The following is a 72,089-nucleotide window of genomic DNA, read 5'->3' on the forward strand; positions in this document are numbered from 1 at the left end:
TGATGATGATATGGTTGTGAACAAGCTAGATACGCGAGGAAAGAAGTACTCAAAGTAAATCAGATAATCTCATAAAGCGATCTGAATTATTAGCTTTAAAGGGACTCTTACAGGAGGACCAACCCTTCGCCGGTATCTACTGACCGCGTAAGAACGGTCAAAATGACCACCTCTGTATAAAGGCCACCTGTCTACAGTGATCGCCTGCATCGTTTCAATCTAGGAATATTAATTTATTTACCCGTTGACTACCGAATTACCATACCCCCCCCCCCCCCACTATATGTTTACTACAAGAGCCATCCGGTTCCAGTAGGGAAACTGTGAACATGTTAATGTCTTATGTATTACCTTTATCAGTTTATACAAATTATCCTATTTACACCAACAATAATGATTATTCAACGTTTCTTTCCACCGGGTATAAAAATGTAAATTTCGTTTTTAGATTCCTTTGATTTGAAGATTACAAAATGTCTTGGAATTTGAATCTGAATCTGAGAGATGTTCATAGACAGTTTGAACATGTTTAAATACAAAATGTCTGGCATGGAGCTCGGCTGATAGTCATGATAAAAATGATTCTAATCTTCATTAACAAGGAAGAAGATATTTTCTCAAATGATAATCTCTGACCACCCTTCCAGAATCCTTGAGAGTATCTTTAATATACGAGTGTATCGAGCGAGAGCTCTTATCTAATCAAACCGACAAAGGTCTTTAATCCGCCTGACAAAATGGGTTTATAGCGATGGGTAAGGGTAGAGAGAGGGGGATCGATGATGAGATAGGGAAAGAGAGGGAAAGAGAGATAAAACGTAAGTATAGAAAAAAAAATCAGGGTATGTAGAAAGAAAGATAAAGAAAGAAGAGAGAGAGGGGGAGAAAGAGAGACAGAGAGAGAGAGAGAGAATATGCATTGGGATATAGAGATAAATCGGGGTATGTTGAGAGAAATATATAGCCAGAATAGAAAGGGATCAATAGTAAACGTAGGAGATATATATATATATATATAGAGAGAGAGAGAGAGAGAGAGAGAGATAGAGAGAGAGAGAGAGAGAGAGAGAGAGAGAGAGAGAGAGAAAGAAAGAAAGAGAGAGAGAGGCGAAGGTGATGGATGTTAAGGAGACGTAAATAAAAAGAAAAATGGGGTTTATTGAATAATCAGATCTTTATTAAACATGCGATCATGAAATGCTCCACTTTTTCATTAATTTTCTTAAATATCTTTATGTCTAAGAAGTATGATTGGTTTGAGCTCATTTAAATTAAGCATGTTTGACTGAAGGAAAATTTGTATGACGTCCAAGTGTGATCGTAAACAAAATTGATGATTACTTTGAAAGTTAGAATGAGACACAAAACAATGAGATCATAGTTTGACATCTACTCATGATAGCAGGTCTTTAACTTTCTTCTCATCCAGCTCAAAAATGGTAAAAATAAGAAAACTTCTCCTTCTCTCTTTCTCTCTCTCTCTCTGTATATATATCTCTTCCTCTCTCTATATATCTCGCACGCGCTCTCCCCTTTCTCCATTTCACTCTTTCTTTATCTCTCTCTCTCTCTCTCTCTCTCTCTCTTTCTTTCTCTTTCCCAGATCCCTCAATCCATAAAGCAGTCGCCCTTTCTTTATTTCACTCTCTCTCTCTTTCACTCTTTCTCTCACTTTCTCTCTCTTTTTTTCTTCTCTCCCTCTCTCTCTTTCCCACATTCCCCCAATCCATAAAGTAGTCGCCCTTACTCTCTTTCAGTGTTTTTTCTCTCTTTCTCTCTCTCTCTCTCTTTCTCTTTCCCACATCCCTCAATCCATAAAGCAGTCGCCCTTGCTCTCTCTCTCTCTCTCTCTCTCTCTCTTTCTTTCCCACATTCCCTCAATCCATAAAGCAGTCGCATGTGCGCAGCGGTTGATCCAAATACCGCTCATCCAATCATCGCGATCAAATTAATGTCATTACGATCAACATTACAAATCTGGCCTTGAACTCAGTCATGTATGTGTTTATGTTTCATCCTCTTACCCGCATTGCCTTGTATTATACGAATCATCTTCGTAAGCTCTCCGACCCTTCCTCCCGTACGCTGTCATATGACAGGCGGTACGTCATCGGAATCGAGGTCGTGGTGTATATACATGCAGGCTCAGATTTCGTTACACGCTCCGATACAGCTAGGTTTAGGACATATTCACATAAATCAATGTTTCTTTGGCATACTTCTCATTTTTAGTTGCCGAGCAAGTTACTAGAAGGGGGTACTTATTAGAGATGGATTATAAAGATCTGAGATTGATTCGAGTCAATCAAGCATAACTTTATACAGGGAATTGTAAGTTGATTGATTGGAGAACTTGCAATCGATGTTTATTGTTTGTATTTCGTCATGTAAAATGACCCTGTATGAAATCAGATTATGTTTTGACGATACTACTGTCAGTGATTCTGAAGTCAAATGAAGCCATCTTCATTATGAACGGTTTTCCTTCTTTCCTTTTTTTAAAAGACATGAATTTTGAGCAAACTTTTGCCTTTAAATACATCTAATATACAATACTCGACTGTTTATATTTTATTCAAGCAATAACCCATTGAAACTTATGTTAACAATGCCATGCAAATAGCAGATCTATTTGGTAGTCAGGTGATACTCTAGCTGGTCAGGTGATAGTCTTGCTTGGTGCGTCTATTATGGCGCACAAATGTATTTCTGTCATAATAAGCAGACGACATGAATCTTACTTTCACTGTCAGGAATAATCAGAGAAGATCTATGGATGGATACGTGTTAGGAATAATGTTCTCCCCTCTCACACAAACATATACATGCGCACACGTATATAGTTTTTATCCACAAAAAAGAGTCCTTTCATATCACCCCCCCCCCCGCACCACTATGTATGTCCCTTTGTTAATTTGTTCCTTTAATTTATTTCCACAAATACAGCAAATAAAAATGACTAAGCTTTTCGTTTTACAAAAGCATTCTAATTAAAATATTAACAAAAGAGAAATACATATGAAACGTGCACTGCAGTAAAAGTATACAATTGAGCCTAATCATATAATTGCTTTCTGTATTGCGGAGAATTAAAATGTATTTTAAAATATACCCTTCCCAGCTCCATCTTTGTTTTTCCATTATCGATGAAGTCGCTCCCCCCCCCCCCCCCCCTCTCTCTCTCTCTCTCTCTCTCTCTCTCTCTCTTTCTCTCTCTTTCTTCTGCCTCTGAATGGCGTTTGCATTCCTCACTGCATCAACTAAATAATGTATTTCATATTGGATCAGCCTACTCTTTGTCTGTCAGTCTCTCTCTCTCACTCTCTCTCTCTCTCTCTCTCGCTCTGTCTCTACCTCTCTCTCTCTCTCTCTCTCTCTCCCTGTCTTTCTCCCTCACTGTCTCTCTTCATCCATCTGTCTCTCTAGCTAGTTGTCTAACTACCTCGCTCTCTCTCGTCACTTTCATGTTTGCTCTTTCCAAAATTGCTTATTTTCGTCATGTCCGCACGTAACTGCACCTCATGTATGTACAGTGAATCGGAAATAGACAGCACTCGCAATCTCGTCTGTTTGTCATCATGATCAAAGGGATCTCTGCCCGATAAAAATCATCATAAAAATGTGATAAGAATTAATATTATGTTTTAACAGGTTCTTATCTGTTCACATTACTGTCTGCACCCATTTTGTTTCAACATTGGATATCACGTGATAATTGAGGTGGTGATAATAGCAACCTCCCATCCGGGATTGTACCCGCTAAGTAGGGGGAAATCATTCTCTATTCTGAATTACAGGGTGTCAAGTAGACCTAATAGTATTTTTTATTTTGAGCCTAATTTGATATTTGTTTTACTTCGAATGTACATCTGTTCCTATTGTCTGACTATATAGCCTCCTCTTTCAGTGACAGTATAGACGTTTAGTTTAACGGTATGTTTTACCTGACTGCTAAGAAAGCATGGTTAAGTCCTCTCCGATGGACTTGGTAATGAGGAATAATGCCTTACCAAAGGGCACTAGCGCATCGACTCGGTTTCATTGAACACGGGAGCTTCCGGTTACGAGATGTGTATTGCAAGGTTCTGGAATCATCAAAATGATAAGAAATTTGGCCCAGTCTTTGTAAAGTTACAAGCACTGTACACAGAAAGATGTTTATGGGACTAAACGAACACGTGGCGAAAAGATCCGTCCCGATTTTCATGATGTTACATTCCATATTTAGAATATTAAGGCATTTGAAGAGCCATGCTTTACAGAGAAGATGTTTTATCTGATGTTCTTCCACACTTGCATCATACAATGATAACGCTCACAACTCATTTTTCATCTCTTCCCAGAACTCAACCTTCTCTTTAACATTCATCAACCATCAGCTGGCATCGGCGATACAACCATAGCTGGCACAGAATAATCATTAGCGTTATGGCCTCATTCAGATCAATCCTCGTAAATGCATACCATCTTGGTTTATCCCGCGGCTCTTTGGGTGCTGTATAGTCGTATTTAGCTGGAAATTCATCTTCAAATGCATCCTTAGAGCGGTTGTTCCGCTGGTTATAGTTCCCCGGCGGATTGGGTACTGGAAGAGGATCCGCCCGGTGGATGCGGTGAGGGTTAATCATATTTTTGTGGTCAGCAGCCAGCGCCGAATTCACCCAGCAGATTTATGTTTTTGATAATTGATTATTGATTATTTTATCGTCATTGGCATGCTGACTGTGTAACTCCTGCATAGCAGTCATAAAACAATATTGAATATAAGGGCCATTGCTTAATTTGTATTCGTTCTGATTAACACAAAATGCAAAGAAGGAAGTACACAGAGAATACAAATTATAATTTTTTAAAATATGTACCACTGCAATTCCTGTCCTAAGACATATTAGTGCGCTTTACATAAACATTACCCTAGCTTTAGCTCCGGCATCCGTTATCAGCACACAGTCCATTTCAAGGAATAATCTTACCAGGTATACCCAATTACCTCACCTATTACCTCACCTATTACGACATCTCTACTAACATAGTTTGTTTTTGATTGCGTCATATCGCTTCGCTAAGAGCACTAAATACCCATAATGCACCTGATGAATCTGCAGCGAAATCGAAACCTTCTTCGCTTGTGTTCAACTTCTCTAACAGAATCAATCTATCACTCCAGAAACAGATCACCTGCTCCATAACATTTACATCTACTGTATTCTTTTTTAGAACAATCGTCCCGAAGGAAATTAGCGAAGAGATACACTTTGCGCCTAACTTCCAAACAGTATTCTACACAACAACATGTTTTTCATTCATTACTGGTTTATATTATAATGGATGATATAATTGTATTTCAAAGAGAGTGAGTCTACTTTTGATTGAGCGATTTATAATGATTACAAATAAAATGGTACAAAAGAAAACACTGAATATTGAATGTTGTCAGAGGAAACTACATTAATGTATGGGACAGCTTCCTGGTTGATAATTGAAACTTAAAATAAATAAGATAAGAGAACCTAACGTCAGAAACCTAAATATACATTGCCGTTGAGATAGTGTTTAATAATAAATGATAATCTTAAACTTCTGATTCCCAAATCTTTTTCTTTTACGCGGTAGTGAGATATTTTAGGGTATGTACATGAGTCCATTAGAATGGCGCTATACAAGACAAACAGCTATATATTACATGGAAGGGGGTGTAGTTAACAAGGCATCGCTTCCAGGTTTAAATGAGCTGGGCGTACTGACGTATTGGGAGAACAAGAATAGACGAGGATAACCAGGATAATGTGACTTTCTTCCTATGAATAATTGTAATGCTCATGGTGATTAAATCCATGCCGGTAGGTGGGTGCCAGAGCCGGTGATTAGAAAATAAAAGAAAATAACAGGGGAGAAGATCTTCTCGCTTCGGCTAATATTCTACACCCAGGTGCGATTGAATACTAGGAAATAAGATATAAATGATGTGTGCAGCCTTGTGTCCTGGGATTTAAGGTGCAAGAATAAAAATGATAATGATTGTGTAGAACACCTTGTTAAATGGCAATGTTAACATTTTTAATACGTTTTACAGTTATATAAAAACAAATTGATGAACAATTAACAATTAAATTATTAATTACCTTACCAAGTTTTGCATTCTTTTAATTAAGTGAATAATTGATTTGTCCCCATTTATGATTCTTGAGAATGTGACAACGTATTTATCAAATTCCCTAATTCAACCAGTTCATCTTTAATTCATGAGTTACGTTTAAACAAAATCAAATTCATGAGAGGTATTAATAATTAAGTTGCTAACTATTATATGTATATTTGAAATTAATTTCAAGTGTTTACATGTTTCAAATAGAATTTAACATTTGAAGCATGTGGGACTTGGTACCTTCAGTCATACCATGATAGTCAAGGCCTGTATGGATGGAGGGATGAGGAAGACGAACATAAGGGAATAGATCCATGTAATTGAATTAGGGCCAGAGTGATAGAGGTAGAGGACAGTCTAATTGGCCCTACCACTACGAGGCTGAACACGTGTTCAAGACACGATAATCGAATTGACTAAATGGGTAGACGGTAATACTCGGTGGTAAATAGCTGCTGTGATACGTACCCGTATATCGCCTTTTGGCTGGTTCAGGATACATCTGCATATTTAAAGCCACACTGCACTACTTGTATCTTCCTGCGCCCTCTATATAGCAAACAATGCCTAATCGGTGCCTGTTGGTTCCCTATGATCTTATTTTTCTTATGTTAATTGAGAGCTGATTTGATGAGATAACCACCTGTCAGTGACCTTGCAGGGAGGTTTAATCCCCCTGACCAAACTGGTACAGACGGGATTTAAGGATGCGAAGGTTTTCCAATTGCTTTCCGATTCCCGTTAGTGAAGTTCGTTCTTAAAGTGACCTACATATACTGTTTGTGTTCTTTTAATGATTCACTGACAAACAAGATGAATAGTTAATTTACTTAACTCTTCCTTAGACAATTTTGCAATTAGAGGTCAGTAAATAATATGAGCCCACATCATCTGATCAGGTGTAGGCTTGTTCCTTTTCTTCTTACACCCATCGTTTCTGTCATATGATTGATGTTCTGTCCGGATAGTTAGTTCATGATTGTCTTAGGCTTTAATTCTTTACCGTCAGATATTACTTCTATTAATAGTTTGAACTCATTTAAAAGAAAGCTTAAATTATATCTTTTTTCTAATAATCTTACATCGTAAAAACACTCACTTACTCCACAGTGCAAATCTGTTTAGGGTTGTGCGGTCTACATGTATGTTTTTGTTTTTGCTTATGTTCTACTTTGTTTTGTTTTTTTGTTTTTTTGTTATTGTTTATTCAAATACCATATATCATTTTGTATGATTCCTATACTAGTTTTTTTTCTGGTGGCTGTCCAGACAAACCCTCTATGGTTTTTATACAGCAACCTAATTCCTATTTGTTTGTTTTTACTGTCAATATTGTATCATATTAATAATATTTATGTAAAAGTAAAATTTTGATGTTAGTGTTTTTTACTATGGAATTAAATAAATACTGAACTTGAACTTGAATTTATATGAAAAAGTATTGTACTGTTCTGAAAGTGGGGACTTTATTTTTTTAATGCCTTCTTCTGAAAGTGTAAAACAAAGCCTTTCAAAATTGGCAAGAATATAGTTATGAATTATGTATATTCAATGCAACTGGACGGAAATGTGACGACCCCCCCCCCCCCCCCCCCCCCCCCCCCTCCGTCCATCCAGGTCCCCATATAACCAGTGAGCAACACGGATAGCCTGTGCAGACTTTGTTGAAACCAAAAGTCTGGATAACAAAAGAGAAGTGACAGAAAGAGAACTTCCAATCAATTAGAGTATCTTGTGTTTTAAAGTAAGATGAAGATTCCATATTTCATCTATGAGTACTGAGTATATATTATTAAATAAAAACACAATACTGCATGGTGACTTCTGTTCGCGTGGGGCCAAACATATTGCTTAAGGGTATAGTATCGCTCATAATTTATTACGCCTAAGTGAATTTCGCAGAAAGGTATCTTTGACTTCCGATGTGTAGCATAAGGATGTCCAACAATCTTGTTATTGTATTAGACTTTGTACAACTGCGTAATTTACACAAAAGAAAAGAAGAAAATAAATCAGGGATTTTTTTTTTTTTTTTTTTTTTTTTTTATTAATCTGGAAGTATGGACAACGGCAAACATGTTGTCAGGGCGTCGAATTAACGGGATGGTAAAGCGGCAGCGGCAACGGTTATCAACCAAAGTTATGAAATTAAAGCATAAGCAGACAATGGCCCATAACAATGCACACTTTTTCAGTGCCTGTTTTGTCGTTTTCTCTTCACTAACTTGTTTCTCATTTTTTTTATCGGTGTTATTCGAACTGTTTGATCTGCTGCCTCATTCTGAATTTCGGATATAGTGGTTTTATTTTGATGGAAAATGCAGCATTACCAAACAAATAATGGAATCAGTTGGAGCTTTGACATGGCTTGTAAGAACCGGGTAAGAACGCTGCCATCGTACATTCAGCTACATACCAAGGTATGCAGCTAACACGGTATATTCTATTACTTGGCTGTCTTTTCAAGTCGAAAGAGGGCTCATATTTCAGTGGTTTCTTTAATCAATCAATAATCCTTGCCCCGAATGTTTTTAAGCAAAATAGTGTAATCATCAGAATCAACGTCACTTTCCTTTTAACATGTTGTGAAATTCGTTCATATTTACAAGGAATCAAATTCTTTTGATTGGGAAATAATTGTACTAAAAGTGTATTTATTTGTTATAAAAGTCGTCTCATAACGTAGGAGTGGTCCCAATGACGACATCCTTTTATTAATCGCTCAATATTAAGTGCTCGTATATACCAGATTCTGAGAGGTGCTTTTATTTGTGTGATTTCTTTAATAATTATCCGCTACGCAGTTGACCTAAATCTTACAAGATAGTCATCTGGTGTATAGTGATACAGTATTGACCGTATTGGTGACTTTCGTTAAACGTCTTCTTTACATATAAAGTTGAGTTGTAGTCATGCGATTGCATTGTGAAAGAAACAGTGTGGAATAAATCAGAAAGCGTGATCATCTAGCATATAAGTATTGGTGTGTACTGCAAGGTTTTGGAATCCTAAAAATAATAAGAATTTTGGCCCAGTCTTGATAAAGTTACAAGCACTGTACACAGAAAGATGTATATGTGGAATAAAAATCTGTCCCGATTGTTATAATGTTTATTGCCATATTTAGAATATTAAGGCATTTGAAAAGCCATGCTTTTCAGGGAATATTTTGTATCTGATGTTCTTCCACATTTGCATAATACAATGTTAACGCTCACAAATTATTTTTCACCTCTTCCCAGAACTCAACCTTCTCTTTAAGCTTCTAAAAACCACTCCGTATTGGTGGCTTTCTTTGAACGTCTTCTTAAACTGTAGCCTACTGATTGTACATGCATTGGTTTTCATTCAACCCTTGTTCAGGGATGCTAGGAGAGGGATCTAAGCCTTTTATTGAGCCTCTCTCCCTCTCAAATCAAACCAATTAATGGCGGTGTCAAGCCTATAATGTAATAGCAGCCAAGGGTGACGGAAACAGAGTTCATTTCCTGATGCATACCCCGGCATTCTTGTTTTGACATCAAAGAATCTCAAAGTCATTACATCAAAGTTCAACAACAGCCCTATATGACATCTCTGACACGATACGCTACCGAGACAAAATTAGCAACCCTCGGGGGACGGGCCCCGTTGTATCATTCCAAATTACGCTCACTCTCCCGTATAATTTAGCGGTCAAAAATGCGCAAAATAGGTATCAACTTGTCAACGATAAAATGAACATCCATGACAGACTGATAACGTTAAAGGTCAGGCTATGGATCGAAGACAGTCGGCAGGAAAACATGAATTGTAATCTGAGGATTATACAGCAAGTCTATTTGATTAACAGACAGACTGATATGTATATGCCCCGAATTCACAAAGGAGGTTTAGAATTAGCGCAAAATAAGCGCACCTTGCCTTGCGCGCGTCAAATATTGGGCCTCTGACTTGATTCGCGCTTATTTCGCGCTTATTTTGCGTTTTTTTTTTTTAAACAATGGGTTATGTAAATGAGGGTTTAACCATGGGTTAAATCTAAACCTCCTTTGTGAATTCGGGCCATCGTCTCCATAACGTTAAAGGTCAGGCTATAAATCGAAGACAGTCGTCAGGATATTACATGAATTGTAATCGGAGGATTATACAGCGAGTCTATTTCATTAACAGACAGACGAGTATGTATGATTTCATATGGGAGCCTTCCAGCTTTTCCATCAGTGCATTTCCTCTAAGTTATTGTGCTGTACATGTTCCACATTGCATGTCTATTAGTGGATTGTTGTTGTCTTTTCACCTCGTTTTATTTACTTTTCTTTGCTAATTTTCTCGTTCGATCTGTAGACCTACACTAGAAGACCTGCCATGTGGAAGGCATATCATGATTATCACAGAAAATGTTCAAAGAAACAAAATACCAACAAATTTCCTAATAAAACAATTAAACAAAATATCCTCTTTTTTTTTAATATTCCTTTTTTAATGCTATCATAACATGTTGATATTATAAGTTCGTCAAATATTGGCACTTAGCCAGTGGCGGTGAATTGTGTATAATTATGTCTTTCATATCGATTCATTTTTTTAAGACAAAAAATAGTGTATTCTACATTTGAATAGTTGTTGTTTTTTTGCCCTTTATAGCACCCAGCCCGCCCCGTGGAAACCCAATCGACGCCCCTTTTATCACACATGGACCCATTGGCCCGAATAAGGGAGTTTACAGATACAATCTGCGCATGGGCAGATTAGGTCATTTGTACCAAAAAGGTAAAACCCACAGAGATGAATACTGGATATCATGGAAGTTATGTAACATTATTCATTTATGCACCAACGGTACATTGTATGATACGCAGGAAGTATTCTTTTTAAGAGGGCAAACAAAAGGTATTCATGAAGCACATCTAGGACTTTGGCAGTTATTATTCTAATATGCTCAAAGTGGAACTTCTCCATGTATAAAAGATCTGTGGATATTTGGGGTCATTTGTACCATGTGCTATCTGTAAACTCCCTTATACACCAGTTTACGGTTACATCAGTGCGCATGCGCAGACATGGGCGCCATTTTAATTGGCTTTTAAACAAAGCCAATGACCTAGAGGTCAGTGGTTTATGCGTAAATTAAGATTGCGCCAATGCAAATTATGATTTGAGCGCACAACGCAGCGCGCAGACAGTGATGTCATCATAATTTGCATGGGCGCAATCTTAATTTACGCATAAACCACTGACCTCCAGGTCATGTGTAAATTAAGATGGCGCCCACAACCGTAAACTGGTGTAGTTACAAAGGATGATAAGATTTAACCCATGGTTTAAACCCTCATTTACATAACCCATGGTTTAAACAATTAGCGCAAAATAACCGTACCTTGCCTTGCGCGCGTCTAATAATGGACTTGACTTGTGCCGCGCTTGTTTTGCGCTTATTTTAAACCAGGGGTTATGTAAATTAGGTTTTAAACCATGGGTTAAATCTAAACCTCCTTTGTGAATTCGGGCCATCGTACCCCTCCCCTACATTCCAGTGCAGTGGGAATGCAGCTGACTACGCCCATACTTCACCTGCCTGAGATGAGGAAGAAGATCGAAACTCAGCGGTATATCGATCGTTTTTTATAATTATGAATTTAGATCTCCCCCGGCAAGTCGTCCGCGTCTATTTTTTTCACCATCTCTTTCTTTCTCTTAGACGTTTCTCCGAGTAATAACACGAACCCTGCTCGTATTTCATGGGGCTCCAGCCCACTGGAACATATCCATGGCTCGGGGGTCGAGATTCATATAAGCATCACTCACGGCGCTCAGTGTTATACCCCAATACAAAACACTAGCAGTGTGCCTTTAATATCTGCTATCTAATATACAGGTAAGAGACATGGTTGTAATATAACAAGTGTAATCTAGCGGAAAGGATCTGGCATTTCTTATTGCAGGTATTGTTAGGCATCGATGATGTGCGAGTCGCTTATCTTGTTTTGCTTCTGCTCTCCATTTTTCTTCTTTTTGGTGGATGGATAGAGCATGGATAGAGAAAAACCGCGAGAACCTCCTCAGGCAAACGTTTTGTATAAATACACTGACGATCGAGATAAGCTCTATTCCGCAAGACAAGACATGACATTTATTTCCCATATTGTTCTCATATCGAAAAATGAAACACATTCATCTACAAGGAGCGGTTTTAATTTTTACCAAAATAGTAGACATACATATTGGGAGACCTTTGATATATCAAGAGATTTGGCCTTAGGTAATAAATCGGGTCATCTCTTTATTTACCACTGCAGCTTGGTTTATACATATTTTATTGTTCACAGTGCAACGCTTTATATCTTTAACGTATTACAAAAACTTCATATTCAATGGACAAACGGTATTTATGTTTACACGAAACACTTTTGAAGCACTGTATGGCATGCATATCAAGTTGCGTTATTATCGAAGGGAAGAGATCCCGACCCCATTTCACAATACTTGTCATCAGTGACAAATGACAGTTTTTGTTAAAAGCTACTGAAGTCCTTGCTGCTGATTGATTATCAGCAGATTTGTCACTGATTTTTGTCATTTATCATTGAAACCAAGCTTTGTGAAAAGGGTCCCAGTCTACTATGTATGCATGTTTCTCTTCCTCACCATTGGTTACCAGACACGCCATACAGCCGATATGAATAATGCCATCTCTTTTCAATTTACATGCATTGGTTGGTGCTTTGTCGGACATGCCTCTAATAAGCTTTTTAATTGTCATGAGAACCTCTCGTCTAAATGGTTTATATGGTACGTATTAGATTGGTTGACAGGTCTATGGGTGAACATGATACCTGCTTCTATGGACGTGCATATTTTATACACAGGGAGTAGACACGTAGCTGAAATGAAACATATACCATATGCACATGACGAAAATAAATGCTAATATTTGTTTAATTATTCATCTAAAACATCGTACATAGTAGATATCATTTCACGGTGATAATTAAACCCATCTCAACTTACAGAAAGCGTGTCTTTCCCATTTATATTTTGCCACCGCGATGAACACGTGAATAATGGCTCCATACCTATATTTTTGAAGAGTTCAATTCCAAAAGGAGCTAAATCCACTTTTGATGACAATTGAGTTATTGACAACGGAGCATTGTTCACTAAATTACCCGTCTTTCAACAAAATTATTTACCTACATTTTGGGAGCAATTATGAAAAAAAATGCACCTTCTAATATCACTTATCCATAGACGACTGTACACAATCTGGTAAACAACTTCTTTATTCTCCGAAGTTACACAAATGGATGGAAGGGCGTTACGCGGCTTGCGCCCTTTAGCATGAAAGAAGATGCGCAATAATGCGTTAAGCAGAAGGGCGTTAGCACTAAATCGCCTCAAACTTTTATAAAACTGACTTATTTCCGGGAAAAAATGTCTTGTCGTGTTCTGCTTTAACATTTCTATTAGTCTTATAAGTTTTAAACCAAATTTCGGGACGGAAAGCAGTTTAAATATAAAACAAATCTTTAAATGCGAATAACTCGAAAAGTAGTTTTCGAGTCGATCGCGCGCTAACGCCCTTCTGCCAGCCGTGCGACGAGTTAACTAAACATAAAATAACAAATTAGACATTATAATTATTTGATAAGAAAATGGGACGGTTTAACGAAGATCAGAGGTAGTAGTACCCTATAACTTGCTAAACATGTCCCTGGCAATGTTGACGATTACTTTTCAATCTCAGCCACCCCCCCCCCCCCCTCCCCCCTCCCCCCCCCCCTATACTTAGTCTCCAGGGCAGCGTTTAACGAAACCGTCATAAGTACAAGTTCACCAACAACCCATTGAACTGCGTGTGTTAAATTTAGCACGTATTTCAATGGGATATCGGTGAACATGTACTTACGACGGTTTGGTGAAACGATACCCTGGTGCCACCCCTCAATGGGTGAGTATGTTGTACGCTTATTTGATTTTGACGCAAGTCGCGACCCACTTAAATTCATAACTCATAAACACTGTCGCGAATTAATTGGATAATATATTCGATCAATGAACAAGGCAACTACTCCAAATCGACACAGGATTAATGATGAAGACGATATCGATAGAAACAGGTCTAAACCGCTGCCCTTTCTTTTGACTTTACGCTTCCTCATATTACACAAAACAGTGCATTCATTCAAATATCAGAGGTAAGGCAGGGGTTTTCCCCTTTGCGGATGTGAATACGTCTGCATGGGCGTGCGTGTGTATAGTAGTATTAATAAAGTTGCATTAGGTCTGTCTTTCAACTTCTGATAATTGTTAGGATAAAGTGATTGAGAAAAATAATGAATTATCCACAGAAAAAAAATTCACGAATATATTATTACTGACACATCTTTGCACAATAATTCCCTACACTGTCCGATGGTGAACTCTAGCATTCACTATTTTTTTCCTTCTCATTTCTCCTTGTATCTCATTCCAATTGTATCCCTCTGCGCCTCAGAATAGTTTACTAGAACGATTGCGCATAATAAATGCTGTATTATTATTATAATTTTTATATTTCCGCTTCCCTTTTAGATCGGATTTCCCGACGACAATCGCCTGTTCACTTTTCACATGCGAAAATATGTGTTGGGGGCTATTTTCTCGTTATGTTTGCTAATGATAACAAATAATAACAATGATCATAATAATGAAAATATGAATAATTATGATCTGGGTTTATTTAGCGCTGAATACAAAATTATGGTATTCCTCGAAAACTAAACTATGCTTCGTCTATTATGTTACGGGGAAAATGGAAAATATTGACAGAAAACACATTTCTATGCTAAGGATTTAGGACAAAAGATGACTTAAAATACATTCAAAGTGAGAAAAAGTTAGAACAAACACTTTTCATGCAGTTTTTTTATGTTCTAACCGTTTCCCGACTATTTTATGTTGACTAGGCTTACCTCGACCCCCCCCCCCCCCGCACCCACAACCCGCAACCACCTATCTATTACGTCTATGCACCTATACAACCTTGATACTGATAGGGTGACCCACTCAAGGCACGTGCCTAATATCCCTCTTTGTAAAAGCTTTGCTAAATGTTAAATGATGGTTTGCTTGTTTTATTCTTTCGTTTGTTGGTGTTGTGTTTCTGTGTTTGTTGCTCCTCCTAGATTTTTGGAATGTGTGCCCTTACCATCTTACCCATTAACCCCAGATGCGGGTTTAACTATAATAACGGTGAGTCTATATGCAAGCAGACAACAACCAGAGTAAAATAATTCGATTTCTTCGTTTCAAAGGCAGACAGTGTGATTGTATTTCCTTACACCTTACACGACAGTGAGCGATCGGAAGTATCGGGGGAGTAACATTCATAAGACATTAGACCTGCATGTGTCATCCGCAACACATGCTGGACTGAATTAACTGCATCAAATTGCATCTATCAATATCAAGTTTGACTTCTACTTATTCTAGCCAAGGCCTTTTTAAATTTCAAAATTCCTTTGTTTTCTTCATCTTTGTCACCTTCTTTCCATGCCTCTATCAAATTTTGACTTGGCCCTTTTCTCTCTCTCTCTCTCTCTTTCTCTCTCTCCATCCTTATATATCATTTTAATTCATTCACTCTTGTTCTATCTCTTTCTTCCTCTCTCTCTCTCTCTTTCTTTTCTCTACGTTTATACTCATATAAATCCGTCTTTTCTGTCTCCCCCTCTCTATCTCTCTCTCTCTCTTACTCTCTTTCCTATCTAGTTCAGTTCAGTTCATTTATTTCAATCATAAAATCATAAAATAATATATATACAAAAGTAACATGAAACAATCATAATCTTACAATTCTGGAATTAAGAAATCGGAGACTGAAAAGGAAGTTTGAAAAACTTTTAAGTATAATAGTCCCCTGGCATAAATAATAAATAACGAGATTACATGTTTGTACACGTTACAACAATAATAACAATATATAAATAAGATTCTGCACATTATAGATACACACCGATGAACACACACACACACACACACCCACATGCATGGTACATTGCAAGGTAGAACAAGTTAAAAGAAAGAGTTAAGGGAAATAAGAAGAGACCAATTGTGTCTTCAATAGAATTTTAAAGGATGATATAGTTGTACATACCCCACTCTTAGAATTATTTTTAAACTTATAAGACTAAATAAAGTTTCCGAAACCGTTTTCATATGTTGTTGTTGTTAACTTGGCATAATTTATAAACCTTAAGGCTCAACGCGCGCAAGGTTCTGAATTGTATAAATGCAAGGGAAATGAAGAATGAAATTCTTTGTTTTAAAAATAAAATGGAAAAATACATAGATTGTCAGTCTTACCATTGTGTCATTAAGTGTGGTCTGAAGATTATATCCATTAAGAACATCCTTGCTTTGTCTCACATGTTCTAATGCAAGCTTAACAGCAGGTAAGACTCCTTTCCCAAGCGACTTCTCCTCCCCTTCACCGCTCAAAGGGAACAATCCCACCACATGGATATCACGAACACCCGGCTTCTCACTCACAACGTTACTACCATCCGGGTTGCTTTCCGTGGTCGCCGTCGAGCCCAGCTCCGTCGCCGTGTATCCCTCGCGAAAATCTTCCGATGTCGCTTCGATGTCCTGCGAGTGCGACATATTCGAAGTGATTGTCAAGAGGAGAATTAGAATAGTTACGGTCGCTTTGGCTCCGTGTATTGCAGCCATTATGTTTGTATCGTTTTCCTGATGTTGTTTGAATGTTAATGAAGGATCAAATAGCAAAGACTGTGATAGTTCAAATTCATCAATCAATGGTCTATGCAAATAGTAAATGAACAGACACCCGTTTACGGCAAATGACGACTTGGTGTAAGCGATACAATGAGTAGTCAAAACTGCTCCACTTTAAGATTGACTTATCATCAACCGGTGAATATCTTGATAAACGATCAGGTTTCGCACTACGTATGAATTTAAGCACGTTCGGGAATCATGTTAGAAGAACGATACTCAATTGAAAAACAAGCAATTAACGAATGCAGCGTGTAAGGAATCCTTGTCCGCAATCACAAGTGCAGGTTGAATCTTGAATATGTTTCGTCACGCATCGCAGCAGAAAGTTCACGAATGTACTGTCCTTCTTATTTACATTCATTGACAAAAGCAAACATCCAACAGCTTTGAAGGGTGCTCCTGACTGCGAGGAAACCAACAGCTGCAAATATAAAAGTTAAAATGTTCACATATCAATTGGAGTGTATGGACAAATTATTTTCTTTCTGAATAGTAACAGCGGGATTTCCACTATTTGCGTAGGAAGCTATTCAATTCAAACTATTCATTTTGTAAACAAATACACCAGAATCGATATTTCTTCGAGGCTATTTCCTTGTTATTTCGCCTGTTCGTTTTTATTCCATATGAGGAGTTCTCAGTACGACAAAGAAAATACAAAACACTTATTCGTTCTCATTATTTCTTTAGTAGCTCAGCAGAAGATGGTCGATGTGTGATATATTTCAATGCAATGCAGCACGTTAAATCAGCCATGCAAACTCGGTTTCAAAGTACAGCTACTAATCATGATCCCATAGCAATCGTTCATTCATCGGCATGTGTCAAGTACTTCCATTTAAGACGCATATAGTCGACCATTAAACACCGTTACATGTAACCGATGATCATGGAATATTCCTCTAAAAAGAAGATCACTAACTCACCAACACGCAAACGGTTTTAGAAATTTCTTGCAAATTTCAGTGAAATTAAGTAAAGTTTTGTAGAATTTTGGTCCAGTATACTAGATGTATGTCCTAGGTGTTAGCTCTACAACAATGTATCTATACCATATAATCATGTACAGATATAGTCAAATACTATAAACACGTTGGAGATATCCGTACACGTTTACATGAGGTCATGATATATATCCAAACAAACAAGAGATAAAGTTGCTCGCTTGTCGTCCCATCGACTGTTCAAAGTCGAATGGTGCAGGTACAGAGTTCACATAGAGAGAAGACTTCTCGTTCCGTGATACCGAGGGCAGCGACGAGAAAAGTACGCGACCGTGTCGAATGCGAGCGAGCTCGGACCCTTCGCAGCACGGAAAATGTTTGGGACGAGATACGGAGGCACGTTATTTACTCTCTGTAGAGAATGCACACTTTATCTATGGTGGCGGAGAGAAGTTTATTAATGGAGCTGTGTGGGTATTTGTGCGTGTTTGTATATGTGTGTATAGTGGGTGCGTGTTGTATTATTAGCAAAGACAAGTTTATTTATGGAGGAGGATGTGTGTGTGTGTGTGGGAGAGAAAGTATGTGAGTGTGTGTGATAGTGGGTGCGCGTTGTCTTAGCGGAGAGAAGTTTATTAATGGAGGTGTATGTGTGTGTGTGTGTGTGTGTGTGTGTGTGGGAGAGAGAAAGTTTGTGAGTGTGTTTGATAGTGGGTGCGCGTTGTCTTGGCGGAGAGAAGTTTATTAGTGGAGGTGTATGAGTGTGTGTGTGTGTGTGTGTGGGAGAGAGAAAGTTTGTGAGTGTGTTTGATAGTGGGTGCGCGTTGTATTTGCGAGGTGAATTGTGACTGTAAAGCCTTGGCCAATATAATACTTGAGGTCATTATTTGTGGACTATTATTATTATTAATCCATCGTCATGAGGTTGTCCTTTCATCTGATAATCGAGCCTCTCACTACATATATATGTATATGTCTCTTTATCCCTTTTGTAACCACTCAATTAATATTTCAAATCCTTGATTAACCCAATGCTCATTATCATCTTCTCTACTACAAAGGAAAATGTGCACTTTTCTCTCATTAATGTTCTAACCACTCTCTTTTAATCTGTTCCTTGAAGCATAGTATACTCTCATTACTTTAATACATACATGCATACACATCTCTTTTGACAGAGTAATGTAAAATGGTTACAAAAGCAAACTTCTGGAATAAGTTTTTTGTGTGATTGTTGTTATAATAATAATAATAATAATATTTAATTTTTATTTAGCGCTTAATACAAATGTCTCTAAGCGCTTTACAAATATACTATCTCATTTCCAGAAAAACGATCCCTTTCATGTCGAAATACGAAAGGAAGGTTTACCAAAGATGCCACAATGTTGTGTATGATTTATTCCTATAGTTGCCGTGCCAAAATTGTCGAATATTCATATGCTTGTGAAAAACAAGGAAGTTCACTTTGAAACAAACATAAAAAAAAGTGAGGATGTCCTGAGAGAATTACCTCTGCCTGACTGAATGATTATTTCACATAGTGGCTGCCCCTGTTATACTGTAGAAGGTTGTAATAACAGAGTATAATGTTTATTTTGCCATCAAGTGTGTATGCGGAGTCTATTGTTATTCAATTGAGTTCGTTATCTCGCCTATTCATATCGAGACCCTCTATTGAGTGTGCAAAATGACGTCATAAGATAGTCAGTATATTATACACCATGGGTAATGCATATAACTGACATCCAAAACATACAGCATGTGGAACATATTTAGTATTGCTCTCTCTCTCTCTCTCTCTCTTTCGTTTCGACTTTAAAAAAACTTCACACATACTCTCTTCGCCTGACTCATCCCTCACCCCTCCACTCTCTCTCTCTCTCTCTCTCTCTCTCTTCATTTCTTATATATCTCTCACGCATCTGATTACCGGTATAACTTCTGAAAACAGATTATTTTTCCCTGCACCATAATCATCAAATGCCTTTAACGTCATGAATAGAATGGTATTGTGTAATTCATCAACAATATACATTTCAAATAATGTGGTGGATACAACTTAAAGAGAAGGTTGAGTTCTGGGAAGAGGTGAACAATAAATTGTGAGCGTTATCATTGTAGTATGCAAGTGTAGAAAAACAGAGTCGCATGACCAGAACTCAACTTTATCTTTAATGTCTCCCCAATCAATTCTGTATACTTAACTTGACGATGATTAATTCATAAAATATTAATTATGTATCAATCTACTTATTTCATAGCATGCAATCCTCAAATTTTGCTATTATAAATAATTACCTGCAGTATAACACAATCCTTACTATAATGTGTAGGTCACTTCTCTGTCATCAATTTTTTCAATGACGGAAATCAGTAACAAATCTGCTGATAACCAATCAGAAGCAAGGATTTCAGTAGCTTGTAACAAAAACTGTCATTTGTCACTAATGACAAGTTTTGTGAAACACCTCCCTGGTCATAATTCTAAAACCACACTGGATGTTATATATTATATACCATTAACTTATGAGTACGGTATCTTAAAGGTGAAGACCAGTTTTGAAAAACACCCCCCCCCCTCCCTCTCAAAAAAATGAAATGGAAGCTCTTATTACCAATCGTGTGAAAGAATAGTTTTTGACTAATATGTGATGATAAAAATTTTGCCGGGAAACCGCCTACTAATTGATATATTTGGTAAATCCAGACTGGATAGATATAGGGTAGTCCCATATACATCTTTCTATGTAGAGTGCTTGTAACTTTACCAAGACTGGGCCAAATTCCTTATCATGTTGATGATTCCAGAACCTTGCAGTACACACCAATACTTATATCCTACAATAATAGGTGATCAACCTTTTTTGAACGATTCTACAACGTTTCTTTCACAATGCAATCGCATGCCAGAACTGGTCTCACTATGACAATGACGGACAAAGAAAGAGGACAAAATATACAGTTCCTCAGGTAGACAAAGGAACATCCCTTCACTGCTATTATGTAAAAATGTGTAGAACAGGTGTCACATGCATATTCACATTTTTACTCATTTGTACATAATAGCAGTGAAGGAATGTTCCTTTGTCTACCTGAGGAACTGTATATGTTGTCTTCTTTCTTTGTCCGTCATGTTTATAGTGTCTTTACCTTTAAATTAAAAAATCAATAAAATATTTGCAAACAAAAATGAATGCCCTCTGTTGCCTTCGTTTCCTGCCAATGGCACCCGATTCGATATCAGAACATAAATGTAAAAAAAAATGTGAGTATGCAAGGGTATTTTTTAAAAACTTTAATAACTATTTATGGCGTTCTTGAGACAAGTAAAGTTTGCATCCATCTTTGTCATGGTTACTTCAGTGCCGTTGATCTCTTTATTAATGCATACATGTATAAATAATAATATTCCCTATCACTTGGAGTCTGTGTCTGATTAGTTGCAATTATGGTCCAGTTAAGTAAAAGCATTCATCATTGAGAATCTAATTAATTCCACAATAAATGGGATCTTAATGATGATTACAAATGGGGAGAAATAATGCTTTAATAATGGCATTTTCTAGAACACGGCTGATCAAACTTTCTGGAGTGTGACTGATTAAAATGGGCAGATCGTGTGAGCCAAATAACATTAGTGTATAGATGGATGAGTTTGAACATACAGAAATGCCATTCATATTACAATGTATACAACTGAATGATATTCGAGAGAATAATTTTCATTAGATTGGCTCTTCTATGTAGATCTGCCCAAGTGTCTTCTGTTCTCCCCCTTCTCCGTCTGCTTGTCTGTCTCTCTCCCCCTCTCTCTCTCTCCATCTCTCTCTCTGTGTCTCTCCCCTCTCTATCTCTATCTCTCCATCTCTCTCTGTCTCTCCCCTCCCTCTCTCTGTCTCCCCCTCTCTCTCTCCATCTCTCTCTCTGTGTCTCTCCCCTCTCTATCTCTATCTCTCCATCTCTCTCTGTCTCTCCCCTCCCTCTCTCTGTCTCCCCCTCTCTATCTCTATCTCTCTCTCTGTCTCTCCCCTCTCTATCTCTATCTCTCCATCTCTCTCTGTCTCTCCCCTCCCTCTCTCTGTCTCCCCCTCTCTATCTCTATCTCTCTCCCTCTCTCTCTGTCTCTCCCCTCACTATATCTATCTCTCTATATGGAGGCTACAGAGGGGAAGTTGTCCCCCTCAAGTTGGATTCCGCTCCCCCCCCCCCCACAAACACACAATATTTATACAAAAAATAGAATATATTTCAGTTCCCTAGAAGTAATACCTTCCTGGACCGTGGTTCATATAGGGCTGTAACCTGACACCTTTGTACCGTTCATATCCGATAGCGGCTAGACACAGAGGTGTATTGATAAAAGCGAGATATGTGCCTTTAATATCAAGATGTGTGCCTTTAATGGCGAGATGTGTGCCTTTAATATCAAGATGTGTGCCTTTAATGGCGAGATGTGTGCCTTTAATAGCGAGATGTGTGCCTTTAATAGCAGTGGATCATTTACCGGTGATTGATTACCGTTATACCATTTACTCTCTTACAAAACGTGCCCCACTTCTGCCGTGCATTCTGCATATTAGTGTGATAAATACATATCCTCTTGTATTACGAAATTACGACGGCAAACTTTGCTCTCATTAATGGATACCGTCTTTCCTATGGCAACAAATGGGGATGTAATTTGCGGTCAAGACCAATTTCACCTTCGTTAAACTCTAAATGTAAATACGTCGGGGATACAAAGGTCGATTAATTGTTTTGCCGCTATCAATCTATACATGCAAGAAGCTCGAGTGCGTTTGCTCGACCGTATTATATTAGAGGGATGCTCAAGGGAGTCAGGTAGAGGGTTGACACCCCCATTCCAATTTCAATTGTTCGTGTTTTTGCCGGCTAACATTGGTAACATTTAATCTGCTTGTTGGGAAGAAGGAAATAGCTGTCGGGAAGTTTGAAAATTATCTCTTTTTGTCTGCTCTGTATTTTGACATGTCCTTGTAATCTGGTACTTATAATATTAACTATCTTTTGATTATACATCTTCTTTAGGTGTGCCACATATGGTCACTTCTTTCCTGGGTGCTGGCTATCAAGAAACTTGCATATTGTTGTATCAATGTATATTGCATGTATTCTACTCTTTCTAAAAATGTATAATTCTATGTATGTATGTTATTTTTTGTAATTGCTTTGCTTGTGAGATAGAATTGAATTGAATTGAATTTTTTTTTGCTAATGTATTTGTCGGCGGATCTTTCAGAGCCCCTCCCCCACCGATGAAAACGGTGTATTTACGCCATTAGAGATTCATTAATACACACGAGAGTTCCGTCAATGTAGGTGAGCACGTGTGTGTGTGTGTGTGTGTGTGTGAGAGAGAGAGAGAGAGAGAGAGAGAGAGAGATGGGAGAAAGAAAGAGAGAGAGAGTCAAAGTGAGGTGAGATGGAGGCGAATAGCTAGTTATGTTTGCTCTTGTTACGACCCCTCCCTCCCCCCTCACAGAAAAAAAAATATATATTGCGCATTAACATTAAGAAGATTAATAGACAGAGCTCAATGTTGTATAGATCCTCTCAGGAAAGGACACGGTGTCGTTTGTTTTCTCCTAGGCCCTGGCTGACCTGATAGACCTGCTTGGTTTATATTATTTGTCTTAAATGTTAACAAAATTAATTTATCGCCCAAAAAACTTAAACGATTTCTTGCTTGTGCTCATTGATGTCTGGACATGACTTTCATTACTCACTCCTCGGTAAATTCAGACGATCTCGAAGAGGGGGAGAGAGAGAGAGAGAGCTCTCTTGTCACTATTAGAGAAGTTCAGAGTGAGCAAATTGAACACAAGATGTCGCTCTTCAAAGTTGTATCGAACACACACTCACTCGCACACCTAGTCTCTCTCTAATCTCTACCTCTCTCTCTCTCTCTCTCTCTGTCACTCTTGCTCCGTCCTTGTTCTCTGCCTGTTCCCCCATCTCCCTATGTATTTAGGTATATTCTTCTTGTCAAGAAAACATGCATAAATAACATGAATTCGGAAGTTCACTAGACATCTACAGAAACCAAATAAACAATATAACATGGAAATTTTCTGCTTAAAAATGTTTGTTTAATAAAATACATTCATTTTACCTACACTATGCAAATAAGTGAAATCATGTTCTTACAAATTCTACATGTCAGACATAATTACACAGAGCTCTTCAAAACATTGACTAATCATGAATTGGGTCCAATTCAGGAAAACTTACAAAGAGGATCATTTACAAACTTATCGTTAAAATAAAATACATTCCAATTTCTCGAATACATCCATAAATATAAAAAAATATATAGACAAAAAACACGGACATGAAGTCAACACTGCTAGTGTATTGCAAATACACGAAAGATACATTGGCATACCAATGGCGGCATGACTTCTGTACTTTCAAATCTACATTTAAATTGCAACATATATGTTAAACTTGCTCATGCGTGGGTATAGAGAGGGCACACGGAAGCGTAGTACCTGTTGGCTCAGTGTCATGTAGTGATCGCCAAGTTGCCTACTTCACGAACGACAATAGGGACTTTTAGATTTGTGCGTCGATATACTGGACAGCTTTATGTGACGTCCTCTACAATATGATGTCCTTTGAAGGCACTGCCACTGCCTTAAAAGGACGTTACACGTAGCAGTCCACTATGTCGACGTACAAATCTAAAAGTCCTTTATATATCCACGCATGAACATCTGTAGATGCCCCGTCCCATCTAAAACATGAAATAGACATTGATCCTTCTTATTCGGTCATACTTTGTTTTCAAAATGTACATGAAAAATTGAAAAACAAATTAAATTACAATAAAGATTTTATTGATTATATATCTATCAAAAGCTAATTAACCATACAATACAGCAATGCATACTATTTACTTTTTAAATGTCTGAAAGCTTTGAATCAAGAGCGTTGAAACCCGGAAATCTTCTAGCTAAAAACAGGGAATGTTTTAATCAAGTCTATTCCGTCATCAATAACTGAGAAAACGAAGTTCTTGAAATTTTCTGTACAGAGCAAATTGAAAAGGAGCTCACATGATACGTCACATTGTGGCCAATTTGAGTTTCTAATTTCTAATGCTTGTTTTTACTTTTTTGGGCCGGGGGGGGGGGGGGTACATGCCCCCTGTGCCCCTCACCCTGAATCCGTCTCTGAGAAATGAAGTGATTTTTTTTTTACATTTCTTTTTTTTTATTGGTTTTCGACTCTTCTTTCCACATTTTCACCATTTTCATCATTACGACTCTTTTCCATACATCCATCATAAATTACTCTTTGACTTCCTTTTCATACTTTCCTTTCATACGTTTCACCATTACGACTCTTTTCCATTCTGTCATCATTTAAGGAATAGTTGAGTTGTTGTTTCAGACCGCAAATTCCTTCAAAGGGCATGGTTATTGCTCTTATTCTTATTTATGACATTACTAGTGCTCTTTTAAGACCTAACATTGCTATGAAGGTCATTTGAGACCCCCAAATGTTTGAAATTTAGCCAAAACGTTCCTACTAATTCAGCTCCACTTTTGAAAAAAGGTGACCATTAAATAATTAATTAACTAATAATAACAATACACAGCCCAGCTGGTCGTGGGTTTTATAACCAATACCAACAAGTCAACACAAAGCCAACATCGGCATTGGCTGGAATAAAACGTATCAGGCGCTATCTGATCTCGTTTTTTCAATGGTTGGTTTAAATTATCGAATATTTGTGGGGGACCACAAATATAAGAAATTGTTTTATTTATGGATATTTCAGGCGTCTCTCAACCGAGTTTGATCAAAGATGATTTTGTCATCTAAATTGTATGTTCTTTCAAATTTGACACTCAGTTTCTCATTATCTCACGAATAATTATTTTGTGTAGCGCCCTCTGCAACAAAACTCAAATATCCCTTTAATGGCTCTTTGACTCCTTTTTATACTTTCCTTCCATACGTTTCACCATTATGACTTTCTTCCATTCTTTCATTATAAATGACTCTCTCTCACGTCTCTCTGACTTCTTTCCTCCATAAACAGTTATTTTCTCACTATTAACTTTACGTTTACTAAGAAATGTTGACTCGAAAGTTGTATGTTTTGATGTTTAATATAATAATATATACACTCCAAAATTACGGGAACGTTAAGTATTGATTTTATGACATAATCATAAATATGACACATAAATATACAAAGTATAATATCAAACATGTATTATAACAGTACAAAAGGTTCATCATGTAAAATAACAGTATTCATGAAATGAGATCAAGATAAAGAACCTTAATCAGAGTTCATTATTATTATTTTGAAAAACATTTTACCAGATTATTTCACATCAAATTGTGCAATTCATAGCCATAGTACGAGAAATTCAAAATACTTAAACACCAGTTTTGGAAACCCCCCCCCCCCCCAAAAAAAAAGGAAATGGAAGCTCTCATTACCAATCAGGTTTGACTAATACATGATGATACAAATTTTGCCGCGAAACCGCTTACTAATTAAAAGTTCATAGGAAACCATGCAGGCAATTTTTTTATGCAAGCCTTCAGATATGTTTTCTACAGAGTTTGATAGCAAGTTTTGAGAAAAATTGCAATTAATACACAAGTAGTCATTGGTTATTACATTATGCGAATGCATCGTAATTGAATGGCCTTTTTTATATTCATTATCAAAACAAAATAACATAAATGTATATATATATCTCAAACAATACAGATGGTTCAAAAAGCATTTCATCCTTTTGTCTATGTCTCATGCATATCTTCTTGTTTTCTGTGTCTCTGTCTGCAGGTCGTGGGTTTTCAGTACGGTATAATGTGTTGTGTACTTTGTAATTTAATCAGTACCTATGAAACCTGAGAGACGGATATCAATTTCCGTATTGATCAAATGCAATCAGAAACCCGGCTTCCAGATGCGGATTTTTTTAGGAGAACGCACATCCAGATCTGTGGAAGCATGAATGCCATCCGCAAACAAGAGTAAAAAAGATCAGATACCAGAACAGGCCAGCTACAACCTGCCGGCTACTGCTACCACCTCCCAAAGGGGTATCAGAAGGACTTCATCAAGTGACACAAAAACTTTCCAATGACCATATTGGTAGAGTTGCGAAGAGTGATTCACTGATCATGGAAAATGCAGAGAGACATTACATGAAATGTTGGCATGACACCGATCAACATGCTGATATCAGAACCAAAATGAGGGAGGCTGCCCGCCTGTTGATTGAATTACGCTCATTGACAAAGAGGTGTAATGCATCGATGGGTGAATTTATACACCCAGGAGAATTTAAGACCGTAATAGCAGGAGTTCAAAAGGTTGCAGGATTTGACGATACTAAAATGATCTACAAGACACCCTCACTAGCCCTTAAGCTAGGCCACACTCTGCAGAAGTTCGCAAAAATTCTTCAGGGAAGAGGTGGAGAGACAGGTGATGATCAGTTGTACAGGCATGCAAAGGCATTTGGAGAGAGAGTTCAACATGAGTGGAGTGTCTTTGTTTCATCAGGTGCTCTAAGAACTCTGTACACTCTAAAAACAGAAGTGCTAAAAAACGAGTGCTAAATACGAGTTAGCACCTGGGGGGTTATTTCTAGCACCTCAAGTGCCATTTACTTCTGGGAAATGATGATGTGCAAACAAATTGGTGCTGAAATTAAGTGCTGAATATCAAAGACGCTAGTTTTGCACTTGAAGTGCTGACCAGCAAAGGAGTTGGTCCAGTGGTGTTAGCTGGATGTACAAGGACGCACCTGTAGTGCGAGTTTAACCGGGATCGGTCGGAGCCAGCATGCAGCGCACGTGGCTTGTATGTACTGTCCTATACGTAGACCGACTGCATGTATGCGGTACCGGTACCGGCCCCGAGATCAAGACTTGTCTGTACATGTTTTTATTACACGTTCCTTTTGCATTCGCCTGCCCTTTATATAGCAGAAAACATGGTAAGTTAGACGTACGTTAATTGTAGAAATTTAGTTAATTTCATACTTGTGATTATAAAGCAACAAATGCAGATTTATAAACTAGAAAGTGGGAAGTAAATTGTGTGCAATTTAAGACCAGCCATACACAATTAACGCTATGTAACAGTAATACGCTGTCGCTTCGGGACAGTTGGGCTAGCGGACCGGCTATATATAAAACGTATAGCTAGCTGCAGCTAATGGGTCGCAACAATCGAAATAGCGGAACTTCACGAGCAGCCATGCCGTTAGCTACCCATGACTTGAACGTGTGCTAGGTGCGCGCCGTACCGGTTACATCCATAGCCGCGAAGCTGGTGCCGCGACGCTCTCAAAGACATCGATTAAACTCTCCAAAGAGGGCTTAAATGTTGATCAAAATATTTCAACAGACCATCGAGGGATAAAGACAAAGTGCAGTGAGTAATACAAACTAATTTAGTTGAGTTTAAAGACAAATAAAGCGTTGAAAAAAAAAGAAAAAAAAAATAGGTACGAAAAAAATTAAAAAGGAGTAGTCTACGAAAGCACAGTAGCGCCGTTCTAATTTATGCAAAACAACGTGGTCTTCACTCCAAAATGTTAACATTCATGTTTTGATTCAATTCTTGAATCTTGTCCGCTCCAATTAAATTTTGCGTATATAGTCAGTCTTTACTCACGGCCTTTTATAATCAATGTTATATTCTCTCTTGATTCATTCAACAAAGATTTGCACACTTTTTTGTTCAATGTGTCACTGCACTATGTTTGCTCCTTTATTTTAGATTCTTGACGTTGTACAAGAAACGAGCATTGGCAGCTAGAGTAAGTATCACAGAATTACATTCCAGAAGAAGTCCAAAAGATTACACGCACAAATACGAAGTCTATTAAAATAAATCTTAAACTAATTATCACCAAGTTACATAAACTAAACAGATGAAAATACAAGCACAAGCATGGGTTACATATGCTTCAAATGTAATATCAGGATACCAGGACCTGTATCAAATTTAGTCAGCCATTTGCACATGGCACATGCTTTATTTGACCTGAAAAATCTCCACCTAGTGTGTAGTCAAGGAGGATGCCCATCATCATTCAAAACATTTAATTCATTTAGAAAACATATTGTTAGGTCACATCCCTTTGATGAGGCTGACCATGAGGAAAATATACCCATTAAGTATGGCAATAGAGAAGACGATGAAGATTCTGATGTAGATGATGATGTGGAGTTTGGACGTAATGTGGAAAACAATGAGGATGACATGAATGATGACATTTCTAAGAGTGCAGCAAGATTTCTTGCTGGTCTTCTTTCAGAGACTAATATGACTTATGCTTCTATGCAAAGAATTGTTTCTAGTACCTCAGAATTAAATCAGGAAGTTGTAAACAATTTGAGGAGAAGAATTGTTGATGCTCTCGGTAGGGTAGGATTACAGAAAGGTTCTGAACAATACGAGACTATCATATCCGAGTTTGATAGAGAGACTCGTTTGTATGAGGGTCTCAGTTCTAGGTATAGTCAGGAAAAATTCATCCATGATCATCTAAACATTGTCCAGCCTCAGAGTATATTTCTTGGATTTCGTCATGATGTTCGCACAGATAAACAAACTGGGCAAACAAAAGAAGTGCTCGTGCGAGAAACTTTTCAGTATATTCCTGTTCTGTCAACCTTGGGTATGATTCATGGAAGTGAAGTTGCAAGTCACGAAATTGAAGTAGGACACTGCAGCAATGATGGAATATTGCGAGACTTTTGTGATGGTGATCACTACAGAAATCATCCTCTGTTCTCTAATGGGCAAGCAATTCAAATCTGCCTCTACTTTGATGAATTCGAGGTAGTGAATCCTCTTGGGTCTAAAAGGGGGATTCATAAGATTGCAGCATTTTACTACACCCTGAAAAATCTGCCTCCATGGATGAATTCATCGTTGGATAATGTTCATCTACTTGCTTTTTGTAATTGTATCGACCTAAAGAAATATGGCTTTGATGCAGTTTTGGCCCCCTTTGTGGATGAAGTTAAGAAGTTGGAGACAGAGGAAGGAGCACAAATTGTCCTGCCAGACAAATCTGTGAAAACAGTGCGAGGGACACTCGCTCAGGTTTGTGGGGATAATCTTGGCCTGAACGGATTGCTAGGATTTGTTGAAAGCTTTTCTGCCAACAGGCCTTGCAGGACCTGCTTAGGTCAGAGGGAAGAATTTCAGACAAGGTTTCTTGGAGAAGAATTTGAGCTGAGAAATAGAGAGAGTCATGGGGAACATGTTGAGGCTTCTCAGCAAAATGCAGCAGCTGTCTCTCAGACTGGTGTTAAGAGGAATTCCATTCTCAATTCACTTCAGTTTTATCATGTCGCTCAAAATGTTGTGCCAGACATCATGCATGATGTGCTAGAGGGTGTTGGTCCAATGGAGGTGAAATTGGTTTTACATCAATTTATATATGTGGACAATTTTTTCACTCTCGATACTTTGAATTCACACATATCCAGTCACTCCTATGGGTTTTGTGATCAGAAAAACAAACCATCTTGTATTCTTGAATCAACCTTGAAAAATAAAGACAACTCCTTGAAGCAGCATGCAAGCCAGATGTGGTGTCTCCTGCGTGTTTTGCCTCTCCTGATTGGTTCATTCATCCCACGCGGCAATTTGCATTGGAGCTTGATCTTATTGTTGAGGACCATTGTAGATGTTGTATTTTCAGATTCAGTCACAGAAGGGCTGATTATATATTTGAAACACCTCATCCATGAACATCACACTTTGTTTCGACAGGTGTTTCCCAATGTGAACCTTCTCCCCAAACACCATTTTATGGTGCATTATCCTATGGCTATGAAAAAAATGGGACCACTTATCAATCTATGGTCAATGAGATTTGAAGCAAAACATAGTTGTAATAAGAGGCTAGCAGGGGTAGTCGGTTGCTTCAAAGATTTCTGTTTGACTGCAGCAGCAAGACACCAGGTTAGCCATTGTAGTGCATGGTCTCAACAGGGTCAAGGAAATCCCACAGCTGAAGTTGAAGATGTTGTTGCATGTTCCGTTGCTGAGATAGCTTACTTTCCTGCTCTTGTTGATGAACTCCCTGGACTTCGATTTTAGTAGAAAATTTAAATGATTTTGAGAACCCACACAATTATTTTTACCAATTTGGTGGGACATGATAGAGTGGATGGAAGCAATAGTATCTTGATGAATTATTTCTGGCTCTTTGTTTATCAATATATTTTATGTACATCAGATACATCACTAATATCCTTTGGCAAGATATTTACCTGCACTTGCTACTCTCCACCCAGGTGTTAAATGGGTACCCGGTAGGATGCGACAGTCATTGTTGGTCAAACAGTTTTTGAGCAGGGAGTTTTCAAACAGGGAGTGGAGTATTGAATCCAATGACCGGGGCAAAGCGCTAATAGAGACATCATAGATGTATTAAGCGCTATATAAAAACGGAATTATTATTATTATTATAATGCAAATTGTACATTCTTATTTCACCCGTGAATCAAAGGCATATACGGCTTCGATCAGATTGTTTCATTCATAGTGAATACTTTTTTATTTCTTGCTTGTTCATATTTCCAGAGAATTTATTAAAGATTCCCTACTGGACGATTCTCAAGACGTCACCACACACGTCAAATTACCTGACCTTGAAAGTAAGTAATTGGACAGTAAATTAAGCTACATTATTATTACCAGGTATGTGAGAAATAATTTTTGAGTTCATTTTACATTACAAGTGAAAGCTGATTACTTATAATTTAAATTGAGAGCAGTATATCTTGTTCAAAGTGGATAGAGCGTTGAATTGACGGTCGCAATTAAAACAGAAAACTATTGTTATCTGTAATGCACATATTCCTCTACGAAATTTAAGACATTCTGTAATGGAGGTTATTCATATAAAAAATAGTTGAGGTATCCAAGATGCTTTGGTTAATTTATGCATTTCCAAGTGCAGCTTCCCATGCATACAATTTACATGTGACTGCTTTAGTTTAGTATAAAAATACCCCAGGCCCAAATGAAGAAGTGCTTGCTCAGTCTTTGTCAGCATTTTTGCTTTATGTTGTTGAATATATGGGAGGCTTGGGAGCCATTTCTCTTGCATTCTAAATATGACCATGTTTCTGATTATGTAACATTTACTCAGTGAAAATGATACTGTGGTACAGACATATTGTCCCACTGTCAATATTGTCAAATTAGTGCAAAGTTTTGTTTCACATTTTTCACTCATGTAATGAATTTTTACTTTTCTATGTAGGCAAGTCACCTCGGTGTGAGACAAAGACAATCACAGATTTGTGTTATGATAATGTTTCTTTGTGCTTTGCTTCTATAGAGCCAACAATCCATCTGATCATGCTGGACCCAGTGATATTCATCTTGATCCAGCTCATCAAATTACAGGTAAATTGATGCATTCTTGGCACAAAGAATAACACATTTAGGAACTACCTACAGGTGTAGTTCAGTAGTTGTGTTAGACATTGGCACTGAATTGCCCACCTTTGGTCAAATTTCCAACTCTGTCATTGTAAGAGAGACTGTCTTCTTAACAGGATATTTGTTGAAAGCTGAATACTTTGATGAACATCTCCATTGCTACATTGTGAATGAAACTGATGAAATGTTCTTTACACGTCCAGGTAGTTTGAAGAGTTTCCGTACCCTACATTTAAACAGGTATGGGGAAAAGATGGCCATTATTCCAAGGAATCACATCTTATGTAAGACCTGAATAAATGGTGCTCGTTGTCAAAACCTATACCTGGTACATCAATTGTTCTTGCAAAAAGGCAAATTAAATGTAATGTTCTCAACTTCTCACCATCTTATTTTTTGAATGGAATTTCTTTTTATTCATTTCATTCTCATTTCCTACAGGATTATCAATGCCAGGAGATCAGAGCAATTTATATGTTATACAAATTGAGGGTGCTGTAAATTTTCTATTGCTGATTATCGAGGCATATAAAGAAAATGTAATAACAAAAGAAGAATTAGTGAATTTCTTAGTTCAGTTTTTATACCAGCATTGAACCCAAATAATGGATCTCAAAAGAATGTATGTTACGTACAATGGGGACCAAAACAGTGATAGGAAAAAGCTAGTAAAGTTGGACACGACTGATTTCGATAGCATGACATTCAAAATCAAACAAACATTCGCCCTTCCAATGGACGAAAAGTATGCATTCCACGGCCGTGTAGAAGCCAGTGGACCACTCGTTGAACTGGATGAACATGACAGCGAAATCCTGGATGAGTTAATCGAGGTCTCCTTCAACAGATGCGGAGGTTCCTCTCGGGGTGTACCTGTAAGTACCGAAATACTTGCTTTTTTCCAAATAATAACTGAAGTGTAAATATCTGCAATGAATATTGGCAGAATACCATAGAATGAAGGAATTTGTCTGCGATGGACTGTAATTACTGTATGCACAAATCATGTTAATTAAAATACATGTTTTTAAGATTAATAATACTACAGTATTGACTCTATAGAGATTATGCAGTGGATACATTGGCAGTTTTCTTCCCAACTTCTACTTTTTCTTTACTTTTCTGGTACATCTCTCCACCCTCCACTTGTCCTTCTATGTACCAAGCTCTTTAAATAAATTAGGCATTTTCTAAAATCCCCTCTTTTGTATAATTCATGTTGTTCATATTACTGTTTTATTGCTATGAACACCAGCAAAATGATGCAGAAATTAAAGAAAATCAAATCACACAAAGATCTCTTTAAAGGTAGTAGCCCACATAAGCAAAACATCGTTTTTTATTTTCAAAAGAAATAAGGTCATTCCAATTTAAAAGGACAGATCATGATGTAAAACTATCATGTCATCAAATTCAAACAAATACTGCAAAGTTAGAGGGGAAAATTAATGTTTTTTTCTCTAAAAGCATTGGGATGACCCCTTTTAGAAAACGAAGAAAATAAAAGAAAATTAAGCATTTTTGTTTCTCACCCCTAACGGAAATGAACTTGGAATTACCTATCTGCAGAAGGACATTTATGCAGATTGGTGGCCCTGTGCAAATGTGTGCTACTACCTTGAACACCAGAATTGAATAGAGCTTAGCAAGTCTGTATTTCAAGTCACAATTTTACATAACGAATTGCAGATTGTACCAGAGAGTGATTCTGACATAGAGATGTGTTCCAACATATTTCTGCAAGGATGTTCATCAGATGTCTCATCTGGGGTGTCCTTTTCATCTCCTGTCCAGTTGAAGGTACTCAGGAGTACTTGCAGTGTGATTTCATTTTGAAAGAAACTGCCCATAAACCATTCTTTTATTGTTCATTTCTCAGTAGATGAAATCCTTGTGCATAACAATGTTAGTGAGAATAGGAGAGATTCTAAAGAGATATTGAAATCACAATGTCGGCATAGTACAAACAATAAGTAAAAAGCATATTAAATGGGACTGTAATAAAAATGAATTGTATTTGCTGAGCAGCAAACACAAAATTGTTGTAATATTTTTACTTCATATTCTGCAAATATTCAGCACACTTAAAAGTGAAATATTTTTATGTAACATTGTATACATAAGATGCTTTCAGGTGTGAAACAAACAGATGGGAACTGCCCCAAAAGATTTGTTATCCATTATTGGTCAATATGCCAGATTCCGTGGTGTTGTTTCAAGCAGGATGTCAATGAGTAACACATAACCTAAACGTTTCTTCTCATTTGCTTTTGTTTTTCTTTCTTTTTTTTGGCAGTGGCTAACACATAGGCCTACACATAGATTGTTACGTGTGGAAAAACAATTTATTTAGATTTTTTTATGTAAGAACAATACATGTGCTCAAAATAATCAATTTGATAATTATTGACTTTTCACCATCTAATTTCATTTCACTTATTTAAACATTTGTTTTGAAATAAAGGTATCAAATTAAGAAGTGCAAACAAGTATTACAAATTATGAACTTCAAAAGAAGTGTGTGTAAATCCTATAATCATCCAGCTCTCTGAGATTAACAAAACATTTATTTTTAATGCAGGTGTCTAGATTGGCAGCAGGGACAATCTTTCTTTTTTTCTTAAATATACAGGAATATTTGTTTGTTTTCTATCCTAATGGATGTTTTATGGTGTAAATTGCAGTTCGTGGCTGACACCGATTCTGATCTGTCTGGGGATTCTCCCTTGTTGATTCCTCCATCGCCGCCACCTTGCAGCATGCTGCTAGCTATCAGACTGTTCTTCAGATGCCTCGCCTCAGATGTCCTCATCCCATCACAAGACATCATTCATGGTGAACCCATCTCCTCTCTCCTCAATTAAGGTCAGGATTCAGTTTCAAGGCAATAAATACCGTTTACATGAAAAAGTTGAGTTTTCAAAGATGTTATTAAATAGAAATTTAAGTTCCATTGAAAAGTCTCAAATTGCACTTCCTGTTTATTATCGTTGTTTTATTTCAAATGAAAACATTGACTTCAAGTCATTGCATAATCCAATGAACATCAAACTGTTAATGAGCACATTCAGGAGGAGGGTGACAATCCACCTCCCATTCCTTTTAAGAAAAGATATTTTTTGAAATTTCGCTGTTAGTGCTTTCAATGGCAAGAGTTGTATAGTGATTTGAGCGAATGTGCAGAATTACTGGTGACTGGTGTGCATTGAGACACCCGGGTCTATTGCTATTTGATCTTATTTCAGTGCAGATATTACACAGGGTGTACTCACTTTTGTTGCCACTTTTTATTAAGTTATCCATATTTTGTAATATAAGTTAAGAATATTTGTTTGTCTCAATTCATGTCCTTCAATGGCCATTTTACAATCTCTGTGAAACTTCTGTGAAACTCATAAAAAAAAACAATGTAAACAGTTACATTCAAATTATGAAATGTTCATGTTGGATGTATTCACTTTTGTTGGATACTGCTTCATGCTGCAGATTGTGCCAGAGAGTAATTCAGCTATGCCAGGGACATCACTGTCAAGTTCCAGCGTGCTGCTGCCGAGTTGCTCCTCAGATGTCCCGCTTCAGATGTCCTCATCCCATCACAGGACATCATCCATGGTGAACCCATCTTCTCTCCCCTCCGATAAGAAGGTCAGGATTCAGTTTCACTCAGTCAAACTAAATTATTATCTTTGCATGAATTATCTGAAACTAATAGGGTTTGATATTGCAACTTTTGTTTTATAAAACTTTTGCATTATTCCAAATGTTTGTGGTACAACAGTGAAAAAAATACCAGTACCACCAATTGCTATGCAAAAATAAGTCCAGGCTGATGTTATTCTTAACCATCAAGTTCCCAGCTCTTCCCTGAATGTGCATATCACTGATTACCCCGCTAAATAAAGTGTTAAAATGGGGTATACACAAATCAGTCTGTTGTCGAAGCAGTTGGTCTTGCCATTGCAAATTCTGCGGATCGAACTACTGCCCCAGATTGCAAGCAATGCTCATTAAATTTAGCACACACGCATCAATTAGTCTTGGAGTGAACATGTGCAAGCCCATATTTCTTGAATACGTTGGAAACTGAATTGGGGGCCATCTACAAAGTACGTACGCAATTTGTGGTCCGAAATTGACCCCCTTCCCCCCCCCCCCTGTACGCACTTTTTATACACGTGGTTCAATGGAGGGTACGCATAAGATTTTACCCCCCCCCTCCCCCCTGTGCGTACGTACTCTGTAGATGGCCCCTTGCCATGGTCACATCACATTATAGGCAGGCATATTAATCAAACTTGATATGAAAGTTATAGAGAAGGTAGGCAGAGTATACAATAGGGGTGGCATATAATCGTTGATTGGTTTGTTGCCATGACAACCCAATATTAAGTATTTTAGTTAAAGTAAATGGGAGGCTGTATGATTACTTATTCTGTTTTCATGCCACACCCCCCCCCCCCCCCCTCTATAGGGTGCAGAAAGTATTATGTTTTTGGTTGATACTGTGAGAGCCAAATAACACCTTTACTCATGGCGGTATTTACTATTTAGAGAGGTGGAGACATCCCAGTCAACTCTTAGGAGTCAAATGAGTTTGGGGCAGGGCAATTCCTCATTCGGTTTTCAGGGGATCCCATAAATGAGGCAAAAACAGAATCTGGACCATTGCTGAATTTTACTCTTTGTACAGTACTGAATGTAGAAACACGTAATCATTATTTTCTATGTTTCTTCCTTTAAATTTTCAGCTAGATTTTGACATGAAGAAAATATTAGAGGGTCACAACAGAGGTGCATCCATACTTGAGGAGTATGATAGGCTCAGGCTCATCTCCCCCACAACTAGGAAGCAGGTCATCAGCATCATGGCAGCAGAGTTAGTGGCAGTATGTGGATAGTGAGTAAATTATTATGCCTTTTGATTTGCATGATAGGTTAACTTTTGTACTTCTGTTTTGTACACATATTTGTATCTTAAAGGTAATAGCACACACTGGCGTAGCGTGTTACGTAATACTCATTCAAGTGGGGGGATGTAATCCGATGGATGAATAGCTCATCCCCCCCCCCCCCACTTGAATGAGTATCAATGTCATGTCTACACCCGTGATAGCACACATTAGCAAGGGGCTACCAAACTGCATAAATGTTCTTCTGCCGACAGGTTTAGGCCTAAAAAAAATGCTTGTAATTTTAGACCCCAGTACATTCCCCATTTAGCGCTGAGAAGCAAAAATTTAACGGCAAATTTATTTTATTTTCCTCATTTTCTCAAGGCCTCATCTGAGGCTTTAACCCTATTTTAACTTGGGGGGGGGGGGGGGGGGGGTCAAATTGACCCCGCCCCCCGTCTAATAATATCTAACTAATTTTAGCCAAATTATGCTAAGAAGAATATGTTTGATAAATTTTGTGCAAAAAAACAACGAAAACAATTGGTAAAAAAACAAAGAAATACATAAGAAATTACAAAAACAATAAAATACATAAAAAAAATTAAAAAAAACATTTTTTGAAATATTTTTGTGTACAATCATTTTGGATTACAAAGGGACTTTACATGCAAAAAATAAGAACTCTAGAAGCTTTATTTTGGGATTTGTAGCTAAAAATGATTTGTTTTTGCATAAATTAGCTGATATTGACGCATAAATTAGCATATTGAATTAATGTGGACAAATTTGCAGAAAAAATAACTATGCAGTCATGAAGATTACATTCCACTCTATTAGCGTGCAAATTATCGCGAGATCCATGGCCGAGATCTGAAAGGGGGTCAAATTGACCCTCCCCTCCCCCCCCCCCCCAGTAATTACGTGGTCTGAAGTAGCCCAGTTAAAATAGGGTTAAGAGAAAAGCAAATTATTTCTCACTAGACTTTGCAATATTGCTGTGATTTTGATAACGTGATAGTTTTACATCATGATCTGTGATTTCAAATTGAAATGAGCTTATTTCTTTTCAAAATCCAAAACGGTATTTTGCAAATGTGGGCTACTTACTACCTTTAATCTTTAAATTGGATGGTGATCGATGCACTAAATCATGCAATATGGACCCTTTGCAAAGAGCTTAAGCTTGACTGAATCATACATAAGCAGATCCTCAGTACTAAATACTGTTAAGACATCTTTGATAAACTTGATCTAAGGAAATAGAGAAATAATTTTTCTGTTGGCTATTGTGCACTGCAAAAAAAAGCTGGTTCTATCTGTTTAACATTGGCCAATAAATGGTTGTTACATTGTAACTAATTTTGCACGCGTGTAAAGATCTTGCACACACATCCATGAAAAGAGACAACAGACCCTACATCTGTAAATTCTGTTTCTTTAAGACCATGCATGTACTCCCGAAGTTGCCTGCTTTTCAACATCTTGTCATGTTTCTTGCAGCTACCCCACTATGCAGCAGAAGCATGCAGTAGCCAAAGCTATTATCTCCTTCTTCCCGGAACTGAAAGATCCCACTGGAGAGACTGGATATGTAAGTATTTACAATATAATTATGTAATACCCTGTTTAAATCTAGCCCAAATGCGGCACAACCTCAAGTAGAGGACATACCGTCTATAACCTTGTCCACTTTATATTCACACACTAGCGGCACAATTTTTTTTTCCTGAACACGGGGTAAGATATGTGCTACCCTGTCTAGCGTTAGTCCGTGGTAACCTCGGGATGACATTCTGTGTTTACCTTTGCCCCCCCCCCCCCCTTGATGTTAAATTGTTGGGGCATACAAAGCGTATGCCAGTGCATGATTTGTTGCACAAATACACTGATTTTTGTTAACAATTAAGTTTAATAGAGACCTTAAGCATTTCATATTGTATCTCACAATAAATAACAGCACAAAATATATCATATGAACAAAATATATATGCTTGCTTAGCACATTTTTTTTTTATAGTTTATTTTATACTTATATTGCGGGATGCAAAAGTAATGATTTACATACACAATGAGGCTCACAGCTGTATACTAATAATAAGTTTGTATGTGCTCTACATGTATATCAAGTTATTGAATTGCGAAGAAAGACAATGAAGCAGGTAAAGGCGTTTTTGAAATGCATGCTTATGTGGTGAGTGACAGGTTGCCACAGATACATATCTCATGATAATACCAGGTGTACATTGCAATTCAAACTGTATCTTGCATCTTACCTTGTGATTTTATAGCATTAAAGAATGGTTGTCACCCATCTTTCTGAGTCAACCTTTAATGATCATATGTCATAGTTGTGGGGACAACCTTCATACAAATGAGACCAAATTTTATATGGCAAATAGTTATAAATGTGAAAGAAGTATCTAGAAGTGTTTTGGACCACAGTAATACTTATCCCAGATAAAAGCTCTAATGGGTATTTATCTCTTACATTCAACAGGAACATATCTACTGCTCTAAAGGTGGACAGTCGGGCTATTTGTTCGACAAGCTAAAAAACATCCGGAGAAATCTGCCTGACAGTGCCAGAATGAAAAGTGGCAAGGGCAAGGGCAAGGGCAAGGTCAGCACATCAAAAGGTACTACCAAAAGGCTAGAGGCTGTCCTCACGTCTGAAGAGATGAAGGAGGCAGAAGCGCTGTGTAGGAACAGCACAGATAAGAATACAGTTCGAGCAGCAATGGCCAAATGCTCCACAAGTAGACATGCATGGATCCAGGATCAGAAACCTTTCATGAAGGACATATTGCAGAGGTACCCGCGGTACAGAGACATGCCAGACCTTGTAAGTATTAATTTGACTTATATACATGTATCATAAACTCAGATGACTTTGAAGGATGGGCTGGTTAAAAAAAATTAATGTAAGATTTTGTTTTGTATGTTTTTTGTGTGAATATGTTTGTATTACAAAAACAAAAGAAAATCATGATCATGATATCATGTTATCAATTTCACAGCAATACTGCAAAGTTTGAGTGGAATATTAGCAGTTTTTCTCTTAAAGCGTTGGGATGCCGCCTTTAGAAAACAAAGAAAATAAAATAAAATTTCACTTTCTCTTTCCGTTTCTTAATCCATAACGGGAATGTACCTTCATCTGAAATTTTACAAATGTTCTTCAGAGGCCCTAATATATCTTCAGAAGTACATTTATGCAGATAGGTAGCCCTTTGCAAATGTTTACTACTGCCTTTAAAAACTTTTGTTCGACCTTACCAGGGAGTTGAATGTACACTAGTGCCTGCAGTCTCCCAGTCGTGGGGCAGACCCTTACCAAATCTGTCATAACAATGGTATTTACCTAAACAGATTTAAGTTTAGTCCTCTACCATTATTAAAATTTTCTTCTTGCAGGTGCAGCAGGATTTCCAGGAGATTTACCCTGATGCCAGTGATTCCCTCCTCAAGAAATGGGATGGCCATGCCATGGCTCTTTTGGCCTATGCATCAACATGTAGGGAAGGCAAGGAGATCAATGATGAATACCATGCACTACTCAAGACCAGACAAGGTATTATATGAACTTTCATTGTAAGAACACACTGGAATATAACTTAGCCAATGAGGGTGTCCGCCTAAAACCATGCCTCCACAGGCCACGTGTACAGTACAGCAACAAATCTAAACAAAAAAGAGGCGACGCAGTCGTTGGCTATGAGGTGAATTATTTCTAGACACACTGCATTCCAAATAGTCACTTTCCCCTCATTTATATTCTTAACAGACAGCCTAGGCGGAAGCCGCACAATCCGACAGGTGCACAAAACTTACCACAAATAACTGGTACTGTCTAAAGTTCCATTCTGTTACATGTAATTGATTATCCAATTAGCCAGCTTTGTCAATGTGTATTCTTAACACCATCTTAGGCACCTGCTGTAAAGGGAGCAAGTCTTGGAGAAGGGCGTAGTAGGGATGCCTTTCACATACGCATTATGTAATGCTTTAATTAAATAGAGATTCTGAAGAACTGGTTCATATATTTATGCATCAAGGTTGGAGAGAGTATTTGCCTAACAAAGCAACACATGGAGTCAAATTTAGTTTTCATTTAAGGGCTGAATTAACATGATGTATAAAGGGAGGATAAGGGAAAGGACTAAAGATGTTTGTATACTGTGCACAGGTATTGTTTCCCCTGGATAACAATTCCCAACTGAAGGAGTAGTCTTGCACAACATGTATGACAGTCTGACCAGGAAAACCAGTCACCTGCTGGGATGTTTTTACCTTCCACTGATGGATGGAGATGGTGTGCTGTCCTGGCATGGGTTGGGTGGATCCTATTAAGGGACACCCACTACCTCTTTGGAAGCTTAAAGTGTGATGTACTAATATTAAGTAACACTTATGTTTCTGGAACTGGTAAGAGGGATAAGCATATATTGATCTTAACTGTCACACAACAAACTACTCTAATTTATATTTTATATATTTAATTTTTTTGTTAGTAATGTAGACTTTCCTCCTACTTTTTTCAACAGAACACACGCAGCTATTTGGTTTCCTGGTACTCATGAAGTTCCTCCCTTCATACAATACAAAGGGCAAAGGGCGTGTCTCACAAGCAGATATGGAACATTGCATTGTGCACTTCCATGACGTAAGTGTTGTGCTGCTAGTATTTCAAGTGTTTTAAATACAAGAAAATGACATGCTGGTAAATATACATTTGCACCAGTCAATGGCTTAATTTACAGGGGTGACACATCACTTTGGTAAGATTTATATTCGTCTGCACAGTATAGATACGATTTGATATAAGTACAGCTTCAGTTGATACAATGGGATCTTTGTTTAAGTAGGGGAGGGAAGTTGAGAATTGGGCCAACAGAAGTGAAAATACATGAATTAAGAAAGTAAATGAGACAGTGATGGAAGCATGCACAAACACACACACACACACACAAATGTTCTCCAAGTGTATGAGACATTTAAATCAATATGGGACAGACATGCGCACTCTGAAGATGTGCAGTGTCAAGCAGGAGCTCTATTAAAAAATTTTTAAAAAAGGCTCACATACATTCACGTATGACCAGTACAATTGAATGGCATTGTCTAAATACATTTTTGTTTTCTATTCCTTCTTGTCTTACTGAGCGATATTGTTATTTATTTTTGTGTGTGTGTGCTACAGGTCCACAGGCCTGTGACTGAATGCTTGAAGGACACGGCCACGAGACGGCCCTCCTTGCTAGTGAAGGGCACAAAGAACAACGTTGAAGAGATCTTCCTTCAGATAGAAGAGTATGCATGCCCTCTCCACACACCAAACATCGTCAACGCATTTGACATCCTCTTCAAGAGTTACTATGTGTACAACCTTGCTTACCCCGTCCCAGCTTCTATCTTCTATCTGTATCTCCAGACTCAAATCTTCGGATTGCACCATGATGGCAAACTGCCACCTGCCATCAGAGAAATAGCATCAGCAGTGAATGCTGCAAAGAAATGACATTTTACATCTGAAACCATCTGAAAACGTCTGATTTGCAAAGTTTTTCAGGCAGTTTTTTTTTTTTTAAGGACCTCCTTCGTTTTCCTTGCAGCAGCAGGGTGCTAAACAAGGTTCACATATTTTCCTTGTTTCTTGCATTTCAATTAAGAGTATCTCTTAAATACAAAAATTAAACAAAAAAATCCCTATGACACATGTCAAAATGATGTTAAATGTCATTCCAAACTGATAAAAATGACTCTAGAATGTAAGATTTTGAGCAAGAAATTAATGGATTATGCCTGTCACCTTTCTCCACTTTCAGTTGCTAAACCAAACTGCAAAGAGCGATGGGCGCAGCCATTACTTACAGTTATGTTTAATTCTGTGACATCATATCCAACCAAATAACAGACTTCTTTTGTAAAAAGTCACTGATCTGTACAAAGGTGATCAGTGAGTTGTTTAGTAATGACATCACAGATATGAACAGGAATGTAAGTAATGGCTGCACCCATTGCTCTCTGCAGTGTTTGGTTTTATAGCAACTTGAAGTGGAGAAAGTGGCAGGCATATAACCGATTACTTTCATGTCCAAATCTTACATTCTAGAATCATTTTTATCTGCTTGGACTGGCGTTTAATTAGCATCAATTTGACATGGACTTCTTTGGGAAAACTCATGGAAAAACTTCCTTTAAAGCACAAAGATAGTTTTGGTAAATCTAAAAAACTTTCAAAAACATTCTTCGCAGAAATTCTAGTATTTGATCATGATTAAGAAGGCAAGTTATCGAGTAATAAGGGTTTGCTACTTTGCCTTAAATTTTTTATTTTTTTTTTAAATAATTTACTTGAATTATCTTTTTTGTTATGTCGGAGGACCTCTGAACAAATCTATGCATGTTATCAGCTTTACTTTACAAGGGGTAGTTAAAATAAATCGTAACTATAATTTCGGTTCAATGTGTGAAAGTTGTTCAGAAATACTTTGGAAGGTGTTTTATCAAATATAGAAGAAGTTTTATTTTTATAAATTTTATTTACCAAAACTATCTTTGCTTTAATATAGGCCTATTTTTTGGCACTGAAACTCTCCAAGTAGTTATCTGAATAAATGTTCAAACCCACTTTTCAGACATTATAGTAGTGCATATTAGGTTGATATGTGGTAAGAGAAGTAATCGTGTTGTGAACATGTTTATTTAATGTTAATGTTATGATGTACCTTTCCATTTTTTATAGTTCTGTGTACATAAAACTTGCACTGCTGATAAAATCAGCTCTGAAATTATTAATAATTTTCTTTCATTCCCTCTCTTTTCAATGTTTTAACCCTAATCCCACTGGGTTATTTTGGTCACTTGAGTCCATTGGGGGGGGGGGGGGGGGCATCCGACGCCCCGATGGTCTAGACGCACGACGAAAAGACCGACAGGGGGGGGGGGTGTCAGATGCCCCCCCCCCCAATGGGATTAGGGTTAATCATAACAATAGTACCTTAATAATGTGTAAGGCATATGTCCATGCTTCTTTATGCATGCACACTTTTCAAATTCAAATATTTGATTACATAATATAAATCTGTAGTGCCTATTGACATAGCTTTGTATTTAGAGGAGTAATGTTTTGAACATGTACAGTTTAATGCCGACAAAATCAGTTTTGGCATTTGTGATTGTCATTTTATGTCTCCACTCAGAAGGGTGGATGAGGCATCACTTCTTTTTGGTTGTCTATTTATCTGCATATCTATCTATATCATATGTCAAAAATGATTTGATTGAAATTGATGGGAATGTGAAAAATCAAGACAAAATATTGATTGAGCAAATTGGGTCAAAGGTTAAAAGTTTCACTAAGTTTTGATTTTGAAGGTTTTACTTCACATATTAGTGTCTAGTGATGATGCAAATTAGTAGTTGAACATGTGTAAAAGAAATTAGCCTTGTTAACACGATGAAAGCCAAGTTCATAAGAATTGCAATTCTTAAGAACTTCAAAATGTATGTCCACACAATGGCAGATCTCGCGAGTTGCAATTCTTAGGAATTAAAACCGGAAGCAGTGTGCGCGCCTTTCTCATTTGAGGTCCGCGCACTCACTTGACTTATGCTCACGCCGGAAGCATATCTCGGTCATGAGGTCAACCCAAACCACAAGTCTCAAAGATTTTTTGTGTCCACACGGTCTTTAAAGTGATGATGCAAATTAGTACTTGTACATATGTAAAAGAAAATGACAACCGAGTTATTAGGAGCAGTTGAGGGCCAAGATTAACATTCCTTTAGGCATAGAATAAATCATGACCATGAGATCTGACTAGAAATCAATTACAAGCTTTATACAACAAGTTTATACAACAAACAACACATTACTTGTAACATATTTTGCTTTTATCACTGTGTGTATGTTAATGTGCTTGAGTATTAGATCGTTTATAACGAGGTACCGCTTATAACGAGGTAAAGTTGGCAGTCCAGACGACCTCGTTATAACGGGGTTTTCCTGTATAAGAATAATATGTAATGCTTACTATGACCATGCTTCTTTATCCATCCACGCTCTTCAAATCTAAATAATTAGTTACATATGATGAGTTAACTGTGTTAATTCTTATCGATATATGGAGGTTTGTTATTACAAGAGTAAGTGTTTTGCAAATGTTGTTTAGTTTAATGCTGACCAATCGTTGGGACTGTCCCTTTTAAATTTGGCAATTTTGTTAAGGTTCTGTTTTGACATCCAGATAAGGTGTTCTTTATAGGCATAAAGTGCAGAACTTTGTCAACATGTGCCTTTACTGCAACAGTGTTTTTTGGTTAAACTGTTAATAAAATACCAACTATATATATAAAGTCATTTATTTGTCTTTTTTTTGTGTGTGAGTACGTGTGACAAAATTGCATAATTTCACTATATATGAAATATAACGCCTGGAGTGCTAAAACATATAACACCAGTAGTGCTAAACATTACAAAACTGTTGTGTTCTGCACCTAAGTTGTGCAGTTTTTTAGCACTACTAGTGCTATTCAGAGTAGATTGTGGGGTTATTTAGCACCACCTGTCCAACATTCATAGCACTTGAAGTGTTTTTTTAGCACTTTTTAGTGCTTATCTATAGCACTTAAACTAGTGCTGAACTAGCACTTGCACTTGTGCTGAAATAGCACTAGCTGTGCAGTCCCTATGCGAGCACTGAAAAGGTGCTGAATATAGCCCTCCAAGTGCTAAAAATAGCACTACATTTTTTAGAGTGTAATATCAATTTTGCAGTTGTTTAGCTTGGCCTCTTACTTCTAGAGGAATCTTGGTGCTAGATCTAATTCACTTTTGTATCCATACCCTACACTCCACCCTCTAACCCTGTCGGCGGTCGCCGCCATAAACCCTATCAGTATCAGTTTAGGTCCCTGTAAAGGATGTAACCCTTTTCGTGTGGAATGGTCAATGGAAACTAAATTTATTTATCACCAAATTTTTTACAACCAAAGACGATTGATATCTAATTATTGTCTCTATACTTCGTACTACAGGTAAACTACACTTTATGGCTGACCGCTCAAGGAGGAATGTGCAGAGAGTGGATTACAAGCAACTCTCGGAGGGCCCATCTGTGACGTCCAAAACAACAAAATTGCAGTGCCAGTGGTCAACCAAGGAGCTTTTTCCTCTGGAAATCATAGAAACAAAAATAGAGGACGATATAACTTTTGCCCTAGTGCATTACATCGGATGGGCCAAACGATACGACGAGTGGAGGCCCCTTAGTGACATAATAAGCGTGCCAAAAGAATTTGTTCAATCAACCCCTGCGGCAACATCAGCCTTTTACCTGCAGCTCGCTGTGAATATTAAGGAAAACCTCTCAATTGCGAGAAAAACAGACAGCTTGATCGAGCTTCGTTTGCCAATCGTGCGTGAAGCTTTTGCTCCACTTCAGAAATGTAGTACATGTATTCCTGGTAAAGGAGGTAATTATTCTGTGAAGTCTCTTCACGACCTGGATGTATTGCTGGGGGAACGGTGGTTTTATAGAGTTATCAACAAAAACCGAGACTTCGCTTTTGTTGTAGATGGCAGCATAAATTTTCGGGTGATTGAACGAAGACCACTTATTGAATACACCTCTGATCAGGCTTGTGTACCCACATATGTCCATCGTGGTTTTCATTTGGTTTTTAGGTTTGTTCGGGATCGTGGCAATGCAGCAGACCTAAACCGTTATTTGCAGATGTAAATACACAGTATAATGTATAAATATGCTCTAACAGTAGGGAATGTACACATGTATTTAATAGAATGTTGACTTTTCCTTGCCTCTGATGCCTACATGTAGTTGAATACTTTTTTTGGTGCCATTTACACTTTAATCTCTTGCCACAGTGTACATCCCAGTTGATATATGTTTTAAATTTTAATGCACTGTACATGTAGTACTTTATAAACATAGTTCATAACTACTAGGCATGTTTATGACAATCTTAGCAACATGGCTCATCTATTGAATGCATGTGTTGTCTTTTTTATATTACTTGGATATTTTCAGACTTGTCAGTCTTTGCCAGATGGGCCTCAGTTTGACGAATACCCTCATGTTGTTAAGTTGGAAATTAACAACCTCTTCCTTTACAAATTAACTACACCTGACTCTAACTCACTGACCCCTGAAAATATTGACACTGTGTTGCAAGCAATCCTGTCCAAATTCCACTTAAACAGGGACCAGATAAACATAGCATGTGTCCGTAAAACACTTGTTGAGAAGCTCAGGCACCTTCTTCGAAAGTTGAAGCTCATTAGTAGATCTGGTTTTAAGAAAAAAGAATTGCTGGAAAAATGGGCAAATTCAGATTATGTACTGAATGTTCCACATCGAACTGGTTCCCCAACTAAAAGAAAATTAGAAGAAGTCCAAGAAGAACTAAACAGATCTCATGACGAACTCAATGTGTCCAGACAAGTTTTAGCTGACACAACTAATCAGAATCAGGAACTCAAACGAAAAACTGAACGACTATCCAATCCTAAAAAACGTAAACATGGAGAAAGGGGAAAGAGCAAACAAAAGAATTCATATAGTGATGTACAAAAGAGGAGACACAAGAAACATAAGGTTGAAACAGTCAAGTCAATGTTAGAATCTGTCTCTGATGAATATTTTAAGCCAACGAGTTATCACTTCAATTTAATGAAGATGTAGAGATCTGCATTCCTTTTGACCAGGAAACCTCTGAAGAATGCACACAAGATGAATTGGATGAATTGATTTTTATTCTGGATATGTACAATATACCAAATAGAGGATACCATGAATTGACTCAGACAAAATATTCAAGGCTCCCCAAATTGTGTAGGCTTGTAAAACGACGTAATCAGTTAAATAACTCCATCAGTAATCAGTATCCATGAAACAAACCCAATGAGCCCTGGTGTGTACACCTCACTTTCAGAATCTCTTTGCGAGAAACTGTCTGATCCGTCAAAATCATATGTGATTAAAAATGGTTCAGTAAGAGTAAAGATTAGCGGCGATGGCACAAGGATAACATGTTTGTCAACATATCTTATACAATGGTCGATGAAGCCACCTGTATGTCAGAGCATGGCAATTACTTGCTAGCAATTGTGAAGTGTAAGGAAAGTAATGAAGGGATTAAATCTGCCCTCTCCAGTTTAATTGAAGAAATAGAGAACCTGGAATTCGTTATGATTGCTGGACAGAAAATAACCATTGATAAATATCTTGGTGGGGATTTGAAGTTCTTGAATCAAGTTGTAGGCATTGGGGGATTTGCCAGTAAGTTTTCATGCTTGTGGTGCCGTTGTTCAAAGGAAGACCGATTTGATATGCAAAAAACTTGGTCAATGACAAATCCTGATTTGGGAGCAAGAACAATTGAAGAAATAACTACCTGTGGTAAAATGAAAAAATCTGATCCTTTAAAGTTTAACTGCACCGAATTGCCTATCTTTCCTTCAATTCCAATTTGTAAAGTGATTCCAGATACTCTTCATTTGTGTTTGCGCATATGCGACCAAATGGTTAGCCACTTGTTTGCGTATTTGCTGAAGCTGGACAATTTCTCAAAATGTTCAGTCACTGAAAAGAAGCTAGACAATTCTCATCATGTAAAAAAGTTCCAAGTATTCATATCTGATCAAGTGAAAATTCTTGATTGGAAATATTTTATCAAAGATGGCAGAATTGAGTACAGGACTTTCAGAGGGCCAGAACACCGTAGGATTTTGCAACACATGGATCTTGATTTCATAATACCAACACACCCAAAACTGAACAGTTTAAAGAAGTTATGGAAGACTTTCTCCAATCTTTTGACCGAGATGGAAAAGGACCTATCAGAAGAAGAAATTGACGCTTTTGAAATAGCAGCAAAAGAATGGGTGCATTTGTATTATGAAATCAATTGTAGTACAGACATTACACCGTACATGCATCTTCTAGCATTTCATGTGCCAGAAGTGATGAGGTTACATGGCAACATCTCACACTTCTGCCAGCAAGGGTTAGAAAAATTGAACGATCTAGTCACAAAATGGTATCACAGGTCAACAAATTTCGGTCCATCTGCTCTGGCACAAATTCTTTCTAAGCAGCATAGACTGCATATCCTACAAGGAAAATTCAAACGAACACCAAAATGGTCAGTGACCTGCAGCAAATGCAAAACAAGTGGCCATAACATGCGCACATGTCCACAAAAAGAGTAATATTTCATGTCATTTACTGTGAAACATGTAGGTGTTTTTAATTTATCCATGTACATGTACACAAGCATGTTTCTGTTTGTGTATTCCATTTGTTTTTTCAATGTTCTGAGCTGAGAAATACATTGTAGAATAAGGCTGAACAAGATTTTTTTTTTTTCTTCAACTTGTGTGTAAATATTTAACAAGATTATGAAAACTACATGTACATGTACATGTAGACATGTGAGTTTCATTTATTATTTGTGCAACATGAATAAGACTCCATATATGATAATAGTGCCAATCTAGTTATCGACCAGTGATGTTCAAGTAAAATGATTAACACAGGTGCTTTCCATTTCCTTGCAAAGTGCATGGATTTAGTTTGAGACTTAACCAAAGTACATGTACATGTACTATACTTTCATGTTCTATATATGCTGGTTGAGTGATGAGTTAGATGTATAAAGTGTGCATGTTTATACACAAATGTATTTGAAAGAGTTATATTTCATTGTGGCCGTGTGTGCTTTAATACTTAATGTATTATTTCTGCCAAAGATTTCAGCTCAATGTCGTGTGTGATAAATTACCCAATAAACTGCCTTCAGATCATGTGAGGTACAGTGTGTGTAGTTTGTTAAAGTTTTAACAGTTGACTTTCAAACGGTGTAACTTAGATATTTATCAAAATATATATCATACTATTTATGTTTTTTTTTTAAGATTCATGTACATTCATGCACATGTATGTGTTTAATGAGGCTGGATGTTACTACATGTAGTATTTTTTTGTTATATACATTTGTATTTTACTTGCGCATTACTTAAAATACTTGCCAGTCAGTGCATACATCTATTTTCGTAAACTTTGAACAACGTATTTTGTGTGCTAAGATCTTGCGAATTTTGGAACATGCATGTATTGTATATGGAATTACATAACTCTAGTTTCATGTATTACACTACTATACAACTCTTACTCTATCAAATGTTTTGAACTTGTTTTGCTGAAATGCCTTAGTTTTGCCTTAATCTTATTTTGCTGCCACATAACCCTTCTAATCCAATGTCTGTATGTGTTTTATATGTATTTACATGTAGTGTGAAGTGTAGTCAAAGCATTAAGTCAAGATTTTAAGAAATTGTATGTATCCATACATGAAGGTTGTACTGTATGTTTATGAATCGGACAATTGAGGTCACGTTGTGGATGCTTTGTCATAAACATACTGTAATTTGTATTGTATAATAGAATCAAATAGTGACTATGGCAATTATGCAACTGCCATGAGTCTTTGCCAGTTCCTTATTGGTCATGATTTACATGTTCAATATTATATAAACATATAAATATACATGTACTGTAAGTCAACTCCCATTATAACAAGGTTTTTGATACCAAGCCGATTGCCTGATTACGTTTAAATCTTGTTATACTGAATATCCGTGCCCGTTATAACGGCCGTCAACTGTAGCTTTAGATAAGCAATGTACATATGTTCAACAGGTTTAACGTTTATCAAGAAATGTGTTATGTTTGATAAGTTGGATAAAATAAATCTTCTGAAAAGGAATATTATTTTTTCTTTGCACTTATTCTTGTTTATACATGCACGTAACTTATTTGACTGAAAGGGAGAAAGCTATACAATATCAAAATACAAACAAAAATAGTTTACTGAATTGAGTGAAACATGTTTTGGATTTCAAATGGACAATTCACATACACCTGTGTAAATAGATAAGGAGAGAAAGGAAAGGACTAGGCCTACAAGTATTTGTAAGAAATATTTGTGAGAAAAGTGAGAAATGCATAGAGAGATATATTGAGAGGAGAGAGAGGGATACACTGTAGAGAGAGTGACAGAGAGTGAATGAGAGGAGAGAAAGAATGAGAGGGATAGAGAGAGAGGAGAGAGGATAGAGAGAGAGAGAGGGGGGGATAGATGTATAGGGAGAGAGAGAGATAAAGTGGGAAATGGAGAGAGAGAGAGAGAGAGAGAGAGAGGGGGGAAGAGAGTAAATCGAGTACGCATACATTTAGCACATTGATTGCTCCTTTTCACCCCCCTTGGTATAAAACCCCCCCTGTTGACACAATGGAACCGTCCGACCGCTGGTATCTGTCATTCTTGCTCAGCTGTGGACCGTCACGCGATCCGCACAGGCATACACACGCCAGCATACACAGAAAAGGGTCTTTTGATCAAAATAGCCTGAAAGTGTTTGCTATGTTGCATATTTTTTAAATACATAATCAGGAAATTATGTCATTTCATCAAAATCATTTGGTCAGGATTCACTATGAATTTATCATGGATAAAAGTACATTATAAACATAGTGATGAAAACGGCAGATCCATCCAAACTTGTATGTTGAAGATCTAACACATTTTCAACATTGCTGCAATTTTTTTTTTTTTTTTTTTTTTTTTTTTTTGGGGGGGGGGGGGGTAAAAATTCACCTTTCCCAAAGTAAATGCACCCATAGAGTTGCTGTCCAGGTTGTGTCGAATATTGAATGATCATTGAGAGTGGTACATGTACATGGGTTCAAGGTTCCCTTGCATTAGTATTCATAATGTTAAATTTTGTACATTTTCAGCAACTGTGGGCTGACAAGATTCAAAGAAAGTTCCAAAATGCAAGAAAGAGGGATCCAGAAATCAGAGAAATGCTAGTGGTAAAAGCAAGGAAGAGAAAGGCACTGACCCAAGTATTACCTAAGAGTACCCCTGCCAAAGAGAAGAACAGCTCACCACGCTATCCACCCATGTGGGGAATGCAGAACTATTTACCAGCAAGACCCTCCTCAGAAGATGATATCTCCATACTGAGACACAAGAAGTGGCTTCAGCTGGAGATACTAAAGAAGCGTCCAGATTACAAAGCAGTCTCACACCTAATGGAAATAACACTTGCAGACATAAGAAAGGAAATAGTAATAGGTTATATCTCTACAGGGGATCAAGGAAAACTATCCTTGGCTGTTTACAGAACATGAGGTAGGTCACTTGTTTATGTCTCCGCCCAAAATAGGTGGTTGCCGGAGGTATGTTTTCGGGTCCTCTATAAATAGTTCAAAATTGATGTCGGGCCGATGTCATTATTGCAACATGAGTATGACATCTTAAATTTGATGTCGCGCCGATGTTGTATCGATGTCGCAATTGGTCACAAATAAAGAAGTTGGTAAATGGTTGGAAAAAAAGATGTTAGCCAAATGTCATTATATCGACATAAATATGACATTTCTAAGTACGATGTCGGATGTCGCGTATATGTCTCAACTAATACCAGTTTAAGAAGTCGTTAAATGATTGAAAAAATAGATGTCGGCCCAAAGTCATTATTGCAACATTGTTTTTATTTCCATAAATTTGAAATGAGGTCACATGACAAATTGGATTCACTCGTTGTGGAGGTCTTAATGAAAGCCTACTAAAAGTCTATGATGATAACTTCATATTAATAATGGTAGGCGTCACAGTTCAAAGGTTGTCTGTCTAACTTATCTAGAGTACAGATTTTAGTTTTAGTTGTTATGTATACTCGTATGTGCAAACGACATAATGTTAAGGTGGAAAATTAGACTTGTTTTGTTTTTTTGTCGATCAGCTTCTTGCAGAATTTCAAAGAATTCATGGAGGAGCAGGGGTGGTGGAGCTCCTGGAAAAAGGGCTAGCTAAATATGCCCAAGGCTTATCAGAGTGCTTTAAGGGGAGCAATTAGGTTAGCAAAGGTGAAGTGCACCTGGCAGCAACTTGGAAGGATGAAAACAAAGGCAAGTGCATGTTTAGATAAAACTGTAGATCCATGTACTTGATGTTTTATAACTTGATCCCACTGGACTCAAATTTATACGTTTTCAGGTGCACAACTTTTAGGTGTACTCTTTACATAGTGCTTTTGATTAGTGTTATTTTGACTCGGATGATTTCAATGAAATTCACAACTCTCCTCCAGTTTGTCAAGTCTGTTTTGGGAAACCGTCCTGAAAGTAGCCATATTCTTTCCTGTACTGTTGATAGGTCATGGATCCACTTTGTTCACTGTCTTCCTCTTCTCTGGACCCCTCTGTCCTACCGAGCATTAAGTCCTTTCTAATACCAACTTTGTTCCCCAGTCCTTCACTAATTAATCTTTTGGGTAACCATGCTTGTGTGTAAGGTTACAAAAAAGGGGCGTTTTTGACAACAAATTTCGGAAATTTTGTTGTTTCATGAAATCACCAAAAAAAAGGTTACATTTTCACATAGACAATGATAGAGATATATTAAAAAAACTAGAGTGCGCAGTCCCAATTGACGCGTGCGTAAAGGCTCTGTGAATGCATGGAGGATGGTCCGCCATTGTTTTGTCGGGCAACAATTGCATTGCAATGCATGTATACATGGGCAATTCCCACTCTGTCCTGTCTGCCCCATAACAAGTTCATCATGGAATTAAATTGGTTTTTAAAAAAGCAGAAAAATAAAAGACAAATATGAGCGAAGGCTCTGTGAATGCATGGAGGATGGTCCGACATTGTTTTGTCGGGCAGCAATTGCATTGCAATGCATGTATAAATGGGCAATTCCCACTCTGTCCTGTCTGCCCCATAACAAGTTCATCATGGAATTAAATTGGTTTTTAAAAAAGCAGAAAAATAAAAGACAAATATGAGCGAAGGCTCTGTGAATGCATGGAGGATGGTCCGACATTGTTTTGTCGGGCAGCAATTGCATTGCAATGCATGTATAAATGGGCAATTCCCACTCTGTCCTGTCTGCCCCATAACAAGTTCATCATGGAATTAAATTGGTTTTTAAAAAAGCAGAAAAATAAAAGACAAATATGAGCGAAGGTTTTAAGAAAATTCACCAAAGAATAACAAAGTTATGGATGTTTAAAGCCTTAATTTTGTGACGTCACTTGCGAGCTGCTCTTCCATATAATGGGGAGCAGCTCGCAAGTGACGAGCTGCTCCCCCATTATAAGGAAGAGCGGCTTGCAAGTTATGTCACAATATAAAAACCTTAAACATCTATAACATCCAATTGCCTTATTTTTCAGGAAAATGCTAATTATTTCACATATGCTGTCTAAATAGGCCTATCATCAAACATATGTTAATATACATGCCCCTACGAAATTAATATATTCCCTTATCAAGAACCACAAAAAAATAGAAATTTATGGAAATTACGTAAACAGCGAATGGGGGAGCAGCTCGTAAGTAACGTCACAGAATTAGGGCTTTAAATATCCATTTGCCAATCGGTTTTTTTTCTTCAAGTTTGTAGGCTTGTTATTGATCATGCAACCATGTGCTGCCTAATTTGGTCATCACATGCACAGGTGCTTCTTGGAATGAATACCGGACTGATTTACATTAATAATAATAATTCATGTTAAATCAATGTTTCATATTACAGATGGTCTGGAATATGCCGCGGTAAAATTGCCGACCTTGTTGAAAGAAGACCCGAAAGACATGTGGACTTTCAAGGTAAACATCTTCTAGCTAAATTGCAGTGATCATTCACACTATGGGCACTTGTAATCCCAGGGGTTCTTATATTTGACTTGGGTACAGGTTTCCAGCTGAAACTTTTGATTACTACGTGATAGCCAAATTTGAGAAGATCCAAATTTGCAACCCAGACTCCAAGCCAATATTTCATGTAAGAGGCTGTTTGTTCAACCAATTGAACTCTAAAGTGGGATTTATTAGTTAATTTTCGCAACCAATAAATAAACCAACAGAGAGAGAATCATAAAATATTTGCCTGTTTCCAAAAATGCAACCAATATCCAAACCAAATTTTTCAACAAAAAAAAGAGGGGTCATTCATTTACCTGGGTTGAAATTGCTACCTTTCTCAAGATAACTAAAGAAACTTTGACATCATGCACTTTATAATGATTTTTTTTTTGGTCCCCCCCCCCCCCCATTTCCAGGATGATGAGACCCCAAACCCAAACTCTGTGTTCATCAAAATGAACAACAAAGAAGTCTCTGAATCAACTTGCTTTGAAGTTGTAGCCGAGGAGATGTCAATCTGCAATACAGACCAAATTCATACTGCACTTAGCTGCTACATAGCAACATTCTACGTCTTCAATCTGGCCTATATACCACGACTTCAAAAGACGATCTCTTTCATCCAGAATTTCCTCCTTGGCATTAAAGATGGAACCAGCTTGGAGAAACCAGTGCTTACCCTCGCATCTAGATTGGCCAAAAAGTCACAGCATTAAACACATTAGTCACCCAGCTGCCTGACTACATGTTCATCTCTTGGTTGCAGGTTCATGTCAAAACTTTACAGATTTAGAGTCATAATTTGAGAACTGTCACTGTCACCCTTCTACTGAGTGATTAAAAAAAAATAATAAACACTTAGAAAATTGTCATTAAAAAGAAAACCAATTTATGAACCCCAAATTATTATTATACATACTTTGAAAGAGTAACTTCTCCCGCATCTTCGGTATCATTTTTGTGTGGTATGTGTTTACGCTTGGATGAACACTGCGCATTGTTTTCGAGAATGTAAAAAGCGAATTGTGCCAAAGTGGGGGTGAAGTCAAAACAACAAAAGCTTACAAAAAAGCAACTCCATCGTGATTAAAATAGCATAACTTTTTAACGAAAAGGTTTTGAGCAAAATAAGATGGCACAGGTGTTGTTACACCTATCGACTACATTCTGTGTAAAAATGAGATAGATCTGTAGAGTCAAGCTTGAGTGAGCACACGTCAAAGACAAAATGATCACTTTTCAAAAGTATTAAGAGTCCTTTTTAGGTCTGTAAGTGACCATTTGCTCTTTGATGTGTGCTCACTCATGGATTACTTGATAAATCAATCTCATTTTTACACAGAATCTAGTCGATAGGTGTAACAACAATCTTGCTAAGTTATTTTGCTCAAAACCTTTTCACTAAAAAGTTACGTCAGTTTAATCAGGATGAAGTTGCTTTTTTGTTGTTTTGATCTCACCCCCACTTTGGCACAAGTCGCTTTTTACATTCTTGTAAACAATGCGCCGTGTTCATCCAAGCGTAAACACATATACCACACAAAAATGATACCGAAGTGTTTAGTTGTTTTTTTATACTCACTCGGTAGTTTGAAATATGAACTTACTCTTTCATAATCAAATGTATTGAATTTCTAATCTTGGATTCAAACTTCTTCTCCAGCTATCAAACAAGAGATAAACAATTTATCTGAAAGCTAGCCCCCCATCTTGCCAAATTTAATCTCTATTTTGTACTTGACTACTTTCAAACCTATTAAAACAGAGCTTGGTTGCTGGTTGCATTGCAAGTTGTTGTACTTTGGTCAAATATACTAAATCCAGCACAGTTTCAGCAACCCCAAATCCTTGCTTTAATTACAATATGGCTGCTGAATAAGAGCCTGGATAAGAGCTCCCAGTTATGATTATCCAAGTGAAACAATTAGTCAAAAATGTGTAAATTGCATATTAATTCAAGCAAAACACTAGAGTTAAAAAGTTGAACTGAATTTGTTCGGTTTCTGAATTATCAATGTAAGTGGAAATTTGAATTAGTGAAAGTTGAACTGAATTTTTCGGGGTTTATGAAATATTGAAGTAAATGGAAATTTCAATTTAATAATCTGTGAATTTCAATTTAATAATCTGTGAATTCAGTTAATAAAAACAAATGCCATGTGCAAAAAGCATATTCAAACTTAAGCAATTTTTGTTATGAAACTTTCTCGAATGTGAGATATTTAGAAGGTGAAGTCTGTCTACATTGCAATTGAATTGTAGTGTGGTGTATATTTAGTGATGTATCAGTTACATTTGTTGCAAGTTATTTTACTTTCAAATTAATCTATTTTATTTATGAACAATTAAATGCATATCTGCAGTGTTACACAAAGCAGGTGTAGTGCAGATATAAATTGACATAGTATAAGGAGGCCTTTACATTATAGAAGTTGGCTGTACCAGGTTTTAAAATACTTATTGTTTATGAATGAATTTCACACTGTATTACCCTCAAATGATTTAAATATACTGCTATTTTTGTCAATGACACTACAAAAATCGTTATTCTTTGACAGATATGTTTTTGATTTTGGTTTTCTCCCATTTTCAGGACTCTGGTTACTGCAAACAAACACAATTTTCTTAGGCCTAAGTTTTACTCAACAAAATTTTAAGGGATTAAGGGAACCCTGTATGTGTAAAGTTACAATGAGTGAGCGAGTTGGTGATCTGGGTCTCATGAATTTGTAAATAATTTTGATTTGGGTAAGGGTAAGGACTTGCCCCTGCAAAGGATAAAGGGGCAGCAACTGAAGAAAGTGACCTATCTATATACTATCACTGCCCATGTTTTGATCAAACTTTGAGTAGAGGTAATAACATTTTCCTAGGTATTCTCAGATATTTTTAATGATAAATTGCAGATGATAGAATTGTCATCAATTAGACAAATATGGGGAAAGACAAAACAAAAATGCAAATACCATTTTTTTTTTTTTTTTTGTAGTACCATGCTTGGGTCATATAGATATACCAAAAAATGGGACCCATGTTGGTGGCATGTTGTTATATGTATCCCATCTTCATAAGAATCGGAACTAAATTCTCTGTGGAAGCTGCTGTTAATTGCTTACCGTATTCAAGTTTTAAAGAGTTTATTGTGAAATGTTAGTGTTAGTGTAAGAATGATTGCAATTTTTTATGTAAGGATTATTATATTACAGGGTTTCTAGTTGTAATGATTATTACAATTGTTACAGGGAAACCTGCGTAGGACAAAACTTGCAAATAACTTGTCAGATAAGCTGTGTTTGTTGTGCAAGTTGTATAATTGCTTATTCAAAATTTTCAAGAATTTATTGTGAAATGTTAAGTGTAAGAATGATTGCAATTTTTAATGTAAGGATTATATTAATAATTACAGTGTTTTTGATGTTGATAATTGGATTATTACAATTAAGCCAAGGGAAACCTGTCAGAGACAGAAATTTCAAATATACTTGTAGTGTCAGATAGCTGCATTTGTAACACATACATATGTACATAGCGGAATCGAAACTTACTTTCCGCCTAGCATGAAACATAGCTCAAAATCCAGTAGGATCAAGCACCCAGCCGGGACTTCTGTAATATAGAGTATAAGGATTGATTAAAAACTGTAATATTGATGATAGTCACTGTAACATTTCAGGCCGCTAATGAACAAAATATGTCACATTTTTGCTTTTAATTACCTTTGCCGAGTAAGTGTATGAAGAAGGAAAGGTTTTGTTTAATAAAACCTGGGATATGGCCCTACATTGGAGTGCTATTATAATTGTTGTTACTTGAAATAATGTAAATGGGTGATTTAATTGCTGTACATTTTATTGTTGTATTGCAGAGTTCTCATTAAAAGAAGTTTATTTGAATTTTATGTATGTTATCCCAAAGTGTTTCATTCAGCCATTTTTAGCGAAAGACTAATCGTGTCATCTTTAACTAGGGAATAATTAGTAGAAAGGCTAATATAAGACTAACTTATTTTAGTGTAGGACTAATTACGGACTAATTCTATTTCATGCAATACTAATTATTTCTCGGATTAGTCAAATAAGACATAATTTGATTAGTCAATATATTAGTCAAAATATTAGTCAATTTAGGCACCAATGACTTATTATTTCTTAGTCAAATAAGACATAGTGAATGACTAATTTTTTTGTGTCATTTGACCAACTTTCGTTTTCAGTGTATCCTCAGTTGATTAGGTTACTTGGCCCACTTGAACAATACTCAACAATTAGGAAAGAAGCGAAACACAAACCTTTTAAGAGTTGGGCGCGTGCTTGCAATAACTACAAAAATGTGGCCAAGACTGTATCAAGGAGACATCAAGAACAACAAAGCTATGTGTTTCTCCAAGGAAAGACCCTTTCTTGTGAGATGGACATAAAGAATCAGTTTCCAGCCCAGATATCAACATTTGAAGAAGCACAACATATTTGTGCTACACTTGATTGTTCACAAGATGAATTCATCCATGTAGCAGATAAACTGACTGTTCACAGCTATGAGTTTAAGCTGGGGTGTTTGGTGTTGACAGAATGGGATGAAAATGGACCCGTCTGTGCTCAACTAAAGAATATCATCATAAACAAGGCAGTTGCCCTGTTTGTCTTGCTTGTGTACGAAACAGAATACTACAACAGACATCTACAGGCATATGCTGTGTCAGAATGTGTGGGTCGAATCAAAATCATGGAACCATTAGATCTTCTAGTGCCTCGTCCTTTGCATATGGTTCGATTACTTGATGTTAATGACAAGTTCAATTATATCATTACACCATTCCAAATTGTATAAATATGAACCCTAGGAATTTCCATTAATCACAGGTTCAAGAGCAGCAAGCACAGGACCTGGTGTCATTACCAGCTAATTACCAGCTAATTTACAGCTACCAGTAACCCAAGTCATGTACGAGATGAACTTACCAACAGCATCACCATCATCATCGTCATCATCGTTATCCTTCACCAACTACTCAGCAGCTACTCAAAACCACCTAAATCTGGGGGATTATGCTATCTGCAGCACTGATGAGGCAATGTCAATCCCATCTACATCAGGATTTTCACCATTGCTCTGTCAATTGGATTCAGGACCACCATCAGATTCCTGTCCATCGGGGCCAGATCCACCCGTTCCTGGCCCATCTACTTCAGCTAAGTCTGCTAAGCTAAGTCAAAGGTCATCAGCAGAAGGACCAAATAAATAAATTTTTTCAATCGGCCCAGGTGAAACAAAATCTTAAAATCGACGGTCTCGCGGCCCCCCCCCCCCCTTTACGAAATCCTGGATCTGCCACTGTATGTATACATATGTTCACTGCAAAATTGCCTTTTCTTCATTATGATGTTCTCTAACTACATGCATAGGAACAGAGCACATCCATTTGTCAGATGATGATTTGGAGCAGAGCCTTGCAGAACTGGGGAGAGAGTGGGGCAAGGGTCCGGACAAGAGATGCATCAGTCACGTAGAGCTCCTCCTTCAAAAAACGTTCAAAGAGAACCAGAAATGGATAAGGTCACTTCCAGATGCCCAGGTCGAGCCTATCATCAAAAGAATACCATGCTATACTGATGCAAATATGGTATGAATTGTTTATATCTCAAAAACGAAAAGTATAGGTTCGATTTTATTTTAGAATCATCCAGCATCCTTATAATTACATTCACAAAATATGTTTTGGGTCAGAAAGTCAAAGTTCATCAGTTAGAAATGATTAAGAACCAGAACTGAATTTCATGTTGAAAGTGTCTTCCATCACTTGCGGATATAGGATTTGAGATTGGAGGGCGCAGTCTAGCTGTGCTGCTGCGCACATGGCAGCGCCAGCCCCATCTCTTTGAGGGTCACTTCTTTCAGGCATGAGAATATGAAAAATGTTTTGTTTTTGGGGTTTTTTTTTTTTCAAATGGGACTCATGAATAAGGATAATTTTGTGAAAAGGGGACCGTACATGTCTACGGATAAAAATTTATCCTTCCCAGCGGCACATCTCCGTATACCGGATATACAAGAGTACACCTCCCCCTTCCCCCCCCCCCCCCCCTATTTTGGGGTAGAGGCCGCCGGTAAATAATGCGGAAGAAATTTTGAGGCTTGACTCCAATAAGTTTTTGACAAACTTCGGCTTTCGATGGGGGCATGCAGGGCTGTCATGGCTTGCCCCTGTAAATACTTTTCAGCGAGCGAGCAAAGCGAGCAAGCAAGATTGCCGATATTATGAGATCCAGCGTGAGCGCCCCTGCGCTCGTCCTAGATCCGCCCATGCCCATGATATTATTTTGTTATGAATATTTATCATATTTGTACATTCGGGTTAAGTCACTTGATTTGTAGAGGTTCTTTTTAGGAAAGCAGACATTGTTTTGTGATACATGCCAATTACCATGACCTTTTCATGAACAAGATGAGATTACTAATTTTTCTGCACTTGATATGGTGGAAACACAAATTATTTCCAATCGTTGTTTCTCAATTATAGATATTCCATGACTTTAAGAAGTTACATGTAAGAGGGACTGGATTACCAGAACTCAGGACTGCTGTGGATCGCTTCATGACTGCGGTGGAGAAGCTGATGGGAGATGAAAGTGAGGTGAGGCAATGGAATCATTTTATTTGTGTGTGCCGTGTTTTTCCAATAGAGAGATACATTGTATATCCCACAGTGTTTGCTCGAATGCCCATAGTTGTGTGCAAACTACAAGAAGTTCTGAGGTAGGTTATAAAGTCCTCATTGGACAGTTTTTTTTTCTTCAAAATAAAAATAAATTGATAGATCGAACATACGATTTTAAACTACAAAGAGTTCAGAAAGAAATTTCCAGCATAAATCATAAATATAACATATGTTCCTCGTATTTTGTTACCCATCAAGGGACCCCTGAGGATGCTGCCAGTCATGAGATATGCAGAGAAAAAAACGGCATTCGACAAGGGCAAAGGGCGGAAGACGGAATCAGTAATATCTGAGAAGGAGGTTTGTAAATTATTTTTGTTATTGTGGGTGCAGTTTTTGACAATGTCATGGACTTACGTGACCAGCTACATTACAACTTTATCATTATATGCAATACATTATGCATGATTTAAAGTTAAGATATAATTTATCTGTTTTCCTCTTGAGACATTTTCCTTCCAATGACAAGTTTACGTAAAGCTATCACAAATGTAACGGTAAGGTTAGAAACACACATCACAACAAGTGGTCCGTGGACCTTACGCTCGATTACCTGAAGAGATGAAATTGGGGGTCTGCCAGGTCCTGACATAAATCGTTGGGGAGGGGAAGAAGTTACCCCATGGTAACTAAAGGGTAGTTTGCCCCTGTAATATGTCAAAACTGTCTCATTATGGCCCCATGGAAATGTTCATTCTTCTCTCTCTCTCTCTCTCTTTTTTTTTTGGGGGGGGGGGGTGTACCACTTTGTCCCCTTGTCAGTGCCCAATTTTAATAATTTTAGATTATCCGTGCCTTGGGATGAATCCTGTAGAGTTTGCAAAATCTAGCAATTGCTTTTTTAATTAAAAAGACATTTTGGTCCCTTTTTGGGGCCTTTTGGGGACTGCTTCCACGCCCATTTTTCAGATGGGTACCCCATTTTTACATCCTTCTTCCCTAAGGATGATTCCTGTCAAGTTTGGTTAAAATCCAGGCATCTGTTTTGGGTTTTTTTGGCGTTTTTTTTCAAAGAAGTAGTCGAAAATAAATTATTAGTGCCCCTGTGGTTCAGGTGAGTTAAAGAAATATATATATATATATTAGAATAAAATTAATGTAAATAGTTTAAAGGGGCAGTTCAGCTTTGGTAGAGAGGGCGCTTCACGACACAATTTTGTTGTGAGGTAATGCAAAGCCGAGTGTCGAATTTAAAAAAAAGATGTAATTCTAATGGCAGAATAAACTTAACTTAGTCAAAATCGGTTAAGAAATGGCTGAAATATCAATAAATATATCCAACCGTAATAGATTTGAGCCCCAAATTAATTATGTGACTTTTCAAAAAATACAAAAAATGCTTACAATTTCTCAAAAATTTTAAAAAGTGTTTTTTAAATTGTTGTTAATGATATCTCTTTTAATCATTATTGCAACTAAATATTACATGCATAATTTCATATGAAAAATGGATGAAACAACGCTTTACAAAAAAGCGCCCTCTTGTGTTGTAATTACTCTTTTTGAGTTATAACCGGCGTTTTACTTAGTTGTTCGTAATTTGATATACCTTTCTAGCATGGTGGAGTTATAACTATTAGTTTGTAATGTTAGGGGAAGGCGGGGTAAGTTGAGCATAGGGGTAAGTTGATCCACCCCCTCTAAGCCATTTATGAATGAGTCAAACATTGTGGTGGCGCCATCTATAGATGAAATATTGCATATCCCCACACCCTGCCATATTGCTTTTTAGATTGAAACAGAAACCAACGTTGCAGAGGGAAAAATCTGATTTTCTGCCATAAAAGTGAATAGGTGTGAATGAGGTAAGTGTACTTTTCTTCCATATGCAGCATAGATATAATATGGATATATGATGACAATTCTCGCTACCCTAAATAGGTACGAAAATCTCGAAATTCGCGAGACAAGGTAATTTTCACTCTCTCGGGTCGTCACTACAACTTCCGGTATAGAGTCCCATCCCGCTGGCGCTAGCACCTGTGTTCGCTGTGCAGAGTTTTCACGCACGCTAAAATCGATGCCAATCAGTGTAATTTGTACAGATTATAATATATGCATTAAATTTAGTTTGTTTTTATTCAATTTGAATATACAATAAAAAGCAAAAAATAGTTTACAGGAAAGATTTTATTTTTATTCATGTTTTTTTTCTGTTAATCTAAAAGTAAAAAAAAAATAATTGTCTTAAAATTGTGCATGTAGCGACCAGCGTCACAATCACGAGCAGACGATACAGTAAACAGTGTAGAGACAACACTCAGTTCATGTATTTCTCGTCGACCCCAAAATGGATAAAAAAAACAGTTTCGGAACTTAAAAAAATCTTAACGGACAGAGGAATACCATGCAATGGAAAGCTTCGGGCAGAATTAGTGACTTTAGCACAAAAGGCTGTTAAACTCTACCGTGAAAGAGAGGGTTGTGATCACGAACTTTCCGAGCGAAAGCGACGCTGTGTTGTTGTGGAGGACGGCACAGGAAGCTGTAATGTCGAAAAGCTATCCCATAATGCAATGCGCGTTTTCAGGATTTTCCCCGGATCTCGGCAGAATCGCTATTTGGGGTAGCGAGAATTGTTAGTCCATGTATGGGTCTCCATGCTTGTCATAGCCTTTTACACAATGAATGCATAGAAAATGTGTGTATGTGGTGATATCTCAGAAAGTTCAGACTGGGGTAAGTTGAGCCAGACCCTATGGGGCAAGTTGAGCCATGGCTCAACTTACCCCGTAGGGTCTGACCAACTTACTAAATATTGTTGGATGAGTATTACAAAACAATTCGCATTGTATTTTGGAATTTAGAATTGAATAACAATGTTTTGAGATGGACTTTGTACTAAACATATATTTTATATCCATTATTATCTTTCAGAAGCACATGAGAAATGCGTAACTACAAGCAAAAGACGAATCGAGGACAAACTCCCCGCGATGTTATGGAACGAGCGGCTGATGCTGTTGCTGGCGGAAAGAGTGTGCGATGTGCAGCTAAGGACTTTGCCATTGATCGAATGACGCTGAAACGTTATATTGAAAGGAGAGATAGACAACAAGGGACTGCCTATGCACCCGTCGCCTTGCGGCATCAGGTGTTTTCTCCTGACATGGAGACAGATTTTGGAGATCATGTGAAACAGTTATCAGATATGTTTCATGGTCTGTCAGTGAACAGGTGCTGTACATTGGCATATGAGTTTGCAAAACGAAACAGCTGGGACCGTGAGAAAAAGGCAGGCCAGGATTGGTGGTTAGGCTTCAAGAAGCGACAAAACCTGGCAATAAGGCATCCAGAGGCCACATCTTTAGGACGTGCCACTGCGTTCAACCGACCAGTTGTTGATAAGTTCTTTGACAATCTTGCCTGGGTGATGGACAAATACAAGTTTTCACCAAGTGAAATCTACAACACAGACGAAACTGGGTGCACCACAGTTCAAAAGCCTGCTGCTGTTGTGACCGAGAAGGGGAAAAAACAGGTCGGCGCAATCACCTCTGCTGAACGTGGGGAACTGGTAACCGTTGTGTACACTGTGAGTGCAATTGGCTCAGTCGTGCCTCCTTTATTCATCTTTCCAAGAGTAAACTATAGAGAACACTTTGTTAGAGGGGGGTCAACTCAGTGCATAGGCAGATCAACCCGTAGTGGCTGGATAAATCAGGAGACATTCGTGGAATACCTCAATCACATCATCAAGCACACCAGATGTACACCAGAGAGGAAGATTCTCCTGATACTTGACAACCATGACACCCACATTTCTCTTGATGCTGTGGACACTGCAAGATCTCATGGTGTTGTTATGCTAACATTACCACCTCACACGTCACATCGCCTCCAGCCTCTAGATCGATCAGTGTATGGGCCATTGAAGACGGCTTGAAATTGGTTCCTTTGTTGTCTCTGTATTGGTAGGACTTTCCTAGCATAGCAATTGCCATTGAATTCAAAAATATTTGGATTGGTATTATGCACACCCATGTAACGCTATTGTAAGAAGAAGCCCATCATTGGGGAAGGTGCACACCAATGTCTTTTGTCAATCACATGGTAATTAGGTACTGATTGACAGATGAGGTCACTTACAGAATCTTGGTTTGGAGGATTTTTTTATGGGCATTTCTAAGCATTCTGAAGAAAAATAACAAAAAACTTATAAAATATAAAGTACGTAATTTGCATTTTGTATTACATAGGACCTTTGAAGGGACTTGGTAACATTGATGTCATGTGCAAAAAGTGATAAACGGTTGGTACATGTATAATGTATATTGTTATTATCTTACATGTTCACATGGTACTGTGTGTCAATTTCAATTTTAATGGACGTCATATATGGCCGGGTTATGAGCAAAAATGCAAAGCGATATTCACAAACTCATTGCATTCACTTTGTATACGATTTTTGGGGTCCGTTGGATCTTTTAACATCTGAAAACTTCAATCATAAATATCTTTTGAACGAAAGGGAAATTTGAAAAACCGAAACCTGTCCCATGATTTTTTTGTTTAATACGAACACAATTCACAAGGTATGGGGGAACTGCTATAATATCGATTGGATTTTTAGGATTTGGACAATGTTACAGAGTCCCTTTAATCAAAGAACTATAAATGTGGAATGTACATGCATTGTGAAATTATTTGGCCAAAAAGAAATTTAAATCTGCAAAGCACCAGACCTAAGATCTTTGACTAAATTTAACTTATTTTATTCACTATTTTTTATGTAATAAAACAAAATCAAAATAAATATATTTTGAGAAAACAACTACCATTTCGGTTGCATTCGCAAAATACAAGTGCTCTAGCTTTCATGGGGTCCTTTAACAAAGTATGTCTATTATGATCATGCTAAATTAGACTTTCATTTTGGTAAGTTGCTCATGATTATAATGTGAACAATTTGTTAAACTGTAATTTAAGTGTTTAAGTTGCGTTTAAGTGTTTAAATGTGAAATGTTTATAGCGCATTAGTCAAAGGGGGAACAATTGAAATTGGTAACCAATTTAAAGTGTTTATAATGTTAATACTGTGTTTAGATTTTACTGTTATAAACGTGTTTAAATGTTTATAAAGTGTTACAAAAAAGTGTTTGTCTGTAAACGTGTCAAAGCATTTATGAAATAAACACATTGACATGTTTAAAATCTAAACATAACGTTTACAATCTACAAAAGTGTCTTTCTTGGTCTAAACGTGTTTAGGTGTTTAATTGGTGTTTAGGTATTGTGTTTAGGTGTTTATGAGGTGTTCCAATTAAGTGTTTATAAATTCCAATTAAATGTTTATAAAGTGTTGCAAAAAAGTGTTTATAAAAGTGTTTAAATCCTAAACATTGGGTTTTACAGTGTACCGCATGGGCTGCCAGAAACCATTCAAGAACTGGAAAATACTGTGAGAGCAGAATGCAATGTGCACAATGGATTCATACTGCAGTACCTTGATCAGGATTTTGAAGACTTTGTAAATATCACATCAATTTCTGACGTTAGAAACAAGGGTACACTGAAGGTAGTCATAACATCCGTCATATTACGATTAGAATATAACATGCCACGAGTTATCACACATCATGATAAGAGAAATGTGTAAGCAGACTTACTTTTGTCAGGAATATATGTAAACCTATGTTGGCTTTCAGTGTCTACAAGTTATTTGCAGAAAAATGTTCAAAGGGCAAGTCCACCCTGATATTTTGTTGCTTTGTATGAAAGCAGAAAAATTAGAAAAGCAAATCAGTGAAAGTTTAAGAAAAATCAGACACATTTATACAAAAGTTATGCACTGTGAAATTTTACAAAGTAAAACAAATTGGCAACTCTGAGTGATGTCACTGATAAGCAGCTCTCCATTCGTTTCTACACAAAATTTCACTAATCTAAAGTTTTCTCCCCAGACCAAATTTCTTCAGACCTGCGCTTTGTATTTAGTCAGCTAGAGCAATACATTTATGCATGTCATTCTACAGGTTAAAGTCTGCACGTCCCAAAACATTTGAGAAAAAGGGCATTTGTGAAATTTTGTGTTTTTAATTTGGTTTCAATATTATTTACATGTATAACATCCTCAGCAATAGTTTTTGAAAAAATATCAGATATTGAAATTTTCTATGTAAATCACTGTTTTTTAAATTTCTTATGTATTTCCTCGTTTTTTGGTCCTTCTGATTTTAAAGTTTTTTCTCCAAAACTTTTCGGCGACACTCTTATGCGATCATAAAAAGCCTAAAAATAATTAGTTTTAACCAGCAAAAGTAAAAAATAATGATACATTAATGAATTTTGGCTAAAGACTAAATTTATATTGAAATTATACCCCAAATCACGTTTTTTAAGCAATTTTTGGACTGACGTGCATGTACAAAATGTTACATAACTTCGGGGAGCCCCCCCCCCCCCCATGGTTTTAGGGTTGAAAGGTGAACCATAAGTTGTGATGTAGAACATTGCCATGTTTATATCCATGTACTGAGAGGCCATTTCTGTTCAGAAAAAATTGCTTTAGAGAACAATGAATGTTGCTGTTGTTATTTTTCAATTACTATTTTCTACTTTTTAAATGCATTCAAATGAGTAGACCCTCTCTAGCAAAGAGCTGGGTTTTTTCTGCTGAAGGGGTAAAGGATCATATATCATTATATATTACCTTTCATTCCTTTCTCATTTCATTGTTATAAGAATGTTATTGTTTTTATGTGAAGTCTTACACATTTTTAATGTTTTAAGCTGCCACTTCTTTTGGAAGAAACTAAGGATCAGTTATCATGTACATGTAATACTTTAGTTAAGACCCGAGTTCTATGAGGGTATGTTGTTTCATTAAATAAATGTTTATTTTTAACAATGATTATATTGTTGCCATGTTTCGTTTGTTCTGATTCATTTGATACTTAGGTTCACTTTCTAATGAATAAACTCAAGTTGATGAAACGTGTCTGCAATGAGTTGCCAATACAAATTTAGTATTCATATGCATAAGATATTTCCTTTTTGTAATACAATTTATAATCATCGGAGCTGCTCAACCAAATCGTATATAATACACTTGATTTTTTGGGGCATAACAAAATTAAAAGATTGAATAACTTTTACATATATGATTTTCATGCAATCTACTCTCTTTTATTTAGTACATGCAGTTGAACATCATGAAACATATTGAGTTAATGCAATTGAAAACAATCGAGTTTTAAAAATCTAGCTAAATAAGTTATAAGTTATATCATGAAACATATTGAGTTAATGCAATTGAAAACAATCGAGTTTTAACTATCTAGCTAAATAAGTTATAAGTTATATCATGAAACATATTGAGTTAATGCGATTGAAAACAATCGAGTTTTAAAAATCTAGCTAAGTAAGTTATGACTAAATAAAGTAATTAATATGAATAAAACTTACAAACTTGTTAATCTTAGAAAATAACTATTTTGGGAAAGTTTATTCTACATAAAGATCCTGTAGGTAATATTTACTTAATAAAAATAAGGCAATTCTTTTTCTCAATTTTATTGAGTTATTTCGACTACTATTTTTTTACAGTGTAGGGCAGTTAATTTTTACCAGTATTTTCAGATTTGTATTCCTTTTTGTACAATTTGTCTTTTTATACCAGTGCACGATCTGCAAACTCCTCGCAAAGAAGTAACATTGCCAAAATTCAGTACGTACGTCATGGATGAATTGAGCAGGGGCCATGCCAAAGCTGTCTGGACTAAAATGATAGATGAATGCGCTTACTTCTATACAACACATCTTGGAGTGCAAACATCTGAGGATTACAAGAGCATTGGAAAAGAAATGTACCAACAGTATCCAGACATAGCACATGAAGGAAATGAACCATGGGTAATAATTTTTGAATCCTAATAAAAATTTTGATTACTGCTAGAATTTGATTCATACTTCAAGCTGTACAACTGGAAAGCATTATATAAAGCCCTTATTGTTTTATGCTTTTGTTGTCTTAAAACCTGCTTTCTACCATTGTTTCTCAGGTTGAGTCTATCTGGTCTCATTGCAACATGACATGTGCGTGTGATGCTGTGTATTCTTAATCATTTCAAAGTGATTTTGCACATTTCTATGTCACAAAATGTCATTCATCACTAATCATTAAAAGAGGATAAGACAAAAATCTGTGTTTTTAAGGGTTCATATCACAGAGTCACCTTAAAGACCAAGTCCACTCCACTGAAAAATTGAGCTGATTAGAAAGGCAAAAATCTAAGAAGCCAGAATATAACTTGGTTTTGGATAATGGTGCTCAGACTTATTTTTAATAGTTTTTTTTTTTATGAGCAAAAAACAAGTTAATGATCGAGCCGGTTCTCCCCCACAAATGCATTGCGCGACATTTTTTGTGACGTAGGGTCCTCACACAGAGGTCCGCTTTCCATTCCTCGTACCCATTTTATCATAAGCTTTCTGATAAAATTTTTATTTACATGCTACAGTCCTATTTCAACCGCTGCCTCTCGCAAAGGATTCGCCACTTGCGATGGAGCTTGAAGCGCAAAAGTACTCGAACTGCTCCTAAAAAAGTCTCCAAAAGCAGGCCATTCCCACAAAGAAGTTGCGGCAATGTGGAGGTGGACCCAGCTGAAGATGTGTCTCATGTAGAGACAATGAAGAAGGAGATGGAGAAGGGCACACCAAAAAAAACAACATCTATTCCTGCTTCTCAAGGAAATCTTTTCCAATAGAAGAAGATGGATGTCGACCGTAAAGAGTGGGGACATCAAGACAATAATTGCTGAATACCCCTGTCTGGAGATGGGAGAATTTGTAAGTGGTTGAACAGGTGTTGGCAACTGCAACAGTTTTGCACTGTTTAATATGACAAAACAGTTGTGTAGATTTTGTTGTCCTCAGGTCAAAGGGCTGATCCACACTACCGAAAATACAGTGTTTTTGCCTTAAGAGGACATTATTCTGTCCCGATACCCCAGTTTGTGCATGCACAGGCAGATTCAAGAGCATTTCACAGGGTAGAAAAGTTGCTTTCTCTCACATACAGAACGTACAGAAATGGATTCAAACTTCATAATTTTGCAAATTTTTCTTTAAAGATCACTCGAACATTAAAGTAGGCTTTGAGGTTATGAGGTCATAGGTCCTGTTAATATGTGAAAAGCAATTGCTATTAGCTGTGATAAAAGCACAGGCAACTTGCTGTTTGGTTGTGTATGGTCACAAAGTTTACGATTCGTTATTGCACTGTAGAGGCGAATGTGCACATCAAAAATGTTGGACAGGACAGGACAGTGATTTTTCATTTTACTGTTAAAAAAGCAATTTGAAAACTTTTGAGTCTGAACAGTTTCTGCAAAAAATTCATAAAAGTTGCCTTCCCAAACAGAACTCACATTTGTTGATGTGTAGAATTTGTATATTAGAATTTTCATTTTTTATTTTTGGTCCATGTTGAAAGCGAATACAAGATTTTCAGAAATTGAAAAGACCAGTTCTTGTAACAGAAAATCGCTGTCCCTATGAAGGTTTTTTTACTGATTACATGTCTTTTTAGGTATTTGTTTAAGCAATGCACAAAGACACACAAAACCCACCTTCAGATTTTGTTTTCATTACTTTTGGAAGGCATCAAGGACCGCACAGACACAGTCATGAAGACAGTATCAAAAATGACAAAGTGCAGAGAGGTACTTTTAGCTACAGGACATTTAATTTTCATGAAATTCAAATATAATTTGATTTTGAATAAATCTGTTCCTTCTCCACCCTACAGTAGACATTTTCAACCATCCATTCTATATTTCTTCATAGCAATTACCACTTTTTTGTTTTGTTCCTCATGCAGCCAATGTTTTGACTCTCTAACAAAGAATGTCCAATAAGTAAGAATAAAGGAATATTTCTACCAAACGCAAAGTTTAAAAAATCAATGATTTTTTTATTTATCTAGAATTAAAATTTTCTCCCTCAGGTAAGTCCCGCTGACAAAAGGCTTACATGATTATTTAGGTTATGTGATTACAGACAAAGTATGTTTTCCTTTGTATTTCGTCGCTCTTTTCACGAACCGACCGGAGAGGCAAAAAATCACGATTTTTGAAATTTGAGTTAAATACATATTTTGACTTTACTTACGTATATATCTACAACCATACTAGACATAAAATCCTAATTATGCTTAATTATGCTATAATAGATGTGCTGTCTTATCATTTTCTCCACTCATCTTGAATAATGATTTTCACGAACCGACCGCTCAGTAGCGTAACCACACCAGTCAGTTCGTGAAAAGCATATTCTGTGATTCGCTGATCGCGCGCGCTTCACGAAGTGACTGCTGTGTTAAAAGAAGCCAGAAGTCGCATATCCAATAATCTACCTGCCGAGGGGAAGTTTGGGTAAGTTTTAAACTTTGATTACAG

The 72,089-nt window shown here is 37.1% G+C and overlaps 1 protein-coding gene and 2 long non-coding RNA genes across 7 annotated transcripts; 2 read left to right on the top strand and 1 right to left on the bottom strand.

Annotated features, from left to right (window-relative positions):
• Nucleotides 1-17,095: 17,095 nt before the first annotated feature.
• On the bottom strand, nucleotides 17,096-18,381 carry LOC115927183. Its single transcript, XR_004065488.1, has 2 exons — nucleotides 17,836-18,381; nucleotides 17,096-17,330 (listed from the first exon to the last, which is right to left on the bottom strand). It is a non-coding gene; the product is annotated as an uncharacterized LOC115927183 (long non-coding RNA).
• An 8,723-nt stretch (nucleotides 18,382-27,104) lies between these two features.
• Nucleotides 27,105-42,869, top strand: LOC115918860. 5 transcript variants are annotated; one of them, XM_030992668.1, is made up of 12 exons: nucleotides 27,105-27,851; nucleotides 28,640-28,679; nucleotides 32,774-33,207; nucleotides 34,022-34,132; nucleotides 35,017-35,197; nucleotides 35,819-35,977; nucleotides 37,081-37,229; nucleotides 38,728-38,818; nucleotides 39,725-40,069; nucleotides 40,642-40,798; nucleotides 41,772-41,890; nucleotides 42,428-42,869. In XM_030992668.1, exons 5-12 carry the CDS (start codon nucleotides 35,135-35,137, stop codon nucleotides 42,743-42,745), a joined length of 1,401 nt encoding a protein of 466 aa, XP_030848528.1. In that variant the 5' UTR covers nucleotides 27,105-27,851; nucleotides 28,640-28,679; nucleotides 32,774-33,207; nucleotides 34,022-34,132; nucleotides 35,017-35,134; the 3' UTR covers nucleotides 42,746-42,869. The 5 variants fall into 5 exon arrangements, with proteins under 5 accessions (XP_030848528.1, XP_030848526.1, XP_030848530.1 ...); XM_030992666.1 differs by having other exon boundaries at nucleotides 27,105-28,679; XM_030992670.1 differs by having other exon boundaries at nucleotides 27,105-28,679; nucleotides 35,017-35,167.
• An 11,987-nt stretch (nucleotides 42,870-54,856) lies between these two features.
• On the top strand, nucleotides 54,857-57,473 carry LOC115918861. Its single transcript, XR_004065489.1, has 2 exons — nucleotides 54,857-54,935; nucleotides 55,388-57,473. It is a non-coding gene; the product is annotated as an uncharacterized LOC115918861 (long non-coding RNA).
• The last annotated feature ends 14,616 nt before the right edge of the window (nucleotides 57,474-72,089 follow it).

The sequence above is a fragment of the Strongylocentrotus purpuratus genome, unplaced genomic scaffold (genome assembly GCF_000002235.5).
Source record: "Strongylocentrotus purpuratus isolate Spur 01 unplaced genomic scaffold, Spur_5.0 spur5_scaffold_20, whole genome shotgun sequence".
Taxonomy (NCBI): Eukaryota; Metazoa; Echinodermata; class Echinoidea; order Camarodonta; family Strongylocentrotidae; genus Strongylocentrotus; species Strongylocentrotus purpuratus.

Coding starts and splice junctions, on each gene's coding strand:
- LOC115918860 (XM_030992666.1), top strand. CDS start 35,135: ATGTCCTCATCCCATCACAAGACATCATTCATGGTGAACCCATCTCCT. Junction 35,978..37,080: donor CTCTCCCCTCCGATAAGAAG/GTCAGGATTCAG, acceptor TTAAATTTTCAG/CTAGATTTTGACATGAAGAA. Junction 40,799..41,771: donor ACTACTCAAGACCAGACAAG/GTATTATATGAA, acceptor TTTTTTCAACAG/AACACACGCAGCTATTTGGT.